This window comes from Diadema setosum, chromosome 2 (genome assembly GCF_964275005.1).
Source record: "Diadema setosum chromosome 2, eeDiaSeto1, whole genome shotgun sequence".
Lineage (NCBI taxonomy): Eukaryota > Metazoa > Echinodermata > Echinoidea > Diadematoida > Diadematidae > Diadema > Diadema setosum.
Window position 1 is genome coordinate 7,858,984 of NC_092686.1, and position 72,089 is coordinate 7,931,072.

The 72,089-nt window shown below is 37.9% G+C and overlaps 2 protein-coding genes across 2 annotated transcripts in view; one reads left to right on the forward strand and one right to left on the reverse strand.

Moving 5' to 3' along the window:
• Window positions 1-5,112: 5,112 nt before the first annotated feature.
• Window positions 5,113-44,620, forward strand: LOC140238092 (synapsin-like). The gene is made up of 8 exons (XM_072318021.1): window positions 5,113-5,181; window positions 6,040-6,078; window positions 10,994-11,056; window positions 14,792-14,934; window positions 37,025-37,099; window positions 42,664-42,766; window positions 43,406-43,518; window positions 44,314-44,620. The coding sequence occupies exons 1-8, from the start codon at window positions 5,113-5,115 to the stop codon at window positions 44,618-44,620; spliced, it is 912 nt and encodes a 303-aa protein (XP_072174122.1).
• A 25,732-nt stretch (window positions 44,621-70,352) lies between these two features.
• The window catches only part of LOC140238100 (F-box only protein 7-like), a 13,683-nt gene continuing 11,946 nt past the window's right edge, over window positions 70,353-72,089 (reverse strand). The window contains exon 11 of the mRNA XM_072318032.1: window positions 70,353-71,271. Coding sequence (XP_072174133.1) covers window positions 71,048-71,271 — 224 coding nt within the window. The 3' untranslated portion in view covers window positions 70,353-71,047. The remainder of the gene's footprint in view (window positions 71,272-72,089) is intronic.

Here is a 72,089-nt window from a genome sequence, read left to right on the forward strand (position 1 = left end):
GATAGTTTTGCTCATAATCATTTATTATGTAGAGGAAAAAGGAGCAAAGAAAATGGGATTCCATCGGAATCACAAAGCTATGCATTTAGATGTGTTTCAAGAAGGTGTCAACTGGACTAACCGCAAGTCTTTTTAACTTTTTAAAAAAGAGTGGGAACAAAAAAATTGAGTTAATGTCTCGGTATCAGGCATTTATTAAGCAAGATATATATATATATATATATATATATATATATATATAGAGAGAGAGAGAGAGAGAGAGAGAGAGAGAGAGAGAGAGAGAGTTTGTTGGCAAAAACCAATAAGTCCATTTTTTTAAGATTTTGAAATACAGTCTCTGTCATAAAGTACAAAATAATACCTTTTAAATGATATATTGGTCACTACATATAAAGGTACATTTATGAAGTTATGGTCAAAAGAAACAAAAATTTTCTTATTATTTTCTTTATTTTTCTTGACCTTTAATCGCAAATATCTCCATTTGGCAAATATGGACTTATTGGTTTTTGTGAACAAACTCTTCATATATATATTATTTATAATAATCTCTGAACTGTCCATTAACCCGTTGAAGATGAGTCCCGAGAATACTCGGGCAGGTGGCTATGGGAAATACATGTTCTAGCAAAACTAGTCCATCCTCAATGGATTTAAGTTTAGATGCCAAAGTGAGTTTAGGAGTCAAGAGATAGTGTAGAAGTTCATGTTTTACTGATCTTGAAAATCATAATACAGATGGTATGAGCAAAAACTGATCACAAATTATGATATGAAATATTGTAAAATGTCTGCACTTATGATAGGTACAAATCAAAGCATTATCAATCATATCTAAACTTATCACATACATGAAGTAACGTCATCATGCAAGGTTGTAAATAAAGCCATGCTTTTCTTTCTTCTTTTTTTTTTCGTATTGATTTTATTTGTCCCCTGAAATTGATATTACATTTGTCATTGATGGAATGATAAGCATTTTAAATTATTACTTTTGAGATGTAGTGATTGCAAAAGATTTAATGTTGCAGTGTGTTGGTTTTTTTCACGCAGTGTCTGGTGGCTTTCAGGATATCGTGAATTATGTTTTTGCTCTCCTAGATTGACGTGATAAGAGCATGAAACTCTCCAAACAGTAATCTGAGTCAAACAATATAGTCCTGTGCAATTGTGATTGAATCACCAGAGTTCTCTTAGCTATCTGTTATCTTTCAGGTGGGAATGGGGTTGCGCGCAGGCTTCTTGGTTTTGAGCCAAGCAGAGAGTTGTAGTAGAGCCGAGGACAGGGGCGGAAATTGGCGTATTCCTGCCGGCTCGAAATGCAGATGCCTTGGGGAACTGTCAAGTGTATAAGAAGATATATTTATTGTTTGGGGGTTGAGCAATGCCACGTAATGAGACAAGACAATGACAGGCATTGGAAACCAATTGCCTAGTATTTGCCTCCCGAACCCAATCCTGCCATGCTTCACTTGAATCCATTCTGCCACACTCAAGGTCACGCCAAGCAGAAAGCCATGCATCATGTATATCTGAAGAAAGAAAATATTTTGATCATGGGAAATATAGAATATTCTCACCATCTGCTTCAGACTTTATTTGCCCTTTTCTGCGATGAAGGAGAATGAGAGGCAGTACAAGTGTCTTGTCTAGCTAGAGATCAAGAGACAAGATCTACCCTTCTGTGCTTTATTATAGGAAACTTCACAACCATTTTGATCCATCAATCAGATCCCTACACCCACAAGTGTCAAGGCTTGAGCTGTTTTCAACTATTTCTTGTCTGTTCTGGAAGGAGACACAAATTGGTTTTGTAAAGTATCAAGGAAATCCCAAAAGGAAAGATAAATTGTTCAAAGTATCTTGTATGAAAATATATACATCAAGTTAAATGTACCCACTTTTCCTTCACTGCCAAATTATGATATTGTTCAAACCACTGAAAAGAGACCACCTAGTTGATAAAGGCAAACAACTGATGGGCAGTCAAAAGTTTGTGATTTTTAAAGATGCTGGTCATCTACAAATGTCCAGCTGGTTACTGGACTTGGTGTGAATTGGACCAGACTTGTTTTATAAGATTTTGGTACCCATCAGTTATAACAGATACCACAAGTTACTAGAGTTAGTTTGTTTGTTTCTTTTGGTGTTTTTTTTTTTCAAATCATGACAAAATATTTGGAGGTACTGTGAATGTCAAAGCCTGATCTTTAAAGCTTTGAATTTGCATGAGACCTCAGAAACATGAGTAATCATCAGAAGTAATCATTAGAGTAATGAGCAAAACAAGGTGAAAAAGATCTGACAAACTATGAAATGAAAGAGAGAGAGACAGGGATTGTTTCACTCTTTCTAACGAACACATTTCTTTAAGGGCCTGTCTTACTGGAGGAGACATTGCTGCAACTGGTGCGACTGTTGGGACTTAAAAGACAAAAAAATATGACTTGCTCTTTCACCAAGAAAGTGATTCAATGGCAACTTCAGAGACATTTCCAAATAAGATGGTGATTTTTTGCCTGGAAGTCATGGAGATACATCGCTGCGATGTCTCTGCAACAGAATTCAAAACGATATATTTGTATCTTTATATTAGAGACATCTACAAGATATGTCCTGTAGGTCACCAGTGAGTCTTTGCAAGGTCTCCAGTAGGTTGCCATTGAGTTTCTGCAAGGTTGTGGAAATGTCTTGCGGAGACCTTGTGAGCAAAATTAGTCTCAGCGATTTGGCCATGACTAGGAGACATCGTGGAGACATTGCAAAGATGTCTCCGAGACCAGCTGGAGACTGAAAAAAGTCTCCAAAAAAAATTGAAAATGTGTGATTCTCCTGCTACTCTGTGGAGACTCGGCTAGGTTCCAGGAGACATCGCAGAGAGGTTTCCATGACAAGGAAGACTCGAGTTGTCTCCAAGTCTCCAACTGGTCTCCAGCCCAATGAGATACCCACTTAACCCGTTCCATACTAAATTCTGAAATCCCCATAGACTTAATACACACGCCACCAGGTTGCCATATGGAACGGGTTAACATTTTAAGGGTTATGGGATGTTCAGATGCTGGAGAGAGTCTGTTAACCCATTGCTAGCTGTAAACCACATTTCACATGGCAGATGTGTCAAAAGAAAACAACAACATGGCCTGTCAATCAAACCAATATCCAACTCTTGGTAAACTCATATGCTAGAGTACTTACTGATATGCAAACCAGTCATGATGGGAAAATCATGATTGGAAGTGAATACATGGTCAACCAAAGCTCTAGCTACCTCCTCCATCTTGTTTTAGAGCTCAAACCATTTCAACTGAAGATTAAGAGCCAAGATTTAAGTAAAATTCAACTTGAAAACACCTTCACACTATAATAGACTAATCATGATCCAAAAAATATTAACTCTTTATGTGCCATGGTGGAAACCCCCTGTGTGCCACGTTATTCTGAGACAGAAAGGTAGTCATGCTTTGAGAAAGAATTCTGTTCTTAGAATTTGTATAACTTCTACAAATTTCTGTTAAGATGGGCATAAAAGCAGGCAAGTTAAAGAGGAATGCCAAGCTTTGTTTCCATATAAATTGTATGACGAATCAATTTTCAAGTTTTCTTTTGAATGACCAGTTGCTACATAACTGTAAAGGCATGACTTTTGCACATAAAACCGTGACAGATACTTAGAATGTACGAGCAAATCTAGTTGGGAATACCGCTTGATAGTCAATCACCACATAGAATGCAAGCAGTATATGAGAGGAACAAAATCACGAGAAACGCTTTCTTTGTGCCGCGGGATTAGCAGTGATTAGCGATTTATCGATTGGTTTTGGCGGCTTTGTTTGTTGAGCAGAATATGCAAAGTTGGCACGTCGTCGACTGAGTCGGACGTGCGAACGTGGCACATGAAGAGTTAATGAAAAACGTGGAAATGAGAAATGAGAAGTGTTTGAATTGGAAGAAGGGTGTGTGCTTTAATACAGTCTTACAGAAAAAAAAAAGAGTACTTGATCAGCATAGAAAAAGAATGTTTGTGAACACATTCGCAAATAAGTTCTTTTGCCAATATGAAAGGGTTCATGAAATAAACAAAGAAAAGAGGGGGCTTGGAAGTGCCACCTGGGCCATTGTTGTGGCTTCCCCCCTCTCCACCCCATAATGAGCCCCTTCCCCTGCCCCAGGAAGCGTGGAGTGGGAGTGCGCTAGCTAGAGCCCAACCTGGCTCTCCGAGAGGGGCAAACCATATACTCACAGCTAACACCACGGGTTCCTGTAGTAGTCAACCACAAGTTTCCAATCTTGAAATTTGTCACACGTGTGCCAGTTTCTAGGGATGTAAATGTGGGTGTGGGTGTGTGAGTGGGTGAGTGCGTTCGCATCGGTCTCAATTCGAAACCTGCACACTCCTCCCCCGTTACTAGTGGATCAACAGATTGATATACCTGGTAGTCAAATTCATATTCCCTTGTTGTCCTGTGAACCAGCTGTGTGATTCACCTGTCCAGTAATTTGAATCCTCTTTCCCTGAATCACATGTTGCTACATCTGGCAGGCCTCTGGTTGTCAGGAGCAACAATTTCTTACAAATGAATGCATAGAATTGAATCTATTGGTAAACCAGGCTATAGGGAGGAAACTTGAAAGGTCTTTTGTCTTTAATAAACAAGAAATGGACAAATTGTTGTAGCATAAATATCTTACCTTGAAAATGTCTCACTAGCATTGTTTACAAAAGTGATAAAATCAGTTGTCTTCAAGCAAAGATAACTTTGCTTGTGTGTCTGTTTATGTGCGTGTGTTTATGTGAGTATATTCTGTTTTCTACCCTATTGTGTTAAAGTTTTCTTATATTGTTCAGTTTGGACACATAATATAGACAATCTCAGTCAAGGGATAATTGGTCTGCAAAACAGTGAGTGAGATTGCGAGTAATTGAAAGACTTGTGATGTGAGAAGCATTGTGGCGCAGAGAGGAAACTGGATTTTCTTTCAACCTGCTGCCAAACTTAGTTTAACCACTGATCTGTATATTTATCTGGATATCTCATTGGCCAATCTCCTTGAAGCCACCGTGCGGCCATTTTACCATGCACATCGCCAATACACTTGTGTATGGAGCACATGGCATCATGTGATCTTGGTAACAGTCTCTGCTGGAAAATGTGTGGAAGTCCCCACAGAGTGTGCCTGGTAACATGGTGGCACAATGGCTTAAACTGTTTGCACAGCGTGAATGGACCAATGAGATATCCACATACTTGCTATAGAGACCAGTGAGGTTAACCCATAAAGTGCTAGAAACCACATTATTGTGGCTTGGTGCTATATCTTTTTGCTAGGGTATTTATTCATTCATTGTTGATGTTTTATAGGGCAGATTTTTTTATTGTTCATTTCTACCCCTTGTTGTACATATGTAATAGTTTGCTTTTGTTGCATAATTTTCAAAAGGCTGTCAACAGCTTGATTTATGATTGATTATCAAATTGGCAATGCATACTAAAGGATTAAACTTCCTGTTTGTCTCTGAAATTGAAACTGTTTAGGTAAATCTTTCAGATCTTGTGCAGATTGAATTGGAAACAACCATTTTTATTAGATCTGTATCCAATATAAGATATGAAGTGAAAAATACCCGACTTTCCACCATGACGTGATGAGTTAGATGAGCAAAAAAAAAAAAAACAAAAAAAAAACAAAGAAGAAGAAGAAGAAAAAAGTTGTCTTCCTGAAGATTGTGAATTTTTATGGTTTGTTATCATGTACAGAGCACTGTGTATGTCTGTTATTATTTCATAGTGGGAACGGAAAGTTTTGGCATTCATTTATGCAACGGAAGTGCAGATCATCTATAGTTGACAGAGACAAAGTTTGTTTGTTTGTTTTTTTTTTTTTTTATAGAGAGAACAGAAACCATATCTCGCAGTTTCCCTGTGTGTAAAGCCTTTAATACCAAGACATTTTTTCTATTTTGTTTTCTCTTTCTCTCCTTTTGTTTCCTACCTCTCCTTCCCACTCCCCAATCTCTCTTTACAACAAAAAATGTAGACATTAAAGTCAGGTCAATTCAGAGCACATGTAATGCAGGTGATACAAGAATCAATTTTAAGCTTCTGTGCATATTTTTCTTGATATATTTGTTTATTTGCTTGATTTTTTTCCATGGCCTTGTTCTTTCTTTTTTTTTTCATCGCACAATGTCATTTCTTTATGTTTCTTTGTTGTCGATCACTTTGCCTATTGCATCTAGGCGGTTGGATTTTACACAGGCATGGTAATTTGATTCACATTTCACTTGCACCGTATTGTGAAACCCATCCCCATACCCAATTCCAGTCTATCCCTTTCACAAAACAAAAGAGACTGTATTTCAATTGATTTACCTTCTGTCATTTTGATTAGTACATAATTTAGTATTAATTCTTGGCGTATATGCAGTGTTTGTTTGTTTTTTTAATGGGATTATTGAAAAAATATCTTTCATATGCTTAGGATGTTTCAAGTGTTTTCATGTTCAGTTTTGTTTATATTTCTATATACTCATGAATGTGGTTAATCATTACAAATACTGCAATAATGTTAGTGGATTATACTTCATATAGGAGGCATTCTTACACTTTCAAACAGAATTTGATGTAATGTTTACAAGAAAGTTATTCTCAACTAGGGTAATGTTATCAAATTCTGTGGGTTTTTTTTTTTCCTTTGAGAAGACAGTAGTAGATATAAGTGTAAACATCTATCTTTTTTTTTTAAGGAGCTTTGTGTATGGATTTTTAAATTTTGTCAATCAAAATCAGAGTGCATCCAGACGGTTAGGAAGAGTGTAGGTAGAGGAAATTTAAGAGGAAATTTCACAGGAATTCCAACATTCTATCAAAAGTCGGCTATAGTTGGTGTTCACAGTTATATGACTGCAAAATGGAATTGAAATTAACTCTAAATTAATTAAGAAACTTCTTTGAATGATCAAGCATGAATATATGAAGAAAAATAGTTTCGTATACATCAAAGTGTAGCATTTTCCTTTTGGTTGAGATCTACTAACATTCATCCATTACCCAACCCCAGTGTATAACATAATCTTTGCCATCCCAAAATCCTTGTGTCCTGTGTGCAACAAAGGCATGCTGATCTTGTTGTGTGTTACCAAATGTCTCTGGTCAACTCTAATTCTTCACTTATTTGTCTCTCTTGATCTCTTTTCTCTCATACTTTTTCTGCTAATGTCTATCATCTTGTCTTTATACTTGTTTATCTATCAAGGCATCTGTCTTTCAATATAGCAATCTACTTTGTATTTCATAGATCTCTCACTTTATCTTTATGACCATCTTCATCATGTACACCTGTATTAGAAAATATCACTTCAATATTTCCTCTGATGCCTCCTTTTAGAGTAAATATTTCTTAAGATGCATGACTAGTCACTCATTCTTTGAACATCAATGTTTTCCTGTGCTCTAGAGTTTCACTAGTTTCTACAATTGTGTTATTCTCATCTATAGTCATGATTTTCACATCTTTCTCTCTCAATCCACTTATATTTCTTAATATCCTTCTTCTGTCCATTCTTCCTCTTCTTTTCCTTCTTCTTTTGTTGGTGTTCTCTTTCTTCTGTACCTCAATCAGTCACCCAGAGTGGTAAATGTGCGTAGTTTTGTAAAGCACGAGTTGTTTGGTGTGGCATGGGAGCTAGCTAACTTGAACGTACGAGTAAGTGTTTTGCACCGTCTTTTAATCCCCCACTGTTCATTCACTTCCGTGGCTGCATAGATCCACAGCAAAGATTGTGTCTCTCAAGAAGAATAACAATGAACAACATTTTGTTTTTAGTCTCCATTGTGTAATATGGTAATATGATATGGTTTAGCTTTCCACAACTTTATAGCCTTTTCCCACATATGCTGATATTTTTTTTTTTTTATTTCTATATTGTTATTTATTTTTTTGCCATCTTTTCTTATGATAGCTCCAATGCATCAGATTCTTTTTTTTAGAAGAAATGCCACTTTAAAAAAAAAAAAAAAAACGCAAATGTATGTGCTACAAGGAAGGAAATTAGAGCCGTTGTTTCGATGTTATAGTTGTTCAAACTGTAACTAAAAACAAAACAAAGAACTATAAAAGAATAAGCAATCAGTGATGCAAAATGCAGAGTTCCAAACTCTCACTAGTTTGACCACATAAGTGTTTTTCAAATCACAAGAACCTTTGTAATGCTTGTCTGATGTATGTGTCTCTCTTTCCCCTAATCCTTCCCTGTAATTTCTAGTCTCATCTATGTTTCTCCAGATATTTTTTTTTAATAATTCTTTTTGAGATTACTGAAAACTCAGGAGAATGTATTTCATGTTGCAAGTCTATACTTTGGAAGTTTTGTGACTCTGGTAGACACTGTGAGTGGTTGAAATTGTGATTGGTAGAGTTGAGATTTCTGTGGTTGTGGGAAAAGGTAACTGCTTTAATGCAAGAAGCTTTGTACATACTAGAACTCTGATGATTTGTCAATTTTCAGTGAAATGATATTGATCTGGCAACAATCTCACTAGCTTTATTGTTGAAATTAATGAAAGCATAGTCCTAAATATATTTGATGTTATGGAATTTAGGAATTCATACCATTATGTAAGGGTGACTGATTCTAAAAAAAAAAAAGAAAAAAAAAGAAAAAAGATTATCTTGAGAGTCCTTTGTCTTCAAAAATCTGAAAAATTGAGTAATTTCTTCTCAGATTTAAGACCATTTAAGCATTTCAGCTGATTTAGTCTGTGAATCTTTGTATGTACAAATTTGCAGCATTTCTTGTTCATAAATGAAATACATGATTTAAATAATGCTCTTTTTACAATACAACAGTATAATAGTTTTGCCTGAAGAAAAAAAAAAGTAGTCAAAAAAGAATAGTGCTGCTCTAAAAGTAACCATGTCAAATCAAATATGAGATAGTACAATTGCTCACACGATGCTACACTTGTTTTCCATGCTGGAAGGTGAACTATTGTGTGTTGATCTTGTAGTAGAACATTAGTCTGAGTAGATTATCATTGTCATCCAGGATAAGAATAGTACTGTCTTTAAAAGGAAAAAATTAAAATGTGCCATTTTTGTTTGTTTTAGTATTGGGATTTTGTTGTTAATCCACATCATGACTGTATCGTGTGTAGAAAAGACAGTAGTTGACAAAATCAGTGTTGGCTGTGTGCATTCAATGTTGAGAGTCTTTTATAGGCAAGTGTTCACTTATAACAGAGACTCTCTTCTCACTCTTAATAGCAGTTAGATAGATTCCTCCTCCCCCTTCCCCTCCTCCCCTCCACCCACCATCACTCATATGCCTCTTTCACATCTCTCATCCTGCTCCACCCCTCCCCCCACCGTTGTCATGTCTACCACAAGCTGCTTGTCATCACGCATTCTCCGGTGTCATGGTAGTCATCATGAGATCTCTGTTTGCTTCAGCAAACCCTTGCATTGAACATTAAGAGATAATGACAAAAGAAAACTCACCTTGTAATGATGTTTGTGGCAGTGAAAGCTTGAGAAATGGAAAGAAGAAGAAAAAAAAAAAGAATGCTGTAGATGAACTTGTTGTTTGTGCATTTGTGCAAAAGTGCATTTTGTCTCATGGTGTAATTACCACTGGTGCATCCATCTAAAAACACTTTTTAGTTTTCATTTCAGGAAAAATGCACTGGTCTTTGTTTCATTTGATTGAAATTTCTCCCAAACATATTTTTTTTAGAAGGATGTGACCCATCACACATAAGTGTAATAATGTTGGTATTTTTTTTTTCACATATACAGTGGAAATCATGTTTCCTGTGACCTATCTGGAATACCACTCCACTATTTTTTGCTGTGGTTGTATAATCTGTCCCACAGCATTTCCAAAGACAGTATAAAATACAAAAGTAAGAAAGAATGATACCAGAAAAATTGAGTTTTAGGAAAATCTGACAGATTTCCACTTATTTTCTTTTCAATCAAATGTAGCTTATGAACAAAAGGATTATTGAAAGAAGAAATACGACTGGACGTTCAATCATGTCACATTTCTTGTGGGAATACTTTACAATAAAGATAAAAAATGATTTTAGCTATAAATAGCCTCATGACTTCAGCTTGAGTATGTTGGATACTAATACTTTAGAGGATTAAAGAAAAAACTAATCTTTACAGCATACTCTTTTAAAGTCAGTTGATTGAAAACTTATGTGCATTTGCAGTTCAAAGGAGAAACTCATTCTGAAATCCATAATCTGTTCTTGTTTTACTTGTCCATTCTAGGGGAGAGATCAGCCTCTATCTGTATATTTTGTTGCTTGTGATATTGTGCTAAATTACTATGTAGGAGATTATGTCTTGATTTTTTGTGACCCAATCCCCATTATGAATTATGTAGATTCATCTGCAGTTATTTTTTAACGTAGCCATGAATTTCAGCAACATATGCAGTGCATCATTATATGGCTGTTCATGGATTTTAGGGTCTATATATAAAATGCATCACATTAGTGCAGCATTTGAAATTTCACATATTATTCTTTGTATCATGTGATTAATTTGCTGAACTCACCTTCAATTGGCATCAGTCTTATGCAAAACTTATGGACTGTGATGATTGTTAGGCATTCAGTAAGATATGCAAAACAAAAATGATAAAGCAATAATAAAAAATCTAGTTTAGATTGATAAGATTGTGCATGAATAATGAGAGGAGTTCAAAAATAATCTGCTGCTCAAATCTGGGAATTCATAGATGATTTGATTCACAGTTTTCCATTGTTAAACTGTAGCCATTCTTTTTCAAAACACTTACGCATGAAGTACAACCACCAATAATGGAAACAGTGCAATACAAAATAACTTTTATCTGGAATACTCAATTTCATATTCATCCCCGATGTTTGAGAAGAAATAAAACAGCTGATTCCAGTGTCAGAAATAAACTTCTAATATTTTTATATTTCAACTTTTCTTTTGCTCTGTTTTCTTACAGCTAACGACGCCCAAGTTTCCTGTGGTAATAAAGATCGGCCATGCACATGCTGGAATGGGAAAGGTAAAGTTATTTCCAAAATCACTTCACAACAGAGCAGTGCCCTGACCTACAATTTTGTCAATTAAAACCACTTGGTATCAATTCTTCCATGTTGATTACAAATGGTCCTCTTTAACACCATAGGTCAATGACTCATTAAATTAAGTTCTGTTAGTCACAATGTCAATATAACACACAGGAAACAGGGTACAGGGTAGGTCAAGATCAATTACAGTCCTACGTTGTGAGCTGTTAATCAGTTCGATGGGACAAGGGAAAGAAAGAAATGATTGGCTGCACACCAGAATTGAATCTTCCAGTTATTAATTCACCAAATCTACTGTATCAGTTGTTGTTGTTGTTGTTGTTGTTGTTGTTGTTGTTGTTGTTGTTGTTGTTGTTGTTGTTGTTGTTGTTGTTGTTGTTGTTGTTGTTGTTGTTGTTGTTGTTGCTGTTGTTGTTGTTGTTGTTGATGTTGTTGTTGTTGTTGTTGTTGTTGTTGTTGTTGCTGTTGTTGTTGTTGTTGTTGATGTTGTTGTTGTATTTTTTTTTTCAAGTTCAGTACTAATAGGGGTAACCCCAGACACCTCCCCCCCCCCCCCACCCCCACGCCTAGGTACAATAGACCCATTCAACTCTTTCAGCACTGCTGACAGTTATATTGCATGCAGTGTCAATAACAGGCCTGTGTTAGTTAAAACTCCAGAAAGGTCTAAAAAAAAAATTGAAAAAGTCAAAAAAACAAACAAACATAAAACTTTTTGGTAATTCTTTCTTGCAGAAAGAGTTCTGATTGGTTTCAAACATAAAAACTAGACATATTATTACCATGAATGAAAGGGTGAAGGAAAAAGGGTTAAAAATATGAATCAAGATGGATCAATTTTCACATTGTGATAGGGATCTTGATAGTAAATTATTTTTTGTGTGCCCTAACACAAGAATTTTTGGCTTTGCATTATATTGCAAAAGTTAATTGTCAAAAAGACAACAATTCTTGGTGTATTTGAATGCTAGAGCCTTTTGTAGCAAAGAGAGATGGGAAGTGTGCCTACGTCAAAGACAAGGGTCTGGAGGTGAGACTTTTCTCCATCCTACCTACTGCCCAGCACTTTTTCCAGTCACATCTCCCACAGGAAACTAGGTAATCCTGTCCCAGCTTTCCAAAAAGGAGAAAAATTCGATACCCAAACAAATCTGGTTATCGCAATTCTAGGAAAAGACATCCTTGTCATGATTTTCCTTCGTTTGTTCATATTTTACAATCAGCATGAGATTCAGGCTTGATATGTGAATAATCATTAATCAAATGCATTTAAAGAGGCATTTCATAATCCTGATCACAAACCAAAAATTCCTGCAGTCTGCTCTGCGGACGCATATGTAGTCTTACCTTGAAGGGGCAAGCACCAAGCGCAGACATAGTAGTAAAGTCTGTTTGGTCATAGACAAGAAACACATGTGACTCTGTCTTGTCACTGCTATTGTTCTCTCATTAAATTTGTACATGAACAAAGTGTGTCACAGTCCGGCAAAGGTCAGCCAAATTAAACCTCTCAAGCCAGTGGCATGCCAAGCTCATCGCTGCTGTTTAGAAATATCACATTTTTGAAGCATGACACAGGGGGACAAAAACAAGGAAAATGTCTACTCTAGTTTGTCACAATGGCATGACCTGACAAAACATCTGCCCATCTGCCCACTCATCCATTTTTCCCTTCTCCATTTTGCACCACTTGAATCTTAATAACCCTTTTAGTACTTGAGCTTAGAATACACACATGGCAGGAACATGGAGGAGGATACCTATTTTGACCAAATTAGCATCAAAGGGTTAACTTCACTCTTCGTTCCAGGGATGTTTCAGAAAAATATCAAATCACAAACTTGACAACTCGTATTTACTTCAAAGTTTGAATGCAGTTTATCATTTCAATGAGGAGATGGCTATGAATCATAAAACAACTGCACGTGACTTTAAATCTTCTCAAGATGAGAATGGAATAAGAGTGGTTCCTCTTGGGGTTGTTGGTTGGTGAATTTCTTGTATTTCAGAAGAAAAAAAGATCTCTTAACTGTCAATTTCCTATGATGTGATTGAGTGTTTAATCAGAGTTGACAGTGACAGTGACAAAGAATCTTGTGGCTTGAATAAAGGATGCAAAAGCATCTTGAATTATCCTCGAATAGCCTGTTTACGGACAGAAACCACAAGCCATGGTGTAAACAAAGCACAGAAAAAAACTCAGAGTGTGTGTTTCTCAGAGTGTCGTTCATTCTCCTTTATTGTCTGATGTACACCTGTGTACAATAGATTATTATATAGTATACAAATAATGACTGCTATGAGGGGCACAGTTAAAATTATGGGCCCAAGGTGATGTGAAAACCGTAACTAAGCCCGAAGCGAAGCTGAGGGCATGCTTTCACATCACCGAGGGCCTACATAATTTTAACTGTACCCCGAATATCAAGCAGTCATTATTTGTTTTATTTACGGACAATATAGATTCCGAAATATAGATACCGAAAATATAGATTCTAGTCTCTTTTGTAGCACTCGTAATCAATGCTGATCGACAGCGTATCATTGGTGCGTACATGAGTGATCATGTATGTGTACAGTGTACGGGGTTCGACTGTCTCCAAACTAGTCCGCTAGTCTCTTTTACAGCACGCTGATCGAATGCGCGGCGGTCATATCATTGGTGCGTACATTATGAGCGATCTATGTGTATGGGGTCACGACTGTCTCCAAACCTATTTACTAACTGTGCCCGGGCCCCAGTCACAGTAACTAAAAAATAGGGCACAGCTATTTTCATGACTCCCCTTTTAACCAATCAGATGAGAGGATTCTAGAAATGAGGTATATAATTTCAAATATTCTTTGTAAAGTGATCTATATAAACCTTTGATTTGTCAGTAACTGCAAATTGACATCTGTCTATCACATTAGATAGTTTCAATGTATGTGACCCATCACTTCATCACTGACAGAGCTGCACATATCAAATTGTAGAAAGTTAGATTAAACAAAAATCAGCCCAAATGATTAGAAAATTAAAAGACATTCTGACTTCAATGTCTGAGAATATTTTGAATGAGAAACTCCTTGTTGCTTGTTGCTCCTATATTGGAAATGATGTTTTGCATTGATAATAGTTGTACAATTACAAAATTATCAAAACTATACTTACAATTACAATTGTAGAAGTATACTTGTGTTGTTGTTGGCTTTCTTACCTTTCTGTATTAGGTGTTTTGGTAAAATAGAAACATCACTAGATATCAATATTTGGCAGCTTTGTAAGGCTTTGATATTAGCAGGTGGCAATTTGAAAAAAAAAAACAACAACAACAACAGAAAATGAAAAATAGATATTTCATATTGATAGAACATAAGTTAACTGAGATATCTTGGATGTTTTCTGCGTGCTACAAACATGATTTTGTGTGTGTGTGTGTGTAAATGCAAGTTTCTTTTGCTTAGTCACATAAATATGTGTGAATGTACACACACCAGGACATGTGTGTAATATTCTGTAAAGCTTCTGCAATGGAAGTGAGCCTATCCTCAAGGATATCTACCTTCAAGGATAAGCTTCATTGTGTGAACGCATGTCGCAGTTTGGGGGCAAGAGCTTATCCTCGAAGATAGCTATCCTCGAGGTTAAGGATCACTGTCTGAACGTAACCATTATTACAGTTGTCACTATGCAATACATTCTTATCATCTTTGGTCCCTTTTGACAGGTGAAAGTTGACAACCACCAAGACTTCCAGGATCTTGCCAGTGTGGTCGCCATCACGAATTGCTACGCCACCACCGAGACATTCCTCGACTCCAAGTACGACATCAGAGTACAGAAGATTGGCAATAACTACAAGGCTTTCATGTGAGTTCTGTCATCATTCTTAAATTTACACTGCGTGCAAAAATAAACAAGGTCACAAGAAACAAGAATTGATTTTACTGAGAGTCCAAACAATTTTTGTTTTCCTGCACCTGACCCCCAAGAGTGCTTTCCAAGGGGTCCAAGTTTTGAAAATTAGCGCAGGGCAGTATTGAAGTTCAGCATTTGTGTATTGGCAATGTGTAAAATTTAAAATTCATTAACACACACACAGACACCTCCTTTCCCAAGAAGACACATTATGCAATGTAATTATATCATAACAAGTAAGAGTCTAAGTTTAGTGATAAATGGTTGATTTCCTATTTAATGAAAATGTATATTCATTTATCAAAGCACGCACACACACACACACACACAGTTTGGTTCAAACATAACATACATATCTTGTGATAGTATAAGGGTGTACATCATTAGAAAGAGCTTAATTTTGTGCTGAATTGTAAATTACTATTCACTAACAATTGCTTTAATTCCTTCTATGACTTCTAGAAATATCAAAGCATTAATATGATTGTCAAAATTTAATGTACTTAATTGATTAGTTGCTGGGGGAAATACTTTTAGAATTTATTTGATTAGCAATTTCAGCTGATGAATAATATTTCAAATGGTATCCTGATCACTTTTTTATGGAAGAAAACTGCTCAAAAAAAAAAAAGAAAATATGTAAATAGTATTAAAAAAACTGCATAGCAAATTGTGACACAATACCAGGAAAATTATTCCTTGTATTGCTTGTCCCAAAATATCATATCATCATTCACATTTATTCACAATTTTTATGATTTTGAGGATTAAAAAAATGAAGAGGTATATATATTCTGTATCAGTGTTGTCCACCAGTGACGTTCTTTTCGGTTAAATTCACTCAAGGTTATTGGAAACTTGTCTAGTAAATGTCATCAAATATTTCTCCCACTGAAAGTTCTGTGATTGCACCAAACATCATTTCCTGGCAGCGAGAAATTAATGTTTTTGAATACCAATTCATGTGACAGAGCAAAAGATATAGCAAAATCAAATTTTATGAAGACAGTGGAAGGAAATTTAACCAAAAATACACATGACTCGTGATGAAAAAAAAAAGTATCATAGTTAATGTTTTGTTTTGGGTTTGTTTTTTTTTTTTGTCATGAGATCAAACCATATAAAGTGCTTATTTATAGGTCAAATGCAGTCTTTACAGTTATCATACATCACTTGGGAGGAAACGATACCTCAAAGAGGGTTTGCTATCTAATGAAATGACAGTAATCAAGCATTTATAGAGTACAGCTGTCAGCGAGTCAATGTCATTCGGGGTATTCGCTGTTTTCATTCAGAGGCAAACTGGAGGTAAAATTCAGCTCAAAACCTGTCAACATAAAATGCACTAATTGAAATATCCTGATATGTAAATTAAGCCCCTGGCTTCAAGTGGGGGGAAAATCTTTCACCAGTCTAAATTGGAATCTATTAGCGTGCAAAAATAAACAAGGTCACATGGAATAAGAATTGATTTTACCGAGAGTCCAAACAATTTTTGTTTTCCTGCACCTGACCCAAGAGTGCTTTCCGAGGGGTCCAAGTTTTGAAAATTAGCGCAGAGTTTCTTTCCTCTTTTTCTTCATCATTGCTGCGTCAAGTTTAGGCAGCTTGACAGACAACGGTGACCGCAAACCTTGTGTTTACAAATTTCTTCCAGCGATTTCAGTTAGTGCGTTGATCTCTTTGGTGTTGTAGGAGGTTGCATGTGCAAGTTTGTTGGGTTTTTTTTATTATTTGACAAATGATTACAAATAGCAAGAGAAATATTGTTCATTAATGTTCATGAACAATAGTAGAAGTGAAATATAAATTAGAACATCATTAATCAGAAAAGCAATTTTGTTGATCCCAGTTTCATCACAGATCATCATCACAACATCTTTTTTATTTATTTATTTACTTAGTCTTATTTCAACATGGTAGCCCCATCAGTAGGCAAGTACTGTTCTTCCTGGGCACCCTGAATACATAAAATGAAAAAATTAATTATACAATGACATTTACATAAAAATATAACATACATAAGCAGGTACTGCTGTCCATGGAGGCCCTGAATGCATACAATCAAACAATATTTTGTCAGTTTATCCTATAAACACACAAACATATGGTAACCAATCCTTCACATCATCAGCTCCCACTGTTTGGGATTCATTACCCCCCCCCCCCCCCCCCCCCACGACAAGAAGTTTTTCTTCCCTTGATTCTTTTAAGAAGGTTCAGAAAACCTTCCTAGTAAGGCATTAATGATTGAATGTTTCATGTCAAGCGCAAAGAGAATTAATGATAGTTATTATGCACTTTATGAATATGAATAATTATCATCATAACAATAGATATACAATGTTACAAAGTAGTTTCTACCCTATTCAAAAGTTGATGTATAAACATTACTGAAAGTGTGTACAGTATCATGGTTCCAGTTTGAAAGTGCATTTTTAATTCATCAGGTAACACTAAAAATTGTGTCCCTTTGTAGTAGGACTGATATCTACAAATGCCTGTTTCTTCTATGTATGATAGTCTTAAATTACTTTTAGCTGTGATGATATTAATATTCTCCCTGTGGTCCCAACCACTGCTTTCATGTGTAGCCGCAGTTGCTATGAATAACAGCGTAAATGCCGTGAAAGAGAATCTCAAGTTTGATGGAAAAACCGCGAGGGAATGTTGAATACGTCTTTGTCACTCTCAGTTAAACATGTGTCACATCAAGTCAGAGTGTGAAATATTTTGAGGGTATGGCCTCAAAGCCGCGGATTGTTCTCGAAAAGGAAACAGGTGTACATTAGCATGCAAATTAGCTTTCAAGGACAATTAATCACTTCTGTAGTAGTATCAGAGGTGTTGCACATGGGAGAGAATTTGTCATTGGAATCAGGGAGGTGTTACAGAGATGGAGTGGCAACTCTTCGTAATTCATGCAAACACATGTTTGGGTTCAAGGCGTTACAATGGGATGTCTAGCATTCCACTATGCTTTGAAGTCATGCTCGGCACCGCTCTAGTTGCAAGACAAAGTTCGGAGACAAAGAACGCATTTCACCTTTCGTTGAATTACGAGCTTTATTTCACCGCAAAATTTTAAATGAAATACTCGAATTGATTTAGAATACCGTAGTTTAGGAAAGAATTCAATATTATTAGCATGTATTTCTAGTTTCTTCGTAATTCGCAAATCGAAATGAAATGAAAATTAGGCCCTCTTAAAAACCTAATATTTTTCTATAATGCGCACATTTCTGCATGTTAATTTTCTATCTTTTAATAGGGATATTTTGATCTTTCAAATAAAGTAATCTGTTAAAGCGTGTTCCAGCGTGTTTTTAAACTATTTGCTGTTAAAATTGTGAGTTTTACACTGCATTTTGATTCGCTGCTCCAATTCAAGGTACACAAATTCATTGTTGCCATTACATTGAAAGACAGAGCGAATTGCAGTAGGAGCAAATATTTCTAGATGTGAGAGCGCTAGTCCCGATTATTGATGCTCTCTTTTGTCAAAGCACATGGGTAACACCTGTAGTTGAACGCATAACTTCTCGGCGTTGCCGCGCATGACTTCAAAGGAGAGCAGTAGTTGCCTCTCTTTCTCTCGCACCTCCCTGCTGGAATGATTCTTTCAAGTGAAGAAAAAAAAACACTCGAATTACGATTTTGTAGGATGTGCGTATACAAACGAGAATCATGATTCAAACTACAATCACAAATTCCGAATTCTGCTACTGGGACACATTTAACTACAAAACAAAATCACTCAAAATCGCAGTACAGGTTCTCATGTGTACGCCTTGACCTCTAAAACATGAGTTTGCTGGCGGATCTTATGTGACCTTCCAACCAACTTCCGCCGATAAACCGCACACCGCACGTGTATAAATAGTTCATACGATGCATAGCATGCTAAACATTCATGTTCCATTGACGTGCCACAAAGGATTAGGTTGCACTTCCTTCCGCAAATTTTCATTCAACTCACAGTTTCCAAGATACTGTGTGTTCAGTCTTATCATTCCAATAACAAATCACAATCATCATTCAAAAATGAATAAAGGCAAACCCAAATAATTTGGTGTATCAAAATAACCTTTGTAGTGGTCACAGAAATGATGTATTATGTATTTGCATTCAGCAATAGCTAAGGATTATTCAATTGCCAGAGAGTGCAGCATCTGATTTACTGACCAACCGAGTCCAGCCTGGCTCAGAACTCCAGTCCACCACAAAATTGTGTGAAGATCTGACCTCTTTTATAAGGGACAGTTGTTTAATTGGTCTACCTCCTGTATCTTCTTGATGTCAGCAGCAATGCACACTACTGTAAAATCAGAAAAATGCATGCATTTTCATGAATTTTGCAAGGAGCCTAGATTCCCAAAAGTAAACTGCACATGAAAGTTTTGTCTAACTATGCACTGAATGCCAGTCGCCAATTCCAGAAAGTTTCATGCCGCAAAAAAAAAAAAAAAAAGGCCATCGGCTCCAATTCTCAAACGTTTCACACTGCAAATGTTCCTGGTTTTACAGTAGACCCTATATAAACAATGCATTCACATTCATAGTATGCCTACACCTACATACCTGTACATATCCCAGAAACCTGGAGATAACATGATTCAGACAAGGCGAATCTTTGAGTAAACAGGAAAGGAAGTAAGCGGATTGGCTAAATGAGCAGTGACAATGTTTGCTGTTTTGTTGCATGTAGAAAAAAAACTGTAATGTAAAGAGACATGTATGTGTCATTGGTAACTGCAGCTGCTCATACAGTACCGCACAACCACAATTTTGCTTCTTTGACTATTTATTCTCTGTCATGTGACAGTTTGAATGTTGACGGGGTGGGGTGGTCTAAGTTTCCAGGCCACTTCCTAGTTAGATTATATTTTGGGGAAGCAACTCTAAAAACTGCAAATGGTCTTTTCTGACTATTCCAAATTCTCCAATTTTTTTGCTGTCATAACCAATCAACACATTCCTTGTCATTTCTTGCGGTATCATCAATCCTGCCATTAATGTGGTAAAAGGGGGAGGGGGAGACTGAAGTGTACTGTCACTGGCAGACACGAGAGATGCTGTGACTCCAAATTTTTGTTTTCAAATGGATCTCATATATGCTTTAATGCTTAACACCAGCACCGGTCTGACGGTCCTAGACAGGTAAAAACTACTGTCAGGCCAGTAACTTGACAGGAATTGCCAAATTCCAAAAAAAAAAAGAAAAAAAAAAGAATAGGACCAGCAAATTTTAGGCTTGCAACATTAAAAAAAAAAAAAAAAAATGGGTTAGTGTGCAACTCTGCATAAAGGAAATTATAAAATACTGTATGTTCAAGTGAATGAGTGATGTTCGTCATTCTGTGGGTTTTTTAATCTTAATATGAAAAAAATAAGTTTGTCGTTCCAAAAGTTCTTTATTCCGACAATGAAAATAGATTCATTATTCCAAAGGGTCATTAATCCCAAAATGAAACAAGGTTTGCTAATCAGAAACTGAAAAGAAGGTGTGTACTAATGTACCCTCAAAATTATATAGCTTATTTCATTTTTGGGTAGATGACCCTTTGGAATAACAAACATTGTTTTTTGGGGGGTTTTTTTTCAGATTAACAACCTTTAGAACAAGAAACCTTTTGTCATTTTTTGATTGATGAACCTTCAGAATAACATTTGGAATAATGAACCATTGGAAGAACGAACCTTTAGAATTACAAACATTATTTCATTTCAGATTATAACAAACCTTATTTCATTTTCAGATTAATGAACCTCTGGAATAGCAAACCTTAATTCATTTTTGGATTAATGAACCTTGAGAATAATGAACTGTATCCCAACTGACAGGCATATAATGTTCTGTCTCATTCAAAGATTATCTTGGCACATGCCTGGTTTGTCATAGGCAAGGATGTCTTATCATATCCTTGAACATGTGACTTACAAAGTAAATATGTCATAGCACAAATAAGTATGAGAATGTAACATTGACAAATATGCACATACACTAAATCTCAAAAATTTTAAACCATTTTGGGGTATAAATTTGATCTTATTAACCCTTTAGTTCTTAGTTTAACGTGCCAGGCTTTTTCATCAGTATTCAGTATAGTCCATCAAAACTTAATGTGATGATAAAGCTAGGAAGCCTACTATGGTGTAGCAATATGCCTCAGTCAAGTAGGAAAGTGATGGTTACATAATATTGAATAGGAAATAAGGTATTCTCCGTTCACAGATGATTAATTTCAGGAAATAGAAGGTATATGCTACTAATCATCTCTTACCGACATTTCCACAATAGCGACAGGCACAGCCTTCATCACAGCAAGCAAAGTTATGATAAAAGAGTAACAGCAATAGAATAAGATAATATGATACTTATAAGTTGATTTTGCTGAATAGTATATATGTTATGAAATTTCAAATCAATGTCTATTCCATTTCTTTTGTATACAAAATCATACATGTACACACGATACTAACATACGACATGAGTGTAGGAAATGTACCTGCCAACGATTAATTGAATGTTGATAAGAATATTTCTCTTTTCAAGAAAAAACAATGTTTCTATCAAATATCAAGATTTGAAGGTGTCTTTTTCAGTGAGCCACAAATGTGCACTTTCATTGACACACAATGGTACATTCTGCCTATCATCCCATCACTGATGCAGATAGTGAATATGTATGTATATGTCTGTGGGGATACACAAAAAGTACTTAACTGGGAGCCTGTGTGTATTTTGGTCAGTTTGTTTACAGTACATTTCTAGTGGTGATTCAGTGTTTTTATGTGTCACAGAGTTCTATTTACCTATTTTTTTTTTCTCTGAGGATGATGGTCAGTTGGCAGCATTGGGAAATAAAAAACAGACGGAGAAAGAGCTTTTGACAGGCAACTTTTGCTCCTCTTCTGACGCTCTGTCCACTCCAACCACTCTTGCCAAGCCAGTCCCACGTCTTGGCAGCCGTGAGCCATTGATGCGGTTTTGCAGTAGTAAATAGCAGGAACTTGTCGAGGTTCCTGGTAGTGATAGCTGGGAGGCCACTTTCATTAGGGGGAGAGGGGGTAGGGGAAAAGGATGGCACAGCGGGCTGTTGTTGGACAGGTTGGGTAAAGTCGTAGGCCTAACTCCAGGAGCGTGATCATGCTCCCAGGGCTTGCCCGCCTCTACAACACTGTCACTCAATGACCTAATCAGAAGAAGCTACTCCAAGGCCGATGACAGGTAAATTTCAGCTATCAAGCAGACTGGGAAATACGGTGTACCAACAAAGAAGAAGGGGGGGGGGGGGAGATGATGGGAGGGTGATATTCAATAGAGCACAGAGACCTACAATGTAAAAGACTCTTTGGTGTTTAAAGTGTTTAGAATGACTATTTTGCTATTTGATAACATACATTTCCCATACCTTAGTATTCTCGGGACCCGTCCTCAATGGGTAAAGTTGTTGTTGTTTTTTAAAGGATACCATGATCCCCTTCCCTATATTGTAGGACTCGCAATTAACCCACTTGTTACTTGGTTCTTCATATGTCATTGGTACTGCATAGTGACCAATCGTAGGAACAGAGTGGGCAGGAAAAAGGGGGAGGGGGGAGTCACCCAGATAATCAACTGGCCAGAGAGTGTAGAGTGTTGTCAATCACATGCAGAGTACACTAATGGTACACTGAGTCATCATGACTTGCATGATGTAATAGAGAACCACCTTTTATAGTTGCGTGATACATTTTCATCAGAACCGGGCATCAGTTTTATCTTATACTATAAATACAGTTTACCTTCATCATACTTTTCTCCCCAAATGACTCTGTTCTGAAAATAAATTTTGGGTGCCACCTGTTGCTTATTATTTTCAGAAATCTTATACCTATGGGTTAGGAGAGGACCAAAGCAAAACCTGTTAAACAACCTTAATATTATCTCCAATTTGATCTAAGAAATCTCCCATGAATCAGTAAAACCAAAATGTGTCCTCTGATTATTGCTCAAAGTTTAAGACTATGTGTCTTAAAAATAGCAGGACTATATATTCAGTTTTTGTGATCGTCAAAGGGATCCCCACCATTCTGTACAATTTAATGCACACATTTCTCTGATAATTTTTTTTTATCCATTTTGCAAGACACAAAGGAACACATGTACAACATGGCAAGAAAGAAATCAGAAATAGACACTTACAGATCCAGTCTGGTACGATGTTTGGTGTCAAGAAATCAAAAAGAAAAAAAATCGCAAAAAGTATTGTGAAAAGTATGGAAGAATGTTTCTGTGTATTTCGTTTTGTGGGTGTTTGTGTATATTCCATTTCACAAGACACAAAGGAACACATGTACAACATGGCAAGAAAGAAATCAGAAATAGACACTTACAGATCCAGTCTGGTACGATGTTTGGTGTCAAGAAATCAAAAAAAAAAAAAGAAATCTGAAAAATTTTTGTGAAAAGCATGGAAGAATGTTTCTGTGTATTTCGTTTTGTGGGTGTTTGTGTGTATTCCAGTGTTTTAGGTGTGTTTTTTTTAAAGCTTTCAAGTATGTAGATTGAAATACTCTTTGTATGAAAAGTAAACTTTGATCTAACTAAAGTATACTCATATTTTCTATTAGTCACCATGACATTTGAAAGTTCTGTCTATCAAAAGTAACTGAACAAACGATCAAACCACATAGCTGTCCTGACTTTGACACATTGCAATAAAAGAAACATGGAATATTCAGCACTTGGCAGAATCTATGGCACGTTTTTGGGAAAGGTTTTTTTCGATGGAAACCGCAAACAGCATTACAAAGAGCCCGGGTCGAGGCAGGATCCTGAGTCAGTGTCATCTCCAGGAATGGCAGCTGCAATTGATAATCAGTGGCTCCCTAGTCACCCCATTCCACCCCTCCACTGCCTTTACCCGAGGGAGCCTTCTCGGCTAGGAGTGAGGGGTTGTGGACCCCCCTGAGGAGACATTGATGAGCTAATGACAATACTGTCAGGTGTCATCAAAGGCTACTCTTATCTCACACAGACCCTCTCCAAGAAAATCATTTAATCCACTCTACTAGAAGAGCACAAAATAGAAAGGACAGACAAATTACCTTACTACACCCTAATAATCAAAAAGGTCTCTAGGAGACATTTAGAAACTTGTACTCTTAAAACGTGACCCTCTGCAACCGCATGAAAGAGAGAAAACAAAAGAAATGTTCCACAGGAGTAGACCAATGATGTTGTTTACTGATGTACTGATGATTAAAGAAGTCTTGGAGCAAGGCTACTGGTAATTGTTGCTTGACAGCCCATCACTTTCCAGGGTAGTCTGCAATTGCCTAAAAAGATATGTGACTTAAGCTTTCAAGCATGAAAAGGAATCTACCTCTGGGTACGCAAGTGACTAGAGAGAAAGAGTCAAAAGAGCTTCTTCTCTTTTTTTTCCGAAGATGTTGACAAAGTTCTCCCGACATCATCGTTGTTGGCGTGGCTGCCCTGGATTCCCCTCTCCCCACATCTGTCATGTGACCATGTTTTCAAGAATTCCTCGTTGCGTTGCGCTTCTTATTTTCCTGCTTATTATCAGGCTCTGAATCATACCTCATTGTCACAGGACAGGACAGTGCGCAGGTAGTCTCCCAACTCAGACCTTCTTATTATAAGCGTAATGGTGTATAAATGGATTAAGAATTTCTGCACCCTTTCGAAACTTCCATGAAGAAAAAGTGAAATATGCACACCAAATGCCAAAGTAGTAAATAGCAAAGATTTGTGGCAACAATAATATCAAAGACAGAGGGTAATTGAATCCTAAAGTATATTATCAGACATTATGAAAAAAAAAATAACCATTTTTACAATTTACATTTGAAGAGACATGGAATTAGCCACAAATATTGTTCATAGACACAATCAAAGGAAACCAAGACCACAAAATGGTATGTGTTGTTGTTTCATTTCATTTTCTTTGAGTCTGTTTGGTAAAGGAACACAGGTTGTCTGCATACAGGCAATCAAATGTCACAGAAAAGTTTGTTTCAAGTTATTGGCACCTTTCTGCCTCATATATTTCTGTAAATCATTCTCAGTTCCACTTGCTTAACCTGTTGAGGCCAAGTCCTTAGTATACTCGGGCAGGTGTCTATGGGAAATGTGTGTTGGAGCTAAAATCAGTCTGTCCTCAAAAATAAGGTCATAGTTCACCCACCACTCCATATGTTTATCCAAGGATATAGCTAAATGTGACAGATTTGAAAGCATGCACAAGACTGTTTTCACGAGTGACAGGATTTCTTTTATTAAAAAAAAAAAAAAAATGAAGAGTGCCAATATCTCAATTTTCTGAGACGGTTAGTGAGAAAAGAGTTTATGAGTAACTACAGGAACTACAGGAGGAAACTATTGCAGTGAAGTACAAGAAATAAACGGGTCTAGGGCAATTACCCCTTGGGCAATTACCCAGGACCCTTCCCCTGCCCTGATCCTAATCCTAATCCTGAACCTAATCTTAACTCTAACCCAAACTCCTAACCCTAAACTTAACCTTAATCTTTACTCTAACCTTGCCACTAAACAGTATTTAGCAGGGTGGGTAATTGCCCTCTGGGGGTAATTGCCCGGATACAGAAATAAAGTGATATAATGGTGGCATGTGGAGGAGTAGATTTGTTCATTGAATGTACATGTAGCAATGTAAAGAACTGTTTATCTTGGGTTTGCATATTCACCTTTAAACAACATGAGTTTGATCATAATCAGTATATGGCAAAAAATGGCAACAGTGCATCAAATAATTTTTTTGAATGCTAGAATGAAGAGAGTCAGTACCTGGATGCAAAGACTACACTTTGTTTGGCTGTTCCCTGTGCTCTGGAGAGACCTGTTTTACTGGAAAAAAAAAAGAGGGAGTTCATAAGGGGGTCACTCCCTTGGTGTCTGTCGATCGTCTGCTACAAAGATTCCCGTATGAAAGAGCACGGGAGGAACCATGGCATTATGAGATCCTGCCACAGGTAACGCCGACGATGTTTAACAAGATGCCCGAAGCTCGGGTCTCGGGCAGTTGGGAATCAGACATGCCCAAGATGTTTGAGCGGAAGTAGATCCTAGATTAACCCTGCGATCATGGCTTTTTAACCATACGTGAACACACACGGTGGCTGAAAAAAAAGTCTTATATATCCCATTCAGGATCATAGCATGATCTCTCTTTGAGCTCTGTAAGTATATAGGCCTACTTTGTTGATGGATCGGATCAGCGCTCCAGCTCAGTTGTGGTCACAAATAGCATCAGTGCAATTCACCAGATAATATTTGGCTTATTCAGGCTGTACCCATAGCATCCTGTCAGCACCTTCCAGATATAATTATGCTAGTAATAATGATGTTAACCGCTTGAGGACGAGTCCTGAGAATACTCAGGCATGTGTCTATGGGAAATGCGTGTTGTAACAAAATCAGTCCGTCCTCAACGGGTTAAGAAACAATTCATTAATCACCAACTCCATCTGGTCAGGTGCCGAGGTACAGCACGAAATATGTACATACAGCTATATATTTAAAAAAAAAAAGAAAAACATGAAGAGACAGAGAAACAGTATGATTCTGCACAAAGGCAAGATAGAACAGATTTGAGTATGCCTTTAGAGCAGATCTTAAAAAGACGTTTTAAAATTTGAAGGGGAATTCCACTTAGAAGCCAGATTCCAGCATGCATCAAGGCTTTATTTCTACCACTACCCCCCCCCCCCCCCCCCCGCCCTCCATGAAGTTTTGCTTTTCAGTAGGCCTTTGTCAAGAAACCTACATGTGTGTATGTTTGAGGATTGCAAAAATCTTGCAGGACAGTATTACGGTGTCAAAGAAATATCAAAGTTTGATACAGAATCATGTACACACTAATAGATGGCTACGAAACAGTCAAGTCTGATATAAAATTTGTCATCATAAGGACATAGAGACCAAAAGGACATAATTATTTCAGTAGCTACTAATTACTCCAGTGCAAGATTTCATACATCTCCCTGAATTAAGACTATGCTGATTCTTTTTGGATGATGCGTGTTTATAGCTGTTGCGGTGTTAGAAAACAATGAAAGAGGCGAACAAAATCAACAGTTGCCCACATAAAGCTTGTTTAACATGTTTACTTTGCCCTTGACTCCAATATCATGGCATATGTTCACATCTTCCCAAGAAAGCACTAACAGTTGGCTGTACCTTCAATGCCATGAAGATTAAAGGAAAAACAAAGGAGCATTTTTTTTTTCAGAAAAATAAGTTTTGTAACAATTGCTTGCTAAAAACAGATTCAAATATCATCTGACAAAAGATAAGTATCAATGTATCATACGACAGTGCAATGAACTTGCAAGATGGCTAGCGCTTTTGTAGTCATAACACTTTGTATTCAAACTGGTGTTATTTGCCAGGTTTATTTCTCTGTGTAGAATTTGTACCATGTTACTTGTCTTTTTGTGATCACCACAGGAAAAAAAAAATCAACAACATTGGAATCATTGATATGTCATATAAAATTGTATGTAGTTTATAACAATTATCTTAAAAATTAATCATTAGTATGATGAAAGAAAGATCCCAATCAACATGGCACATGCACTTTGCTATAGGCCAATGCAAGGCTCTATCTTTGGAGGACAATACACTGATGTTGTTTTTAACAATAATCCATAGACCAATTCAAGGTCTATCCCATATGCCACAACACGTGAGCTTATGTTTTGAGAATCTTGTGGTTTTCAGTGACTAAGGCTGGGAAAAGGCTGTTCAGAATACTGTAACTGAGCAGTGCTGGGTAAGTAACTGGTATTTATGCTATCATACTGACAGCATTGTGAGCACAAAAAAAAAAAATGTTTGTATTCAATCAGAAGGGAAATGAAATTCTAATGCAATTCTGCTGTATAGAATATATACACCCTGCATCTTATATCACTGTTAATCATGATAGTAGTGATAAACAGCTTCCAGTCTCATAGGTCTCACCATTGGGTTTTATTGGGAAAAGTGAATCTTGCATCTTTGAGTACGGCATTACACCATGTCTGAAAAATAGATATGATGTAAGGATCAGTTGGGATGTAGTTTTATATGTTTTTGTCATTTCAGTGTGATGTACATATTGTATGTTACAGCTTTTGATTCGAGAGATTTCCTTGTTTTCAAATGATGAGCAATATAAGTTACCTCTGATTTGATGACAGAAAAAGAAATCAAACAACTAGAGATTAGGAATTCATGGATAAAAGGAAACAGGCTAATTAAAAGGGGAACACAGGTGTGGGTAGATAAAGTAAAAAAAAAAAATACATGTATATATGTGACCCTGCATCACAAAACCAACAAAAAGTCACCAAGACATGGATTTTTAGTTAAGAGCAGATTCTGAAAGAGCACACCCTAAGCTTCAAAATGATGTATAACTCAATTCAAATGAACTCTCCTAACCTATATATCTAAATATGGGAAAGAAAGGACACACTCTGGAAAGTGTGAACTGAGAAAACAGGCTCTGAAGTACAGGGTGTATTCAAGCACATAATCTTTACCAAGCCATGCTAGCTTAGGGATGAATGGAACAAAAAACAGGATGTTGACCACTGGAGCAACAACAATGAAGAGATTATCAGATTAAGCTGAAATTAAATATGCTTTAGTAACACATTCTGTAGATGATTAATGCCAACTTTCAAAGCAGTAGCATTATTCTTTTCAAAGTTATTGGAGTTGAAAGTGAAGAGTAAGGACAGGATTTTTAAGAAGTGAGAAGAGGGTTATATGAGACACACCTAATCACACTATTCCACCAAAAAGTGTTCAAGAAAAACTGCTGAAATGATCCCAAACTTTAATATAATCGAAAAAGACTTGCTCTTTCATAAGATATGGAAAACTCAAGATTGGTTAGGTTGACCCATTTCACCTATTTTCAGTCCTCACACAAAATCACTGTGTGCGACTTTTTGTTCGTTTTGTGATGCACGGTCACATATAATGAAAACTGCTTTTAGTTCATTTTCCCCCTTGACATGTTGTTGTGATGGAATGACCACATTCAATCATGATTTTTGTCACATTCATCAATTTTCCATTAAATTGTCTCTGATCTTCTGCTTTCTTTCCATTGCTTTGTTTTGACATAATCTTCCCTTGCCACATGAAAATTCTAATCTGATAATTGCAGAAAGCATGGATGATCTGGGCAAAGGAAGAAATAAATTAGTACTTTGCTGGATGATGCAAAAGTAAGGGGAAAATATCAAAACATGGAAATCAGAAGCGGATCTAGAGGGGGGGTTGGGGGGTTGCAACCCCCCCCCCCCCTCGCTCGGGCTCGGTCGCTACGCTCCCTCGCAATACCGCCTCCAACCCCCTCCTTTATAAAAAGCTAGATCCGCCCCTGGAAATCAATCATGCATTGCAACCTTTTATGACCTACATATATCAAGTATATTTGTAAATTTCCCTCATAGCTTTCTTCTTTTTTTTTTTGAAAGATTAGAGGAAGTGTATATCTTCTTAATCATTGTCAGCATCAGATACATGCCCATGAATTCATAATCTCCCTGTCGCCAACTCCCATAAACAAAATGCAGTTTGGGCGTGGGATTATTCCCAGGTACTGTGTGGGTGTAGTTGGCACCCCGCCCCTTCATTCTGTTGAATCAGCTCTAGCATAAGGTTTGTATGTGTGGCTCACTCTCCCTCTCTCCCTCCCTCTCTCTTCCAATTTCTGTCTGTGTTTTCCTTTCTTTATTTGTAACACAGTCCTCCATTTTTTTTGTATATCTGCTGTTCTCCTCTCTCTCTCTCTCTCTCTCTCTCTCTCTTTCTTTCTTACTTCCCCTTCCTCTTTCTCATTCTCTCACACTTTCCATCCTTTTTGATAAAAGTATGTCCCTGTCATCATTGTAAAATATCAAGAATTTCCATTCTCCCTCCCTCTCTCTCTATCCCGTTCTCTCACATCTTTTATTCCTTCTGTATAATGTATATTGCCCCATCATCATTGTGAAATATCTGGGGATCCCCCCCCCCCTACTTCTTCTCACCTGGACAAGGTCAGACAATAGCTGGGTGTTAATTCATGATGAGTGAAACCCAGCTGCAGGTGGCATGGGGATGAGCATCTACACCCCTCTCATCTAATTAGGAACCCCCTTCTCTCGACAAGTTTCCCAGGGACCGACGAGTTTCATCTCTTCCATCTTTCTCTTTCTCCCCCTCTCAGTGATGCACGGGGGCCACGTACAGTAGCCTAGTTCGTAGACAGTAGGTCGCTTTCCTCCACCTGTGCGATGCTCAGATACATGTTGCTCAGGTTTGAGCAAGAAAGACAGAGAGGAAAACCATACGGAATTGCTGCTAATTTGAGCGGGTAGATCCCTGCAAGTATGATTCTAAGTTTATTTATGTTTACATTATCCCCAGAAGCGAGACAACAGAAAACTTGTATGGTTGCAACAACAACGATAACAAAAATGGAAAAGATAGCAATGGTATCCATCAGATTTATGTGTTGATTTCTAAAGCACCAATTCAGACACTTAGCCCATTTTTGCGTTGCTCTGGAGTTTACAGTGCCTTTCTGTAGCTTGAAGAAGAGAATTTGCATTGCCACACAGTAAAAGTTCTTACTCATTATCATCATGAACCGTGAGGGCTCCATCACTTTTATAGGCTTGCAGAATTGGTAAGAAGTGCGAGGGGAGACTCACAGCAGCAAGGATTATAAAAATTTCACATTTTGCATTTTATGTACACGGTCAAAGATGCTTCAGTGACCACTTTTCAGTAAAATACTGCCTGTCCATTCAGACTATAACATACTATGTCCCCATGCAAAATCATTTTGCATGGTATTGAACCTGTCTATAGAGTGATAGAAGTGATGATGTTACAGTCTTTTATCATCACGTTGATAAGAGGCAGGTGTGAGCATGGGTAGCATTGGGCCAGTGAGGTTGTTTAGAACCAGTTTCCATGGCGATGAATGGCTATGACATCACTTTGGCACTCTTATAAGGACTACCTGCTCACAGAGACCACTTTTATATCTCCTTTGGATGGTCTTTACACACAGGTTTTGCTCCACCATTTTTTCTCCTACTTCCCCTTTATTTTTTCCACATTGGTTCCAGCTCTGCCGGTGAGGCCAATTCTTTTTCTGGCTAAGGCTGTCTGTTGGTGCTAATGAAGTTATATATCCATGGCAACTGCCAAACATGAAAACAGTGAGCTGTAATGTAATTTCATTGGAAACAAGAATTGCATCTTTTTTTTTGTCCACTTACATCTCACTGGTGGAATACATCGGACCCAATTGAGCTCATCACACCATCACTTCCTGTGTTCTCTTTCCTTGAGTGAGGAGGGGTGGGAAATGGAGGAGTTAGGAGAGGCAGGGAATAGAAGTGTTAGGGTGCATTCCAGCACTCTAAAGTGAACCAAAGCGAACTGAACTTAAGCGTACCATTCTGAACTGTGCCAGATTTGGAGCATTCAAGCGCTTTGTTGAGAAAGCGTACCTCATGCGTTATTTTTAGAGGGGGTCAAGCATTTTGTAGCAAAAGGGTCATTCACCTGGCACTCTTAAACTACTTACATATGTCCCAAACAAAGAGAATATAAAACTCTTTGCAGTATGACGTATCTGCATGTTATGCGCATTCTCACGTGCAAACTTTTGTTGAGCTTTTGGTACCCTTTTGGAGCACATCGGGAAGTGGTCCATTTTTGGCTCGGTACCGTGACCATACAGTACGGAACACTTACCGTACACGGTACGGTACAGCATTCGAGCGCTCCTCTGGCATGGGTACAGTTCGCTTTAGTATACTAGAGCACTCAAACGCACCCTGAGAGGCCCATTTGCATTGGGGAAATATCAAAATATATTCAAAATTGAAATGTTTAAGTTTTCCAGTCGCACTGCAAAGAAAATTTGCACAGTTGCGACACTACTTTAAGCACAAGGTTTTTTTGCCACCATAATGCATTCACCCAGTTTGCTTTCCACCAGTCTGCTGCACACAGTTACAGTGACGCTGCAACAAAAGTCTGAGTGGCTAGTTGCACATATAGGGTGTGGCCGCAGGGAGGAATCCAAACATCAGGTGGAAGATAAGTGGCAAACATCAAGACTTCTCAGCACCAAGCATTCTTATTGCAAAATATCATCACAGACCTCATGCAAAATTAAAAAAAAAAAAAGAAGAAATAAAAATGATAATCTAGTCCTGGTCAACAACTTTTCTGACATTGATCTGAGCGTGGCATTTGATGCAGTTGTGTAGCACTTTCACAAAAATTTGTATGACTTTTCAAAAGTTGCATTTTTGCCCTTGCGGTATTAAAATAACCTTTTTTTTTTTCTTTTGTGAATTTGCTTCTTTTTTTTGTGCATCATCCTCGTGCATATGTTATCATCCAATTGCTCCATGGGGGAAAAAAAAAATTTTATGACAATGAATCAGATGCTGTGTCATTTCTATTCATGCTGTGATTTATCCTGAATGTTGTATTTTTGTTTGTTCCGCGAGATGCTATCAATTCCGTTGCACGTGAAGACAGCCACACTGTGGTCCTGGGCTTTTAATACGACTCCCTCGATGTAATCATGATGACAGAATCATAATCGCAGTTGGTAATTTCTGAGTCATTATTGACAACAAAAATAAAAATCATCACATGAGAGTGATCAGTAGATTTTGTGAGAAAAGCATCTTTGATTAACATTATAACAAAGAAACCTTAGTGTGAAACTCGACTCTCTTTTAACTCTTTATGTGCCACATTCGCATGTCTGACTCAGTCGACAGCGTGCCAAGTTCGCATATTCTGCTCAAAAGCACAACCTGCTCAAACTGATCCATAAATCGCAAAATGACACAGTGCAATGAAAGCATTTCTCACCCTTCTAGTCCTGTTGCATGTAGCTAATTGTATTTTACGTGGTGATTGACTATCAAGTGGTGTTCCGCACTGGATTTAAGAGTAAATTCTAAGTTTCTGTCACTGTTTTGTGTGCAAAAGTCATGTCTCTACAATTATGTAGCATTTAGATTTGTCATGCAATTTACATTCAAGCAAAGCTCTGCATTTTCTCTACAACTTTGCTCAGTACATGTACAGGGTAACACAATATACTGCAGTACAAAAGTTACATAGATTTGAAAAACAGCATGTTTTTCAAATCCATGACTACATTGCTGTCTCAGAATAATGTGGCACACAGGGGGTTTACACCATGGCACATTACCCGGTAAACAAATTATACAGACCTTATGAAATGTTGCTGAATCTCCAGTCTTGCCATTTCATGCACACAATTGCTATTCTGCTGGTCAGGTCTAACTCTAAAGTCTCTGCCAAAGTGCAGTAGAAGTATCTAGGTTAAATGATTAGCGTGCTATTCATTGCTTTTCTCTGAATCTGTAGATAAATCTTGACAAGTTTCTGGCAGAAGAGGAGGCAGCATGCTGGTTGGATGTATTTTTTTTCTCATCATTTTTTTTTTTTTGCATGTGTTTATCATTCTTCAAGCTCCTGAACCAATTTGAACCAGTCCTTCAGCTCTTTCACCAAACCACAGATATGTAGTTATGGAACTTGAAGGGTAAAGTGGGTATCTCATTGGCTTGAAGACAAGGTAACGACCTGGTGGTGACTCGAGTCTCCCTGGTCACAGAGTGGTCATGAAGATGTCTCTGTGATGTCTCTTGGAGACTAGTCTGGTCTCCAGGTAGTCACAAGAGAATCAGACATGTCATTTTTTTGGAGACTTTTTCTCATCTCCGGCTGGTCTCAGACATGTCTCCAAGACTCAAAAACTACAGTTTTCCATATTGCAGACAAATCTTGGTTATTCTTTGGCTGATAGGTAGACACAAATATTGGAAACTCATAAACAATGAATCCATCTCCCCTGACATATCAGAAGAAATATTTTGCAGAAATCACTGTCATATAAATCTGCGTGTTTGTCCTGGCAAGACAATGCTTGCGGTGATTAAGCAATTTTGACAAGAACACCTGGCAGGTATGCGACTGCAATAGGTAGCCATGCAGCCTTACATCTTATATTTTACCACAGTGAGCTCAAAGTTAAGTGAATTCACCCACTTTGGGGCATACGGAGGAGACATCTCTTTCCCCCGAAGGATAGATCCCGACTCGGAGAGGCCGCGTCTACATCACTCGGGCATAATTGGACCTGAAATGTTTAGATGAGATAATGAGGGGAGTGTTGAATCATCCATTGTTTCTCAATTACATTGCAATAAGAAAATAACAAAACCTTGTACATCGTACCATGAAGACAGATGTCACACAGTTGTCAAGGGCCAGTTATAGGTTGCCTCTAAAAAAATGTTCCCCAGAGAAGAACTTTTGAAATACTCAATAACTGTACATTTAAACTTCTTTAGCTTCCTTCTTCAGCATATCTGCAAAATTACTTTAGACTGTTTAAATTCATGCCAAACTTCTTGTTGTCTTTGTGGGCTATTGTTTAGATTTATCCCTTCTTTCTGAAATGTTAACCCAGTTTAATCCAGTTATTTGAGTGTTTAGATGTGAATCACTGACTGAATGAGGTTTAAATCAGAGGATTACAGTGAGAAGACAAAGTTTTGAACACTTCCAAGAATTCTTACCACAGAATCTTTGGAAATCCACTTTCACAACAGCTTCAGCAGTGATTCAGTGCACAGGATGCATATTGTCTAAACAATGTGTCCAGAAAAAAAAAAAAAATATTTATTAATTTTTGTCATTTGTTTCTCTTTTTTTTAGGTGCATCTCAAGAGGCTTGTGCCACTTCTTTAAACTGTTCTTGGAAATATCGTGAAAGTCATATGGTTAACAATTTTGTCAGTGATTTATTTTACAGGACATATCATTGGCTGAGAACCAGAAGGGCTTTATTGCAGTTTTGAGGGTATTGAATTGTTGGTATCATATTGTAGAGCTCGATCTCCTCTACGTAATGGTGTCAATTTTACATTATTTTCTTTTTCAATAAAATGTTGCAAATCAAAACAACAAGGGTGCTATATTACCCTATATTTGGAACAATGTTTATAAATCTATCCGCTTTTGATTGAATAAACTGTTTATTTCGTGAAAATTGATTGTTTTGCTTTTATTTATGCTCAAATCTTAGAACACAGTAGCACCCTTCTGGTTCTCAGCTGACGACATATTCATTACAGTTAATCCTGTCACACCAAAAATAACAATAATAAAACATTTGTTTATTTTTTTTTAATACCATAATGTCGATCGTTATTAGGTTTTGTAACTTCATTTGTGTTCCTGGAAATATGCCAGGTGATAATTAACGATGGGTGTGTAGCTTGAGTGATAGATCCACCATGACAGCATGCTCGCTGGTGTCCTTCAACTTACGACACACTAAATAGTCAATTAGACTCCGAGTCGGGTAATCAAACATGAACAGCTCCCTCGACAGGCCTGTCAAGAACAGTCTACATCAAGATCACCTTCAAGTGGGCGGCTGGCTGTGACAAGACAGCCCGCATAAATCTCGCTCCTGTTCACCAGATAGCTGCATGCCCCAGATTTTCTGCATAGATCTGCGTCATATTGAAGCGAGTAGATCCACTTTGTGGGAGAGGGTAAACCTCTTTCCATTCAGACAGTTCGTAGGCTTATTGAAACCCAACTCAATTCATGAACATATCAATCAAATCACAACTAAGTGGAAAATGGTATCAATTTCATATTAAGGGCAATATGAATTTGTTTCTGGAATGTTCAACTTGCAGAACACTTGCCACTTCATGTTGCCTAGTGAGGAGATTGTTAAATGAAGGACTTTAGCAGATACCTGTTTAATTCTTTACACCACTTTAGGTAGAGATTTGTAGATTTTATTAAAATTGAGGATATGCAAGGTGCTACCTTCATCAATGTAAGTCATTTTGAAATATTTGGTAACTGTGCAGTGTTGTCAGTTATGTAAGTATGCTTGTATGCATTTGGATAAAAAGGGTTCCCTCTCTACCCCCCTCCCCCCTTATCGATCTATTTATTTCTTCATCTATATTATGTGTCTACTTATCTTTGGTTGCACTTTTTATCTCTAGTCTATGAAATGAAAACCAACACAATATTCCATATACCTCATTCAGCCTTACATGGAAAAAAAAAACAACACTTCAAACATGAAACTGCAACAGGTATCTTAGGAAAAAAATAGAAAGATGAACACAGAATGACTGAAGATAAGTTCTAAGTTAATGCAATGAGAAGTGAGAAACTTGGAGGAAAAGAAGAGATTGAACTTGACATTCAGATTAACATGCTAACACAAGAGGAAGGGGAAAGCAGGAAAAGAATTTTAAACTGACAACAGAAAGGCAGGATTACTTCTGTAAAAGGAGAATGAAACAAGGAATTAGGTATCACAAGTTGTCACGGGTCCCAACAGGGTCATGGTCACAAGAGAAGAAGATGACAAGAAGCATGTGTCTTCAATGCAACACCAAGACAAGGAGAATGAATCTAGAACATGTTGTCTTGAAAATGAAACTTTCTGCCACAGAAAGAACATTTGAATCATACCACATGAATATAATGTGTTTTAGTTTTGTGCTTTAATGAATTAATTGTTTTAGTGGTGGTTGATTTTGAAAAAAAAGTTCATTATCCCAAAGGTTGCTAAATTCAAAATAATGAAAGATTTATTGTTCCAAAGGTTTGTTCATGAAAAAATGAATATGGTTCATTAATAAAATAATAATAATAATAAATAAATGAATAAATAAATGGTGCATACTAATGAACCTTCTAATTTACAAACTTTTTCACTTTTGGATTTACAAACTTTTAGAATAATGAAACTCATCTCATTTTCAAATGAATGAACCTTTGCAATAACAAATCTTATGTCATTTTTGGAATTATGAACCTTTGAAATAACGAACCACAACTGCATTGTGGACCATGCTGTTCAAAGTTTTTTCAAGTTAAAAACATTTCATTTAACATTTCATTTCTTGTCAAATCCAGGAGGACCTCCATATCTGGCAACTGGAAGGCAAACACAGGATCATCTGTGGTTGAACAGATCGCTATGACAGACAGGTAGGTGTTATTTCTTCCTCATCACTGCATTTAGGCTACCACACATGTTACGTTTTATTTCTGCAACTTTTGTGTCCCAACTGAGATTTGTAGACATTAGCGACACAAATAAGATATTGTCAGCTGTGACACATTATACAATGCAGTGTCTATTATATCCTTGATGGGAAATTGTTAATTTGCTTTTTAGAAGGGATAGAAATAATTCTATGTAGAAAGGATGTTAATATGAGGCATGCATTTGTTGCTTTTTCATTATATTTTCTGGGCATTGCTTAGGGGCTTTCTCACCATCTGAATCTTGCCAAAAGCAGAGCAACAGAGATTCCCATGGTTTTCACTTTACTGGAGTTATGATGATTTGAAAACAAAAGAAAAGAAATCCCTAGGAAATGTTCAAATACAATGTTTCTTAAAATAACAAAAAGCCCTCATCTTAAAGTTATAAAATATGAAAGAGGTGATTTCATACACACACACAAAAAAAAAAAAACCACTCATCGAATATTTTGAAATATATGAAGTGCATACCGTGATTGAATGTTTGCCCATTTACTTAGCATTCTCCCATGTGACCTTTTGACGGTTTGTCGCGGCAGTCACATTCAATAAGCCAGCAAATTATCTCGCCTGTCTATGTGTCATCAACAAGCGTAAGACCCGACAGCCAGTAAGTTGTATAATTCCAGCCACATGATGACCTTTACATGACCCCACTGTTGTTCTTCTTCTGACGACTCAACAGACATGGAGTTAGACTAAAGACTAGCACTTCTAAAAACTGTGGTCCAGACATCTAGGTCTGATATTAAATTACTTACAGAGGGGACGACACCAGTGTCACAAACTATCAGATGCAACACGGGTAAAGTAAGCTTATACTTGTCTGCGATTATAGGCAGAGGAATAAAAACACTCGCCACACTCTGTACAGCAGAAAGACACACTATGACCACACAAAAAAAATGGCTAACAGATTTTTGTATATGTTTGTATTTTTCATGTGATTTTTTCTGTGCATTCACTGTAAACTGATTCTTTTTTTCAATCATTAGCCACTGGGATTGTATCCATGTCTACCTGTTAAACTTTGTTTGAAGGTGAAAGTTCAATCATGGTTATGTAATAGTCCATTGAAGTAGAAAACCTGGATGGCACTGTGATAGTACAAAGTCTATTGGAATTTGGAAATTTAGCAGGGAACAAGTCAAGTTTATTTTACACGTAGTTTTAATGACTGTCCATAATTATTTGATGATAGCATGCAAGTCATTGCCGGTAAAAAGTTGTTTTGTTTTTTTTTATTGTATTTTGATTCATATTCCTATATCACTTTACAAGGAGTGTTGTGTGCAGGTCTCATGGTCATTTCTTTTGCCGAACTTTAAAAATATACAGCCCCTCATTGTTCAGCATTCAAATAGGAAAGTACTTACTTTATGAGAGGTAAAGAGTTCAAATTATGTTCCTCTTTTTGGGGGGACGGGGGAGGCTGGGTGATTTTAAAGCTGCTTCAGCATGATTAACTTTCATCATAGAGGATACAGTGTATTATTGGATTCCCCTAATTATGCTAGGGCTGTGTTCCTGTTTTTATTCAGCTAATCACAACATACAAGGACTTGTTTATCAATTTTTGATCGCATCCATCTTACTTTCAGCCACTAGCTATTGCCATGCATCATTTCTACATTTATATAGAAAAAATAAATAATTTTCTGTTTAAAGCCAATACCAAGTTGGACTGCAACTCCACATTATCAAAGGAGCCACCTAAAGCAAGATGTCTGTCATTATTTATGGACTGAATAATCCTGTGTAATTTGAAATATGGTGTACTAGGAAATACTAAGCATACTTTAATTCGCAAAAAGTTACCAAAAGCTAGCACATGTCATTTGCTCCTATGGGAATGTATGGGTGTGGCTGTGCATTGATAAATCTTATGGAACAGTTTGGAATATGTTAATTGCTATTAGTCATACAGCATATCTTTATTTGAGTTCTGTTTAAAAATCATATTTTTAGATATGAAAAAAGAAGAAAAAACAAAGAAATAAAGCATTGTGATATTTTAAGAATAGTTTCCCAAAATAATACATAGACGTCTAGCTGTGACGCATTGCCAGGGCACAACACGGCATATATTATCGCCTGTCACTATCGAATTACAAGTGTGCAAGTGATTACAGAAAGTGTTATTCAGAGAGCAGAATTTAGCCCGCCTACTGGCGGGTGCTAATTTACCATCTCTGAGTCATTTTGTAGGCTACTCCGTCCTTCTGTTCTCGACCAAGCGCTGCGCGGTACTAGGTGTGCAACCTGCTGAAAATGGTTGAGTCATACAGCGACACAAGTCCCCCCGTCCCCCTTGAGATTTCAAGTCTTGTTCATAAGATACAGAGCCCGTGATTTACCCACTCCATCCTTTACTATTTCAACATGATCTTGTGTCAACCTTTCACCCATTTTTCTCTCTTTCCTTCACTCTTCTCCTTTTTATCCGTTCATCTTTCATTTCGTCTGTCTTCATTTCTCTTTCTCTGTGTTACCATAAAGATGAGGGACAGTATACTCACAGCTGCCCGTTGTTCACTATTGCTTCTTATTGGGTATTCTTTTGGGGATTTTTTTTTTACATGTAGACCATCAATTACTTGTAGGTTTCTCACAACTTTTTGCTTCTTTTAGGTGTATTCTGTAGATATTCTTGAGTATGTACCAGCAAAATCATGTAGGTTGTTACTTTAACTTCTGCAACAATCAGAACATCTTTTGACACTTTTCATTTGCTCCAACATAATGCCTTTCGTAACTAATTATGCTTCTTCTCTACACTTGCCACATCTTTTTTGCCACATCATTTTTTGTCGGCTGAGAATGAGAAGGGTGTTAAGTTGTTTTGAACACTATAGGTTTAGAGGCAACTTCATGCCCTTCTCATTCTCACCCGACATTCTGTGGTGTTTTCGGGACTCTTACATTTGCTGTAGTTACAGCAGACAAGTTAGACCATGTGAAGTGCACACATTTAAGCTCAAACTTTCTTTAGCAATGTGAAAATTAAACATTTGGACCACCTTGCCTTCTGCTCTCGCTTTCTGTCACTCTTTGTAGTACTACCTTGCCTGTTCAGGGTGAATTAAATCAAAGATATGAAATAGCTCTCCTTCATTTGTAGCTTCAGATGCAGTCAGCAGGATCAGTCTTCCATTTATTTTCTTTATTCTACTCTCATTTCCTCTCTCTCTCTCTCATCTATCTTTCGCGTATTTCTGGTCTGAGTTAGTCTTCTCCAATGGTCCCTTGATATTGTGTCCCTCGTCAAAACGTACGACTGGCTCACTGCCAGCGTGGCCATCCAGGGTCCATCCACTCTGCGCGCTTCTAGGATAATGACAGAATCCTACCCATTATCTTAGACCGTCCCTTGATGTACGCAGCTTGGACGCATGCCACGACTTACTACTACACCTTGCAGTCTGCCATTCTGTTCACTGCACGTTCTCCCTCCCAGTCTCATTTTGATGCTTTCTATTGTTTTCATAACACATTGGTGAAAGAATAGTTGAGCCTGATAATAAAGAGCCTTGTAATCATTTTACATTGCAAAAAAAAAAGAAGAAAGAAAGCATAATTCACAGTCATATTTTTACCGGGAAAAAAAAAATGCAGCACAAAGTTAGTAATGTCACATAAACTGTCCAGATAAAATTAACTGTCGGTCTTAGTACCAAATAAAATGTTTATGTTAAATGGTCTAAATAAATAGTGGTCAATAATTGGTCATAATGTAATCATACAACTACGGCAGCTGTGATCAAAATTGTTATATTGGAAGCAGTAATGTCACATCGGGTAATATAATTCCAGAATTTGGCCATCTACTGACAGGGCTACCATGAAATGATGTGTGTTTATGCAGATTGGCAAAGAAATGTTGTTCTGTCTATCATTTTAACCCATTGAAGACTCGGCAGTTGTCTGTGGGAAATGTGTGTTATAACAAAATCAGCCCGTCCTCACCGGGTTATTAAAGTTCACCTTCATTAACATAAGGATTGAGAGAATGTAGCAATATTAGTAGAACACATCATTGAAAGTTTGAGGAAAAAACGGACAATCCGTTCAAAAGTTATGAATTTTTGAAGTTTTTGTGCAGTAACCGCTGGATGAGAAGACTACTGGAGTGTATGATGTCACATGCGTACAACAATATAAGGAAAATATAAAGAGAATTTCACAAAATTTCATCTTATGAAAAAAGTACACATTCCCTTGACTCGTTACTGACATATGTTATGGGTAATATTATTCCCATTGCCTTTAGAAAGAGGCATGTCAAGTGCTCTTTTATTATGCGAAAAAAGTGAAAACATGTTGAATTTTCTTTACATTTTGTTTATACTGTTGTACTCATATGACATCACGAGCCTAAGTAGTCTCCTCATCCAGCGGTTCCAACACAAAAGTTTTAAAAATTCATAACTTTTGCATCGATTGTCCAATTTTCCTCAAACTTTCACTGATGTGTTCTACTAATATTGCTGCATTCTCTTAATCCTTTATGTTAATGAAGGTGAACTTGTCCTTTAATGTAACACTTGACAGTCCAGTGGGGGTTATATTGTCCCCTCAAGGCAATAATTTCTTTCAATGCTGTGCTCTTCAGGAGAATGTGATCCCTTGATGAAAGGTAACTCCCATGGGGATGTGAAGTGTTACATCACACCTCAAAAAGGCAATATTTGTATGATATTCTATTGCTTTGCTTCCTACAAAGTCATTGTTTTCTGCTCACCTCATATATGTTCCGTTTTGCTTTGTGCATGGGTCCTGCTCCTTTATTCTCACATTTTCTTTCGTAATGAGCAATCAAAGAGCAGAAAATGGGTCAATTATTCAACATAAACAATCTTCTTCTTCAACTTAAGTCAGATTTGTGAAGATCCTCAACTTTAAAGCAATATGTAATATTAAACTGTGATGTTTGTGATCAACTGACATATGTGAACTGATAGAAAATCCCAAATGTAACATCACTTTTATTTCACAGAGCTTTGCAGTTTAGGATCTGATAAAACTCGCCTTTTATTTGGCACATTTATTATAAAGCACTTTCTAATGTTTATTCCAAAGTATCCACACAATTGTTGACTGTTTTGACATCTTATCCAAAGTTTTCATGTAATTCGTCTATATGCCTCATGGGTGGAAAAATGAAGAAAAATAGCTGTTAAATAAATTACTAAAGCTAGATAATAAGGGTCAACATATACTGTTTGAAATGCTGCTGAACACACTGCCAAAATCAAATACACCCACACCTCAAGAGTTTGCAGAAAGAAGAATGATTACTTTTTCAGTAATTACAAGAAATAAAAATTTCATGCAGTAGACCAAGGATATATTTTCAGGTGTGACCCTGGGTAATGTTCCGCAAATTTTACGATGCATAGTCACACCCGACTCATATAATGTAAATGAAGCAGCAACATGTGTGGTTGGTTGTTGTTGGTCATAATCTACCAAAATACGACTATTATTTTATTCCCTCCCTCCAGATTCAAACTGTGGGTAGATGAGTGTGCCTCACTCTTTGGTGGAATGGATATAGTCACAGTGGAGGCTATTCACACCAAGGACGGGAAGGACTTTATCATCGAGGTAAACACAAGGTTCTGTGTGCAGGTCATGGTTAACCTCAACAGATTAAATGAGAGTGATTCTACAGCCAAGATGGTAGTAGTAGCATTAGATCACGTTTCAATAACCTTGAATGATGTTATATTACACTGCATGCTGTCTTAGCATTATCAGTGCAGAGTGTGGTGAATTTGCTTTTATAATGTTGTTTTTAATTTAGGTATTTTTTTCGCAACTCTTAATTTTTGATAATTGATGTGTTGGTGTAAAGTTGCTTGGGATCAAGAAGGGGCTTAAAGGACTGAAATTTAGGTGATCAAGAGAAGATTTATTTTTGTTACTCTTATATGACATCAAGTGAGAAATTTCTAGGATATACTGCAATAATTGAGCAATTAATTCCAACTTACTGTAGCTGAATGTTCTTCAATTTCATGGTTTTCTATGAAGTCAGACCATACACATGGCATTTAATAATTACTATGAAAGTTTAAATTACCAAATCTTTACAGTATTTTTTTTTTCTTTATGTGTGATATCCAACTGTGAAATATCTTAGAAATGATTTCAATGAAGAATGTTGATTTGAATAGGATATTATTAGACTTAAATTCACACACATGTGTGACCTCTGACCTTTTAACTTTCACCTATACCCAGGTCAATGACTCCTCCATGTCCTTGATGGGAGAAAACCAGGAGGAGGACAGAAAGTTGATAGCAGACCTCGTCATTCAGAAGATGCACGCCACTCTCATCCGCAGCTCCATCAAGTAATTCAACATCTCCCTTCCTGTTTTACCCCTTCCTCGTAATTTAACAACTATGATTTTTATTTGTGTTTTTGTTTTTGTTTTTGTTTTTTTAAGACAAATATTGGTGTTGTTGATTACTTATGAAGTTGAAATTAATATCCACAACATAATTTAATGTAGAATTAGTTGGAGAGGATGCAGTAAAAGGGGGGGGGGGGAGAATGATACCGAGGACCATGTGTGCTTAAACTTCATTACTTTATGTCTGCATGAGATACGTCTTTTTATGCCTCCGCCACGAAGTGGTGCCGGAGGCATTATTTTAATATGAAAAGCAAGGTCTTATAACTGATTTGTCTTTCAGTCACTTTATCAAATACCTTCAGGATATGAATTGTCTGTCTTTCTGTCTTTTTGTTGATCTTGTTGCTCACCACAGGCAAAATAATTGGGGAAATATATAAGTATATTCCTGTAGTCATTATTTATCTAGGCTGTACATACGGAATAATTTACAATTGTTGTTAAAAAGTAATGATAACGCTACATGTATGACAATTTTTCTTGGACAATACTAATGGCCATTGAAATGCTTAGACCATGTCAAGTATAGTTGACAACATTCTCCTCTGTAAAGTCAAGATGAAAAACAAAAAAGTAAATGTGACAAAACCTTGAGGAAATTTGTCCTTTATTCCATATCAGTTAAGTGTGTGGATTTTATATACCATCATCAGCAAATTGACAATATTGTGATGACTGCATCTTCCATAAATTCTCTCTCTTTCTCTCTTTCTTCCATGTTTCTTCCAGTGCCAAGTCCAACTCCTCCCTGTTACTAAGCACCAGTCCCAATATGCTGACATCCCGCTCCGCCCCCCACTCCCCCTCCTCCACCTCCCCTGCCATGACCCCGCTGAAGGCCCCGCCCGCTTCCAACAACCTCACACCCAACAGCATCAAATCCTCTGCGGCCGGCAGCCTAGCATCGATGTCGACGTCGAACGCCACTGCAGGGGGATCGCAGGCCTCCTCGTCCGCCAGGGTGACCCCCACAGAGGAAGAGGACACGTTCAAGAATCTAAAGAAGACATTTGCAAGCATCTTTGGTGATTTGTGATCGCAAAATGAAATACCTGAAAATAATAAATTTTCAATGTTTTGTGTTCTTCTCAAGTTAGGAACTCTCACTGTATAATTGTATGCCATTGGTCATTTTCCTTTAGTAATAAATCGGTAACTAAAAACTTAACACAATTGTTGTGACCCAAGTAGTTGGCATATGTGAGAAATCACGATGGTTTCCTTCCATTTTCAAGGTGATTTACCTTAAAGTGGAAAGCTTCATCAAAGTACAGCTGTCATATAAAAAAAAAAGTGGCGGCTTGGTGAACAAAGTTATGGCATGTAAATGGGAAAGTTACAAAGTTATGTCAGTATCAGGGTTATGTGCAATTTGATGTCTTAGTCATTTGACTGTGACTCCCTTCTGCAGTACTCTGCATTTATTAAGTGTTTAAAAATCACTCAAATTAATGTTTTTCCTTTTTTTATTTTGCATGTTGATGACTCTGATATGTTTGGATTTTGTTGATGTCCATTATGATTTGCAATGAGGTGGCTCAAGGAAAAGACAAATGTTTCAACCATAGAAAAGTAATGATTTTGACTGATTTCAGTGCAAATAAAGAGTACCAAGCAAGTCTAGATCAAGTAACCTGGGGTAGTGGTTTGGAGTAGTGCCCACATATCATGGTAGTTGATACACTGAAGTTTAGATGGTCATGGCTCTCTTTCAATCTGATTAACCCCTTGAAGACTAGTCCAGAGTATACTTGGGCAGGTGTCTATGCTAAACAAAATCAGCTTGTTTTCCATGAGTTCAGCATGATTTTGTAATTGATTTCTGCTGTATTGTAACTGCTTTCTTTTATGATATTAGTTGTATTAAAGGGAATTGTTTCATCTGGGTTGAATTTTCTCTCAAAAGTATCACAGATATGAAGGGCTCAGATACATGCATGCATATGTATTATTTTCTAAACTTTGGAAGCAACATGTTTTGAAGTTTTATGCAATGAACAAGAGTAACACAGAAGAGAAAAGCTTGGTGCCTACTGCCATATGATAATTTGAAAAAATGGGGTGATTTTCAATAGTGAGTGGCTACGCACAAGTGACTATATCATCTTGTATGTTACCTTTGTTGCACTCTGTTGTCAAGATTTATCACTTCTTAACCCCCTCTTAGGAATATCGACAGTTCAGAAATAAGCTTGCTTAAGCTTGTTGATCTCATGTTATATCATTCTTGCCATTTTTGTTTTGTTTTTGGTTTGGTTTGGGTTTTTTTTTTTTTTTACTCAAACAAGAGGCTTTGCTGAAATGAGTTCTAAGAGGGCAGTATAGCACACCACAAAACCCATCAAATAAAACACTGTTCACCAGTAAAACTATAGAGGGCGCACACTCCATCATGCAACTACAAATAACCTGGAGAGCAGGGCATAAATGTCTTTTTTCTTTCTTTTTGGTTTTGACATCCATTATCATATACCACTTTCAACAGTATAAATTTATGTCTTCATGTTCAGGATACAGTTCATGTCCTATTTTGAGTCATGTCAGTTTGGTTCAAGGGTGAATTGTACAAGGTGTGGTCACATGAACATGTATGGACAATATCCAGCGATATTCCCAAAGACGCTTGCAACATGCTTTTTCTTTCTGTTTAATATTATTGAGATATTTTCTGCTTCTTTTATCACCAGTGTTTAAAATGCAGAGTTGTTTATGCTGCATTGTATTAGTTAGAGTCTGCAAAATACAGCTGTATATATTTATAGCATAGCATGCTTCATGTACTACATAAACAGATCAGTAGTTAAATTAACAATACACATTCCTGAATAACATTGCAGCTGTAGAGAGAAATCTACATTCCTGTCACAATAGTACTATTGATTTAAAGACAGGTGCATGGATTTGCAAATATGCAACAGGTGCCACAGACCACATTGCACCTGGGGATATGAATGCACAAACACAATTTTTTTTTCAACCAGAATTTTAGTCCAGAATTTTAGCATGTGATTTCACTTTGTTGTTGTTGTTGGGGGTTTTTTCCAGCACCATAAATTAAACAAATTTAGGGTTGGGTTCTGAACACTGTGCTGTTGGCTTTTAATACCTGTAATTGGTTGAGTCAATTGAAACATGGATTGGAGTCACACACACACACACACACACACACACACACACACACACACACACACACAAAATGACTTCAGATTTCCCTGTAACCCTCCTATTTCCATTTCACTCAATATTGTGATAATCTGTACAATGTTCAAAATCATTAGAAACAGAGATAGTAATTATAGGTTTGTATAATATCAAGTACATTGTATGTATTAAAGTGCAGAATAGTGGCATTTAGTGCTGCATTTATGATTAACTGGTCTGCTTCTTTCATTCAAATACTGCTGAACAATCAAATTCTATGGCTGAGAAGTTCTTTAGCAATGTGTTATTTTCTTAATATCATCATGAATGTGTATAAGATGCTATAGAAATAGATTATGTTTAGGCTATAGAATCAGTTTGTATTGACTTCCATGGAACTCAAGATTTGGTCACTTTAGGATGACTCACAGATCACTCACATGTGGAGATGTACAATGATTGATTGGTCCAAGGGAAACGAGGCGTACTGGTTTGACCAGTGTAGATGTCGACATTACAGGCACACAATTTCTTTGCCTGTAACTATCTGTTCACTTTGCTCATATATTATGCAAATGGTTTTGAAATCATAAAAACAGACAAAAACAGAAGTAGGATTTTGCTCCCTCGAAGGCAATTTTTTTTTTTTCGATGTTCATTTCAATGGTCTAGTATACATTTTGTTCAAATATTTTTTTTTCTGTATTTTTTTGTGATCTTATTATGTACATTGTATTTACTGCATGCATTAATTGTCTCATGTATATGTGATAAAAATAACAAAAGTATTTTGTAAATGGATTAAATGGCAAGTATTACCATGTATTGATTGTACTGAAGGACATTGACCTTGTCACTTACCTGTACCTCTGTGAAAAAAAAGGAGAAAACATTATTATGCATACCACTGGCCTGTGCATTGTGTACATACACTAACCTCTCCATACATTCCTCTTTGGTATCTTCCATTTATCATCCTGTCGCCAGTCTGTATTGTAAATAGGCTTACTCTATTTATAAAGTTTTCAATTTCTTCCTTTCCCGTACTCCACTAACCCTCGACACAGACAAATTTATTCAGTTTTATAGGTGATACAGCACTAAACCGTCATTTATATAATTATATTTTTCTTCAATTCCTTGCTATCGTTGGGAATGAATCTTCCAAAAGCTTATGAGATGACAGTGTATTGTGATCCTTTTTTTTTTCTTTAATGGATCATTTTCATAATGTATTCATGTCTGAAAATCCATACTTCAAACAATATTACCCAAAGCATATCACGTTGGAGGCTTACGGTACCTTATGTGCCAAATAAGTGTGTGTCTTCAATTAAGTCAGAACTTGTGGATTAACCATGAAACTTAATTCTCAAATAAAAAAGAGAAAAAGGCATTTTGTGCATGAAGTAGGGTCCTACTGGGTGCCATTCTTAAGAAAGGCAAACTATTATTTGATGTCACCTTTTGATCCTTTGCTCATAGTGCAATGTACAAGTAAATCTCCATTTCGTGGTCGTTTTGCAGGATTTTATCAGTGTTCATGATTGAAAATAGTATGTTATTGAATTGGGTATAATTCACGTAACTTCTTATGTGCTTTTATGTTACTTCATGTTCTATTTCATGAGATATATAGTTAATTCTAATTCACATTGCATTGTGTGCAAATTCTTCTTAATAAGCTTGTTCAGTTGCCTATCATTTTAGTAATAGTAATAACAATGTAATAGTAACAGTAACATAAAGCTGTTGAATGATGATCTTTGGATGAAAAAGAAATGAATACATTATGAAAATTCTTCACCTATATGAGCTACGAGTATTTTGAATTTATGTGATATCCCTTGCTGGCTGTATGTATGCACTGTACTTATTCTTTGTACTCTTGTTAATTTAAAATGCAGTTTATATTTGTGCTTATTATGTATCAAGATGAATTATTAGTACGTATCAAACTTTTATGGTTAGGTTATACTAATTCAAAGAAAACATAGAATATAGAAAAATAATGGCATTACAATGTGAACTGCACCCTTGCAATTAATTGCATCTATGCAATAAACGACTATGAAATATTATGCCAAACTTTGGAGGAAAAATAAGAAACTCAAGAGGAAAAGAGTTTTTGTCAATATGATATTCAAATGCAATAACATTGCACTTGCATTCCTGTAAAAAAAAAAAAATTCTTTGCAGAATCCAAGCTGCAGTGCAGTTAATGTTTGAATTTTTTCACACTTGCCAACATTCAGTAAAGATATTTTAAGAAAGATATATCAATACTTCTTTCCTCTACAATCTTGTGATATCTTCTTGACAGATATCTTTATATATTCATGTTACAGCTACAGTAATAATCAGCTGCAGTGCTGAAATATTTTCTTGCATACTTTTCATTTCAACAGAATAACGTCAATAGGACATGCGTGACACAAATGTAACTTTGTCATGACAGGGAAACTGATTTAAATGTACAACCTCTGACACAGGTGTCACAAGAAGTATCTTTTTTTTTCAAAAGAAAAACAATTACTGCTTGCAACCAGTATGTGTAAAATAAAATCTGTGACTTCGCTGAGGGTACAGACATACACCTTTGCAGAAAAGGTTAGATGGTATAAATACGTTCAGGGCTGTTTAAAGGACAAGATCACCTTCATAGACATGCGGGTTTAGTGAATGCAGCAATATTAGTAGAACACATCAGTGAGAGTTTGAGGAAAATCGGACAATCCGATCAAAAGTTATGAATTTTTGAAGTTTCTGCTCAAACAAGACTGGATGAGAAGACTACTATTGCTTGTGATGTCACATGAGTACAACGATATAAAGAAAGAATAAAGAAAATTCAACATATTTCCATTTTTCTCGCATAATGAAAGAACACTCAACTTCTCTCTTTCAGAAGGCAGGGAGAATAATATTACCCTTAATATACGTCAGTAACAAGTCAAAGAAATGTGCACTTTATTCAAAAAGTAAAGTTTTGTGAACTTCTCTTTTTATTTTCCTATCGTTGTACGCATGTGACATCATACACTGTACACGTAGTAGTCTTCTAATCCAGCAGTGACTGTGCAGATACTTAAAAAATTCATAACTTTTGAACAGATTGTCCAATTTTCCTCAAACTTTCACTGATGTGTTCTACTAATATTGCTGCATTCTCTCAATCTGTATACATATGAAGGTGGACTTGTCCTTTAAGCTTCACAGGGATGTTAGCAGGAGTGCATCTTTCGAAGCGAAATATGGAAAATGATGACCCAATCGTGAGGGTACTATGCTGCCATAAATTGCTTTGATCAATACAGTTTTACATGTATTTGTGGTGTTTGATATGAGCAAAGCAATACCAAAGGGTTTAACATTATCTAATTATGTCTTCTTTCAATATAAATCTGTACATTCCTCTTTTTGAAACATCATCAGTCCCTACATGTAGCTACACTTCTTTAAGAAAACACAAACAAGTAAGCAAAAAAAAAAAAAGAACATGCATATGGATGATTATGCAAACCAGCAAGACAAGTTGAACAAAGTTCTGTCTGAAAATTGTCAGAATTGCATGATTAAAGTATCATCTCGTGTGAGGCCTGCTGACGTTGATATCTGTCTTTCACATTGTTACTCTGAAACTAAAACTGGTATTACATAACTAAAAGAAGACAAGCACTATAGATGAATGTGTGAAAGGTCTGCATTCATTGTATCAACATAATTTTCTATTAGTGGAAAATTGAGCAAAGAAAAAGGTATTCCATTTGGATTATATTCATTCTGGTCAGTTTCCCTTTGCATTTATTACATAATTTTCTCATAAAAATAACTGCAATCTTGTGTAACTTCAAGGAAATAAACATGTAATAGAAATGTATAGAGAGAATCATATTGTATTTCAAACAATTTTGTCTGTTTTTAACGAGGAAGTATTTCTTGCTCATTCGTGTCAGTTGATACATTGCATGGACGACAAAAAAAAAGAAGACATTTTATGGATTCTTGCTTTCTTATTAGAATTAGTCTGAAATGCTTTAGAAATGCACTTTGCTTTTTCATGTCCAAGAAAAAGTGATATAGCCTAATTTTAGCCTGCTCTGCTAAATAAAACCTTTGCTCTTGTTTTATTTTCTGAATCCAGCAGATTTTTACTCCTATGTTCCTGAGCAAAAGATTTTCTTGTTACGAGTCCTTTCAATGTTTGAAATTGTGATTGCCAGTCATTTCTCTACAGTGACATAAGTTCATGTACATGTATATGATGTAGTCTTGTCTTACGTTATTATAAAATATCTTAGTGAATGATAAAACAAATAATGCCCTAAATTTACTGTCTTTTATGAAGTCCTGTGTGTTATTTTTGGCTTGTATGTGTGTGTGTGTGTTGGTGGGTGGGTGGATGTATGTGTTCTCTTAAACGGCTTCAATCAGGTATATTGTAGTATTTCACTGCAGGCAACCGGGGATACATTTCACATCAGACATATCATCGCCGGTCACACGAACCGACGAATCACTCGATTTTGGGTCAAATTTTCGATTTTGAGATTTTCAATCATTTCGATAGTAGACATTCCATACTACATATTCTGAAATTCTCAGTGTGTAATTCGGTGTAATTTTTACGTAGTTATCACTTTTGTAGAAGTATGTAATTCCATTTGTGAAAATTATTTGTTTTCCCCATAGACGCGTGTATTAAACAATCAGGCGATTCGACGGTTCGGTGACCGCGCGTACTAGTACGCGCGGTCACCGAACCGACGAATCAGTGCGCATTGACTTGCGTGTTGTTTTTGAGATTCAACAGTTCATTGACCGCGCGCACAGTGCGCGTACTATGTATTACATGTGTTGACAATGACAACGCTCAATGTACATGTACATATGGACACACATGGAAAATGACAACGTTCTTTGCAGACCGAAAATACATGCATGCAGCTCTTTGACGATTTCCCGCTTATTTGTTAACAATACAATTCGATAAAAACTTCACAAGTTAGAGCAAGAATTGAAGTCTGATGTACTACAAAAATAATTGGAAATTATAGACATGAAAGTGTAGCAACCATAAGTCAAAAATGGGCTAACTTCAAACGCGTTTTTCTCGAATTGTCATTCTTACGCAAACCTGAGGGATTCGTCGGTTCGTGTGACCGGCGACGATATGCCCCTTTGCTCAGAGTATTTAAAACAAATGAAAAAGCACCCTCTTTAGGACCTAGGGGTATTCTCAGGGTATTTAATGGACCTGCCCATTCTCCATATTTAGGACTTGTATGTAGGCAAAATGCTTTCACTCTATTCAATTGTATAAATCTGAAAATATTTAAATGTATCCTTGTTTGTTGTGTATGCATCTACACACTATATGAAGCCTAATTCTTTACTTACATAAATGAATTTCCATGTTATTTTTCTACCGTTTTCTATTTCAATTAGTCAATTTATTAGGGAGAAAAAAAGAAACAAATCAGAAACAAATAATAGTATATGCCCATCGCAGGTACCCCTGAGCAAATTATCATATCCCCGGTTGAAGCATCTTACAAGAATGTGTGTGTTTGTGTTAGGTCCATGCAGTATTTAATTCACATTTGATTTTAATATATATATTTTAGAGCCCTGTCCCATATATCATCCCTCAATGACATAGTGCAAAATAATTCTATTAAAAAAAAACTACAACAAAACACACAAGTGTACACAAAAACATAATAATCAACATCATCAGCCACAGCTCCTGGATCATATTAATGTCTATATGCCCACAACAGAAAATGAATGGCAAAGCACACAGTTTAAATGTATGTACATCAGAGTGTGCAGAATTGCAAAGCTTCAGAATCTCCACGTTTACCATGAAAATGCTTGCAAAAAGAGCGACCATTTCTATATCTAAGTTCCTTACGCAAACACTTTCACTACTCTATGAGATACAAAAATAAAATGAATTTGAACTTGATTGATTTTCTGAACCAAAAAAGGGTTCAAATGAAGTACTGTATACATTTAATGACTATGAAATTAATGTCATGTTTCAAAAATCTCTTTTTAGGTCCACCTGGACATTGAGAGCAAATATCTAGAAGTAACTGAATTCCATAATATATGAGTATTCTGAGCAATCCATTTACTAGTATATATTAATGCCAAAACATAGTTCTCATATGCCTGCAGAACTGTTGATTGTCACTCCAAAGTGAGCACATACGCATCAGAAATTTGTGAAATAACACCATAACAACACAATTTCAGTTTGGCAATGATGAAAGTGCAAAATAACAGCCAAACAGTTTGCCAAAAATCCACAATATCAGAGCTTACCAGAACGTGGTTGCTATGTAATTTTTTTGTAGTGGATCATGGATAATCAACAAATCAGGCTACATCAATATCCATCCGTCTTCCAAGGTAGAGTGAATTGCATGTAGCTTGTTGGAAAATACAAAATTGCAAGGGCATGATCGATCATCACATAATGTTCTACCTTCCAACACTTCTGAGCAGTGAGGACTCTTTTGGAATAAAAGTTGTGCACAGTACAATTGAAATTATTCTATACTTTAATACAATCTCAAAATACTCCAAAACAGCTCATCATCCTGGCAAATCACGTCAGCTAGATAAGTTTCTTGGTAGACTCTTTCGATGTATTGCAAGCAAATTTCAAATGGTGGAAGATGAATTTTAAGCCCTTTTGAAAACTAAGTTTTGGCTTTTAGGTTGAAAGAAATTATATCCTACCTCATATGTCAATCTTTCTTTAAAGTCACTGTCAGTCATTCACAAACATCATTTTTTGTAGGAAGTCTGTTCTTTACAATATAATTCATTACTGGCCCAAAAAACATAGTCACTAATTAGCACTGATCATACTACCAGCACCCATTTTCAATTGGTCACAAACCCGATCATTCCTCACAAAGATTCCCTCACACTGCATAGGATTCCAGAAATCTCACAATAGGATTTAAAAACACACAAGGAGGTTTCAATTAAAGCTGAACTTTATTTCTTAAAGTTTGAGTACAGTATGCATTCATAGTTGGAGCTGCATAGACAACAATGAGGGCAAAGTTGTAACAAAAATATGCATCACATATTCGATCAACAAAGTATCCAACAGATTGCTGTTGGGCTGCACTACTAACCACACATCTATTAGGGATAGAATCTCTCCACAAACTTGTATATGATAAATGAAGACGGTCATAACAGCTCACACCATCAGTTCCCAGTCAATGACATGCGTAATGATATACCTTAAAAATTTCCTCAGCAAAGAAAAATGTCACTTTATCTTAATAGTAGTAAACTTAATTCAAGTAAAAACTGCAGTCACATGTATAAACATTAACAAACATTGGATGCTCAAATTGAAAGGTACTTGTAATTCTGCACAATATTCTATATATTGGAATTACAGTATGATATGAAAGACTACAGTCACACATGTAGAATTCTGTGTAACGTAATAATAACCATACTGGTGGCATGTGACCACAGATAGCTGGTACTCACACCTGACATTATTTGGTGAAATGTATGACAGAAAGATCAAAATGACTGAGACGGTATGGAAGAACAGGACTGTTGTGTATTCCCGACTCCGTGAAAAAGGCTGTAAATGGAGTGGGCACTGTAATAGCATCAGGGAAAGCAACAATGTTGGCCATTTCATTAAGACAGAAGGCATCACAGAAGCAACCTGGTGTCATTTAGATATCTACATCGGAGACAGCCCACTGGGTAGATAACAAAGGCAATCTAGTTCTGGAGAATGGTCGAAATGACAAGTCAAAGCCACAAATATTGTACACTTTTATAACCACACCAAGATGGGGGTATATCTGGCCAATCAAAAGATGTCTTACTAATGCTGTCGAGAAAAAAAAAACAACAATACGCTATCATTTCAAAGGTCATGTCATCCGTCAAGTGGACTCGACTGTCACATACTTCGTCAAAGTACCAATGGACTGGGACAACAGCAGCAATTGTAATCATGCACTGCCGAAGAAAGAGTAATACATATGATTTTGTTCTTTTGTTTTTATACATGCATGTACTGATGTAATATGGCCATTTACTTCTGCTTCTTTTTTGTAGCTGTTTCTAACCTTACCTATTCTCTCCCTCTCTCTCTATCTCTTCCTTGCTCTCTTCTCCTACTTTACTTTTTCTGTTACTGGTTGTATTCATGGATAAGTTTGATATGTTGTAAACATTGTAAATACAGTAAGCAAGCATTTGAGAACAATTCAGTCTGCGTTGTCTAGTAATGTTTGCCTTGTTTTGCCACAAAGTCAATACTACTTTAGTAAAAGTTATGTTTATATGATTCTTTGTAGAGATATGGCTTTGCAAAAATGATAGATTATCAACTATCCTGTCGATTGCAAATTTTTTGAGGACATTGTTTGAACACTGAAAGGTACTCCCAAAGGAGTGTGATTTGTTAAGGTGGCAGTGGGGTGCAGAATTTTGGATTAATATTTTTATGGTTTTAGAAAATTGATCAGTTTTAAGCTAAGAGAATATATGGCGGGAGGACTTCCACAAGGACTCGGAGTAGTTTTGCCCAGACTTCCCGATCCCTCAGGAGCCCCCGCAGATACAAATATGTTAGGCGCCGGGGTGTTCTTATAAGTTGAGAACCGTGGGATGTCTCACTTGGACTAAGTTCTCTAACGGAACCGACGAGTACCCTGGAAACACTTGGGAGTATTCTAAAGGGACCACGAGTTCCACCAGAGGACCCACGCTAAAGACGAGACCCCCCGAGCAGCTCCTCTTTTATGGGACGGGGGGGAGTGTAGTAGTAAATTGCGTTTGTCTTTTGGAGTAAGGTTGAACACCCCTAGTTAGTAGAATGGGTTAATCTGGGCGGGCCTTATGCAAATTGGGGGGCTGCCGTCCTGCTTCCCGATTGGACAGTTAACAGGCTGGTTGGATGACTGAAAGAAAGTATGGACGTGTTCCCATGAATCTCCATACCAATCGTCAGCCATCAGCCATATAAGCGAAGCAAGACCCTCGAGGAACCGTAGGTGAGCTGAGCGGTAGTTATTGTAATAGTAGAGGTAGTTTTGTAAGAGTAGGTTGTATGTAAGATATCGTATTCTAGGGTAGGGTAGGGTGTTCCTCCTTTATGGCCACGTTCATTTTGTAGGGGATGGAATTATGTTTGAACCTGCCAGTGACCCTCTATTTATAACCCTTCTCGAACATGGAAATAAGTCCAGACGAGAAAAAGTGCGGTAAAGGCAGTAAACGAAAAGGCGCCAAAATGAAAGGAGGCGACAAAAGCGTCAGTCCCGCTACTGGCTTTTTGCCAAATGCTTAGTAAGCAGGGAAAGCAGTTGAAGAGAAAATATCGGAGTTTGCAAATTGTATATCCCAATGGAATTGTCAGTAGGTTATGTCTTAGACGTGCGTTAGTGCTTGGGAGTCTGGACGAGAGGAACGTGGTACAGTTGGTAAACAAAAACAAACAACCAACCAACAAACAAACAAACAAAAAGAGTGAGCCAAAATTATACCACACGACAAAAGTGTCCACCCACTTACTTTCTGCCAAAAAAGAGAATTACCGCAACAGAAATTTTTTATGAAGGGAGAAAACTTTCTCAAATTCAAGTTGCAAGGGCTTTGCAGAAAGAAGAGAATACCACTCTATCGAGCGACGCCACAACAAAATTCGGCACCACTATTCAGCCTTCGATATTTATAAGCTTTTTTTTTTTAACTTTGTATGTGATACTTTAACAAGACTTAGAGAAAAGACTACCTACAAGTGTAGGAGTTCATTTATACTGCTCTAGATCGTGTACGTAGAACCTACATGTATAAACCGATTCGGGATCATTGAGGGCAGCAGACAATTTGCGGTTAAAGGGTGCAGCCATTAGCTCTAATGGTATGATATAGATCAATTCGGGTTAGTTGAGGGCAGTCGCCAATGCGAATATGTATTTGAAGTCGAAGAGAGCGAGGGAAAACAAAATAGGTTCACTCAAACAAAAGCTTGAGGAATGCAGGCAAGCAATCCAGGCTAGTAACGCAGCAACATCGCACGATGGCAGCGTGCACGTGCGCTAGGAGGCGTTAGAACGATGCAGAGCGGAATTACGAGATGCTAGGGTGACGCTAGAAAGTTTGCAAAAAAAGCTTGCACTTCGAAGGGAAATGCACCTGGCAGAAAGAGAGAAAGTTGAGCGAGAAAGATCAAACTTTGAGCATAGAATCAAAGTGCTGAAGAAAGGGAGAAAGAGATTGCAAACCTAGACGTTTGGAACATTAACCTTCCTAAGAGAACTACCGCAACAGAAATGTTTTTATGACGGGAGAAAACTTTCTCAAATTCAAGTCGCAAGGGCTTTGCAGAAAGAAGAGAATACCACTCTATCGAGCGACGCCACAACAAAATTCGGCACCACTATTCAGCGTTCGATATTGTAGCGAAATCTATCAATTCCACTGTATGGCTTGTATACAATAAGCTGGTATTGATTATTCACTATCGATTGTATTAAGGTGTAATCGATCATTGTTGGTAGCAACGTTGCTATAGGCAAGGTCCAAAAGTCACTGTTTTGGTCAGTTTTATGGTTATTACATAAGATAAGGACATTAGGGGGGTAAGATGACTGAAGATTCATAGAGAGGTAATAGATACCAGTAATTTGAGACCAAATTTGTAGGGTTTTGATTAGACTCGCTCCCCCAAATTGGTGTTTTAGTGGTGGAAATATTGATTAACTACGCTAACAATTATTGAGTGAAAATATAATACGCCAATTTAGATTAGGTTTCGATGTCGAGTTGGGACGGATAAGGTAGACACGTCTAGTACGTGTTGAGTTGGATCGAGCTGTCGAAGCTCGAGCTGTGTGCAAACAGTTCTAGTAAAGGCAATGGTCAGGATAATGTATTCCTGATTGCTAGCTAGCCTAGATCTGTGTAACGTACATAGCGGTCGAGTTGGGACGGAGAAGGCCTGGACGCGACTGAAAGTTTGGGACTTGGATGTAACGGGACCGGGTCTGCATGGTGAACTGTGTACATGTATTACGGAGACGAGTTGGACTGTTGTTTGTGCAGAAGTATTCGCGAATTAAATACTACCTGTTGAAAGTTATACCAAGGAGTGATTGGAAGAGTAATCTTTCCTACCAAAGAATCCTGAGCGAGTGCAGGTGAGAGGACCTTGGTGGTGACTGGTGGTAAAGATATTGGTAGATGTAATTTAGTAGTTAATGAGCGAAGCTGGTATGATGGACTGTTGATGGAGAACTGGTAGATAACTGGTAGAGATGAATTGGTAGCAAGAATTAACTGGTATCTTGGGCCGTATATTACGGCCAAACGAACTTACGCCTAGCTTGGCCATCCTGATCGAAGTTCGTCATAGGGCCTCATTTTGATACCGACTAATCATCAACACACATCTACCACCAAAACAAGTTCTTCGCTACACACATTTGGTGTCAGGACCAGAGGGATTTACCCCTTTCTACGATGTGGTGTCAGGACTGAGGGATATGCTTGTGAGCGATCCGCCACAATATTTATAAGGTTTTTTTTTTAAACTTTGTATGTGATACTTAACAAGACTTAGAGAAAAGACTACCTACAAGTGTAGGAGTTCATTTATAGTGCTCTAGATCGTGTACGTACAACCTACATGTATAAACCGATTCGGGATCATTGAGGGCAGCAGACAATTTGCGGTTAAAGGGTGCAACCATTAGCTCTAGTGGTATGATATAGACCGATTCGGGTCCGTTGAGGGCAGCAGACAATCCACAAGCACTCCCTGTATCCGTCAGCTGGTTGTTATGCAATGCAAATTATTGATCCATGCATGGACATTTAGATTATCAATGGTGGAACAACATTATAATACAGCTGTACTCCGCCAGCCTTGACAAAGTTCATATATTTAGCTTTGTTACATTCTGTTATATTTAGCTCTCGTGATCACAATGAAACCAACCCCACAGCTAGGACATTTGGGAAGATGTTGTGTCATTTTTAATTGCAGCAACAACAGCAAAAAACTTCAAATGTGGAAAGAAATGAAATGCGTCGTTCACTCGCTTTTCACTCAGGAACAGTGCCCCTGCAGGAAACAGCATTCACTGCACCAGTTTCCTAGTCGAAAGGCACATAAAGCTACACGACGAAGATGGGTAGTGAATTTGAACTTGGAAAATCATTCATGATTGATCCTGCAGAAGCCTTTTACCAGCAACCTTAGCAGCCCTAGAGGCTGTAGGATGATGATATTCCAGTGAGATTAGTTTGCACCAAGTCATTTATACAGTACTACTCTGCACTATGCTATTTAGAGTCTGGATTTTTGAACTATAAACCTATCTAGCACACAGAAACAGCAAATTGTATGGCCTATTACTGTCCTTAGTAGTGAAGGACGAGGGCCCACTACCAAAGAAGACATACTGTTCATCCAAATATATGATACATGTAATGTATGCACAGTTGGCACTTCATACATTGTACTTTCTTGATATCAACCTACTGCTGTATGAGCTGTTATTTTCGCAAAGGTTTGATTTTCGTGAATTTCACAAATCAAAGTTAGAATGCAAATTTAACAATACGCGGAATTGTCTCCATGCACTTTGTTAATAGAGCATTAACGTAAGTGTCGGCATCAATTTGCAAAAATGTCTATGACCTCGTCATTTGCAAATATATCTTTACACGAAAATAACAGCGTATACAGTACAGTTGAACCTCTCGTATCCGGACAAGTCGGGACCGGGGCTCATCCGGATAAGGGATTTGACCGGATAAGGGAGACTCAATACTTTATACATGTACATATACATACACATGTACTGATGTAGCCCATTATAGTATCACATGTAGTAATGTGTATACTGCAACCTTTTCATTGTTACATTTGGGGATGTTTGGGGATGTTAAAATGTCTGAAGGTAAGCAATTTGGAAGGAAATTTGATGTAATGTATGTTAATCATGTTGGAAGTAATATGTCATTCATGAGTATTTGTGTAGGAGTTCTCAAGGAGTTGGGAATCCCCCTTTCCTCCCGTAATTATTTTTAAAAAATCACGGCGAGATTGTGTCCGTATAATAGAGAGTTCCGGATAAAGGGAGGCCGGATAAGAGAGGTTCAACTGTATTCACTATCCTCTCAATGTGCATTCTCTACATGCATACCTTTAATGTGTACCAGACACTGAAAGCCACACAATACTAATTGTGCACTTTACACAGGACACCCAACTGAACAGCTCCTTTCCATCTTGTTTATTGTGTTCTCTATTATTAAAAGCAAACACCACATTACATGGTGGCAGCAGTGGGATGCATGCCCCCTCCAACAAAAAAGTCCCAAGTACGCAAATTCTCAGGCATGATCACCAACCCGAGTCTCTTCAATTTCCTGCTGTAGAGAAGCTTTGACAGTGTAGAAGGTACTGAATGATCATGGCGATCCACCTTATTGACCGATTCTGTGACGCGCTATGTGTATTTTTGGCATGGGCAGCGCCATTACTGCGGTGTCTCAGCCGACCCCCCCTCCTCTCTCCCCACCCCTCTCAAGCGCGCAGAATGAAAAACTGATGCATGGTTGTTTTAGCCAATGGGCATCTCGTACTGAGTGCGCGAATGCTTGCTTAGTGCGCGAACCTTTGTTACAAGTGCGCGATAAACATGTTGCCCGTGGGGTGGGGGAGAGCAAGGGGGGTCGGCTGAGACACCGCAATTTGAGCTCATGGCTGCGCCCAGTGCCATAAAATGTCTGCTGCCCTCAATGAACCCGAATCGGTCAATAGGACAATGATGACCAGCCTAAGAAGGGAGAGGAGATCCTTTCACCACTGTCTCAGCAGAGCAAGAATTGAAATAGATTTACTCCTGTCATCAAGAAAAAGAAAAGATTATGCATAGCGACCCCATCTGGGGACCAAGCTCTGCAGACGCAGACTCAAGAAAAGATGGTGCATCTTGCTACAGAGAATTGACACTCAAATCAACTAGTAAGGACTCTTGGCACATAAAAAGAAAATCAGTACATGCATAAGAAAATTCTACAAAATTTCATTTGAAGTTCGGAACTGATCACTACAATAGGAAAGAATTTTATTCCATGGTTATTAAGAGACCCACACACCATAGGTACCACTTCACGAACATTCATTTCGGTTACCTACCTACTGCTGATTTCCTCCACCATTTATTTTAATTGTTATGTCAATCTTGAACACACACTTTTTAATCTTTAACTGTGATTATGTACTTATCCAAAATAATTTTTGGTTTGTATATGTATGTGTTAGAACTGATTGATTGTATATTTATATGTTTTTACCTGAACTTGTGGAAATAAACTTGAATCTTTTGAAACTTTTTACCCCGGCAGCGTTCATGATACGAGTGCCTTCGCCAACTCCAGAATGTTGTAGTAGGATACACCTGCTATAGCTTCCCATAGACCCCTTACGGGAACCCGTCCTGTATATAAGGGGGCACGTTTCCCGGCGCCATTAGTTGGTGCTCTGGTTTTTGATGAATACAGTTGTATGCAGTTGATAGCTACAGATTCCAGCTTATATATACCAGTGCCAACTCAACCAGATCAGAGATTGAAGGACAAGACGTCACGGAAACGGGTAAGTATACATTTACATTGTGGATGTGCGATCTGGGACTCCACGTCCACAACAGAGTACAGCCTGGGGAATGATGATGTCCTCTGCCCACAACAACAATGGGACATTGAAGGAGTGCAAGTACTAGTCGTGGTACTAGTAGATAATGCAAACCCGCTTCTTCCTTGGCTGATGAAGCCCTTTTAGGACAATGACCAGCTGAGAAGAGGTCCTTTAATCATCATCTACGCAGAGCAAGAATGGTAGTAGAGAATGCCTTTGGCAGAATGAAGGGCAGGTGACCCACCTTGTTCAAAAGAAATGGCACTCTCATCAAGTACTTGGGATACTTGGTACACACATGTTGTGTGGTGAGAGAGTGTTGCATGCAAGAGGTCGATGCAAACTGTTACACATACACTGTATACAAGGATGAGGGCAGTCAAAGTTTCATTTCTCTGTACGGCATGGTACATACTTTGCATGTAGCAAACCAAGCAACTCTGAAGGTGATAAGAATCAGTTTTTCCACAACGCTTCTACTGTGAAACTGACAGCCTTGACTGGTCTCATATATGCATGAAGACTGTTCAGCCAAAATCACCTGAAGGTCACCACCTCTTTGATGATGGCACAGGACACCAAATCTTGGAGTGGCCAAGTCGAGAGACAGAATCGGGTTCCTCTTGTCGAGAATAGCATTTGATGATTCAGATGCACGACAAGAGAGGTAATGGAAACATGGTCGTTACACTGCCTCCTGTGAAATACATAACATGTTGAACAGAATCTGTGCCACCATTATCACACCATTATCACACCAGACCCGACTTCATGACCAATAATGAAGGTCTCTACCAGGTACCCCATGAGGACTGAAGTGCCAATAAAGCAGTACAATCATAAGAAGCCAGAATGGTACAGTCTCTTGTTCAGGTCTGTTGATGCGGCCTGTTAACTATACACATTCTTCTCTGCACCATACAGTGGAAAGCCACAAAGTGACCCAACAGAGCATTATGCTATGGGCACAGATGCTCTTGTGCAGTATCTTATTAATCAACAGATCAAAAGATGAATTTTTCTTCTCTGCCCTTTACGTTGATATCCCTTTAAATCCAAGTTAGCAGCATTTATGACCCTGGCCAAGACCCAGACAAGTATTATGGTACTGTAAAAGTGGATATTTTCGCGCGACTAATTTTTCGCGCTAGGCCGGGTCAGAAGAGTTTCGCGTGTTTTTAATTCCGCGGAATCAAGACATCACGCACAGGAACGTATGGCAAGCAAAAATATTCGCGCGTTTTTATTTTCGCGCTAGTTTCTGGTTGCGCGAAATGCGCGAAAATTTCAACACCGCGAAAATTTCCACTTTTACAGTATTTGAGTCCTGCCTGAAATGCTTGATATCATAATCCTGTGTACGCCACATTCATATACTTTTTTCTTGCTCTGTAGTTGACCAAGAAAATGTCACATTCACATTGGACCGAAGAATATATTTTATGCTTCTCAGTGGCGTTTGTGGAGAAGAGAAAATTTTTGAGCAGGTTGCCAGAACAACAACCAGGAGAAAATGAGTGTACAACATCTCTAAGCATATGACAAGTTTGGTGTTTGAGGAGGACCATATTTTCTTTATGATTTTTTCATTTTTTTTTTTAATTCTTTAAATGCACGCTTATCAATATTTTTTTTTTTTCATTTCAGCGTAAATGATTAGTGAGGTTATTAGTAATGAAATGGGTACATCTTGAGCAGTCATTCATAAGATGTTGCATGTATACATTCAAAATATACCTACTTATTTTTGTCATTGTACACACAAAATACACAGACACCATGCAGCAAATGGTGGAAGAAGAGGAGGACCAACAGGGACGACGGTGCACTGGACCAGTGACGAGTCGCAGTGGACTAGGTACACATGCATATAACAGCGGCTGAAGGCGAGAACAGCTAGTTCTTCCTAATCATGAAAAGAGGAAACTTTAAGCGCTGGAAGCACAAGCCAGACAAGTGTCAAGTGTGTGGAGATTTTCTCACTGCATCAGCATCCTCGAACACCAGCGTGATAGGATCACCAAGCTCAAACCTCATACTTTTTGAAATTCGTCTTATCCAGTTTGATAGACACTTCAAAGCCTTCAATTGTATTCTATTGTGGCTGCCTCACTTAATGCAATTCGCTAAGTGAAGAGTTTCGGTTGAGTTCGAATAAAGACAAAACACTCCAAAACAAATTCATACTACTGTCTTGCTGTCCTACTGTTCATCTTCTGTTCGTCTTCTGTACTTTGACTGATGCATGCAGTGGACTTCCTCCAAGTGGAGAAAGGTAAGGGAGGTTGTGAGAACATATTGGTCATGACAGATGTGTACACCAAGTATGCACAGGCAGTTGCGTGCAAAGACCAATGTGCGGTAACTGTAGAAAGGGCCCTAAGATACTCGTGGTTCTCCCACTATGGAATTCCAATACATATTCATTCAGACCAAAGTAGGGATTTCGAAGGGCAGTTAATCAAGGAGTTATGTAGACTGTACAAGATCGACAAGATAACTACGCCCTACCATCCTGAGGGAAACGGGCAGGTTGTGAGGTTTAAGACTGTGAGGAGCAAGCGTGGCCTCAGCTTGAAACTGATATTGTGGACTTTTCATTCTCAAGTGGATGTGGAAGTTTTACAGGGTTTCAGCAAAAAGAGCGGCTAGTCACAGCTCTCATTCGGCACCATTACTGGACAAGCACAATCAGACTCTCTGTGCTATGATTCGGTCCCTGGAACCTAGTGAGAGGAGAAAGAGGCCTGAGATGCTGTTCCACCTAGTGTACTTTTATAATAGCTCACCCCATAGAGTCACTGGATACACTCCCTTTCGTCTCATGCATGGAAGAGACCCATGTATACCTGTGGACCAGTTACTTTGCAGGGTAGCAGGTAACTGGGATCTAGACTTTGTGCAGTTACAGGCTGATGCAATGGCAACGGCGAGTGAATTAGTAGCAGAGAATATTGGAGACAGCTGCAGCTGCTATGAGGAGACATGATGTAGGCATAAATGAGGGGAAGAATGTGGTGAGAGTAGGCCAGAATGTTCTACTCAAGTGGACAGCCTTTAAGGGTGGACATAAACTAGAAGAGTGATACCATCGTGACAAGTATGTTGTCATGTGGGTAAACCCAGAGGGAGATGTGTGCACAATACAGCCCGTACATGGTGGCACAACTAAAACTGTAAACCGAAAGTATGATGATCCCGGGGATGGTGGTCATGTTATAGGTAGAAAGAAGTCAAGTCAAGATTGCACTGAGACTACAGACAATGTATGGGAGTGTAGTGACGAAGAAGAAGATCAGGATGGAAACTTCACTGATTTCAGAGAGTTAACCTATGATCAAGACCGCTCAAAGCAAGAGGGTGTGAGAAATCACAGAGAAACAATAAAGGAGTACACCCTAACCCTGGCCATTGGCCAAGGTCAATCATTCGATAGACTTATGATGTATGTATAGACACACATAAGCTTCTGACAGGAACATAAAATCTGCATTCTTTTATCAGGCCTGCAACTCTAGTCACTGCACCTCCTGGTGTAGCCAAAAAAACAGTAAATGGAACGCATGTTGGAGACATCATGTTCGCATCTGCCATTATTTTCTCTGGCAACAACTTTGATAAAATCAAGTTAATGTCAAAGTTCTTTCCACTCAAGAGAATGGCCAAAAGCACCTTTTATGCCCTCCAGCATAAATACATCACCCCAGCAATCGAGGAACAGTGGCAAAAGGTCCAGAGTGAGATCAGGAAAAAACAGAGAAGAACTCTTTGTTGTCTGTGGTGAGCATCCTCTCTTTGTTTTTAACAGTTACAAGTGACAACAACCACATTGCAACCAAATAAAAGTAAATTCAATTTTGCGACTTAAACATTTTCAAATTATCCAGTTAAAATATAATATGAAATTCAGTACTCTAATCAGGTTGCTGTAAAAGCGCATAATAGAAAGGTTAGTGTTGCTAATATTATCATTACTAATCGTAGTAATAGTATCATAATTTTTTCACAGTTATTATTAGTATTATTCTTATTATTTCACAGTTATTATCATTAGTATCATTATTATCTTATTATTATTTCTATCATCATCAGTATTATTATCATTGACACAATTAATTTTAGATATTAGTGTGACAATATGTTTCTGAAATGAAAGTACAAATCTGCATCTTTATAACAGACTCGTGACACCACACATTCCATGTCCCGGTGTAATGAGGAAACATAGTACGGGATTTGTACAGGAGAAACCATGCTTTCTCTGTCATCACTGTCTTCAACAACTTGGGCAAAATAAAATTGATGTCAAAGTTCTTGCCAATTCAGATAATGGCAAAGAATACATTTTACACCCTCCAGCGGAGGTACATTGCACCCGCGATTGAGGACCCCTGACAGCAGGTCCAGAGTGCGACAAGAGAAGCACAAAGGAGGACCCGTTGTCTATGATGAGCAATACTTCAAAAGGATATACAATTGTACCAAAATTCCATGCTGACAAATTAGGCCTGAAAAATTGGAATTGAATGGACAACATTGCTCTCTTGTGGCACAACTCTCTCCTAATGGACACTACACCTGGTGTTCCCAAGAAACGGTACACGGGACTCACATTGGAGACATTAGGTTGGCCTCTGCCATTATCTTTTCTGGCAACAACTTTGACAAAATAAAATTAATGTCAAAGTTCTTTCCACTCAAAATAAGGCCATAAGCACCTATTACGTCCTCCAGCGAAGATATATTGTGCCAGGCATAGAAGACCACTGGCAACGGGTGCAGAGTGAGATCAGAAAGAAGCACAGAGGAGGACCCGTTGTTGTCTGTGGTGAGCGATATTTCAAAGGGATATACAACTGTACCAAAATTCCATGCTGACAAATTAGTCATGAAAAATTAGAATTGAATGGACAACACTGCTCTCTTGTGGCACAACTCTCTCCTAATGGACACCACACCTCCTGGTGTACCCAAGAAACGGTACACGGGACTCAAGTTGGAGACATTAGGTTGGCCTCTGCTATTATCTTGTCTGGCAACAGCCTTGCTGAAATCAAGTTAATGTGAAAAGTTCTTTCCACTCAAGATAACGGCCAAAAGCACCTCTTACGCCCTCCAGCGTAAAATACATCGCCCAAGCAATCAAGACGCACTGGGAACGGGTCCAGAGTGACCCGATGGGAAACAATCGAGGAGGATCCTTTGTCATCTATGGTAAGCAACTGACTTGCATCCTCTCATTGTTTACTCGTTTTTACTTTTGTTTTTAACAGATACAACTGCCTAAACCCACATCGGAACCATAAGAAAGAGAATTTAGTCTTGCAATATGAAAAGTTTCAAAATATCCGGTTAAAATTGAATGAAAAGTTAAAAAGAACTGAAGTTCGTCCTGACAAGTGGAGATCTTGTATGTACTTACTATGCCACACGAGGGACTAAAATGTAATGATGCCATTCCAAAGAAGTGGGAGCTATCAAAGATATCTGGATGCTGCAATCAAATTGCTCTGTTGTACCACAATTCCCTGCTACTCAAGGACATTGATAAGTGATGTTTATTCACAGCAAATAAAACACAAACACTTATAATAATTATCATTATAGTAACTAATTTATTTGATGTTCTTTAAAGAGTCATATTCATTTTCTACCTTTATAAAGTTTTTGAAGGCAACTAGGAATCATTGAAATGTACATTCCTGGGACTGTTGTATGAGTACACACTCTTTCTCTCTTCACTGATCAACTTTTACAGTTAATTATTTTCAATATTTTTCAAATAGTATTGTTGCTATTTAAGGTGATGCCCGCAAATGATTCATCCGTCCACTGTGCTCAATACAGCACATACACATTCATAGAGCACAACAGCCAAGACCTCCTCCAAGTTGGTTTCCTGGATAAATGGAGCGTTCAAACGAAGAGTCCCAGCCTTTGGCCTCATGGAATGCTGCACCAGACAGTGAAGGTCTTTGTTACTCACTCTCTGCTGAGAAATGTCAGTGGGTGCTGGTCAGCTGCTGGATATGCTCTTAGGACTAGATTTTCTGGTCCAGACATAATTGCCAATTTAGAAGGAGATGTCGACTATGTGGTCAAAATGCCAGATAGAAGATTAATCACCACTGCCAATGCTCAAGCCGTATGGTTGGAGAGAAAATGACACAAGTCTGAAACCAGAACTCAGTGTCATTAGGTGGGTCTTCATCAGCTCGAGCTTGAAAATGGGGGATCAGAGAAATAAGCCCAAAGTGAGCTGAAATGTACAATTGCGTCTTCACCAGCTCGAGTTTCAAGCACGGTTGACAAGGTCGGGTTTTAGCCCGATGCCTGCGCATGCGCACTTTAGACGAACAAGAGCGCGTTTTTATGTACTTACCCGCGCGAACACACTCCGACCTGACTGCCTACGTTCGTTCCTACGTGGGTTCGCAACGCATGCAGTGCAGCCGATTGCGGCCGTCCGGACGCCGGAGCTAGTTGGTGTGCCCTACGCACATGGTCGTGTACAATGAGAGATCTCGATTGTAGACTTAAATGTAGGCTGGCCAGGAAGCGTACACGACGCACGAGTTTTCACAATTCCCACATCTATCAATCTCTTCAAGACAACTCCTTGTTTCCTGCACAAACAATGCGAATTGGAGAATGCGATGCTCCACTTTTCATGCTTGGAGATCCTGCCTATCCTCAGTTGCCAAATTTGCTGAAACCATTCAGTGACAATGGCCGCCTCACTCCTGAGCAAATAGTCTTTAACAATCGGTTAAGTAGCTGCTGGATTGTTGTAGAGCACGCGTTTGGCCGCCTTAAAGGCCGATGGCGCACTTTGTACAAAACGTGTGAAAGTAACCTGGACAGTATGTTGAAGATTGTAACCACATGCTGCATCCTACATAATATTGTAGAGAAACAAGATAACCCCTACATTGACCACTGGAACATTGAAACCCCAAATCAGATCCATCGCCGACCACGTGGTAACAATCAGAGACAAGCACAAGGTACTACAGTAAGAAATGCTACATTTGTATCGAGCAATATTTTGCAGGACATTAGAGTTAGCTTCACAGACATGTACAGTTGCATGGTTGGTTGGGATTGGTCCAATTTTTAGACCCTAGTTTGGAAGGACGCACAGACATTCAACATGGCAGCCCATCTCTTATTAGTACACGCGCAGAGAGCTTAGGTGAGAGCGGGTTTTCAGGGACAGAACCAACCCACTTGATCTGTATAATGATACAGAAATGCTCAAAAGGTATCAGTTCACAAGAAGAGGGGTGCTTGAAATCACTGAGCTTTTGGAGGACGAATTGCAGCTGCCAACACTCGGGAGTCATGCACCAACATGGCTGTAGTACATGTATCATCTATAACACATTTACACAGAGTTTCTACAGCCTGCCATTCTCAGGCAGTACGTGTTGATGTGTGAGATAACCCAATCACAGGTTCTCCACTTTCTCCAACTAGTCACCGTTTGTTATTTCATAAAACAGGTTTTACTATATCCGATCTATATCCGATCTGTGTAATGAAATACTGAGCTAATGTCATTGATTTATTTTAAAAAGAAAATTGTTTATTATAATTCAAACAGCGTCCCTCCATCCTCTTCGCTAATCACAGTATAACGAAGTCTCCAGTTGGTCAGTCCCATGTAATCACATCCACATAGGAAAACAATGTGAATCAGAATATCTGCACTGCACTGTACTGTCCATGCATACCACAGCATACAGTAAGCATAGTCATATAGTAAACATTCAGTGCTTTTAACAAGAGTAACCCAAGGCCCGTGAATCGAGTAGAGGTGTAGTGTTTGTCATGTTACCTCACCCATAATTCTTAACTCTTCTTTGATGACAGCATCCAGGGATGAAAGTGTCCTTTAGCCATGAACACAATGCTCCTACTCCTAGATAGCTAACTTAGGTGGTTCTAGCCCTCTCCCAATCTCATCTCCCTGCTTGAGTATCTCACTACCGTAGTGTTTTTCTTCCTTGATTTTTAAGATACTGTGATATGGGCAGCATAGACCTTCTTCATAGCTAGATGGTAGAACTTAACATGCCGTACGCGAGTTTAAGTTATAATATGTCCATGATTTAATTCTAAGGATACATTCATTTTTTAAAAAAAACTCTGGCTTTTGCTGAATTGCACCTGTTACATTTTGTGAACATTTTATACTGTATACTGAATTTTATCACTGAATGAATGTGTGAATTGAATTGAATTCTGAACTTGACGAGTAAGTGCCGGTCACAACATTGCCCTACCACTTGTCTCAAGTCTGCGGACGATAAACAAACATCTTTGTAGAAAAAAAAAATAACATAATAAAAAAGCAAAAAACTTCACAATACGTGTTCAGATCAGTGATGTAGTCAGCTCATTTGTAGGACACACCTTCATATAAATGTGAGTCGTGTCAATGCAGCAATAGTAGTAGAACACACCAGTGAAAGTTTATAGAAAATTGGGCAGTCCTTTAAAACCGTACCTTCTTCTTGGTTGGAGTTATCATTTGGTTGTAAGTAGCAGCCCACATTATCAATCACAACCTCGTTCAATGTTTGTGAATCAGTCAAACGCTACGAAATGTCATTCCCAGTTGACTATCGGTTTAGTGAAACAGGTCACAAGAGTTGTTCCTAGAATGGTATCAATCCCGGAATTGAGATCGGTCTTGGGTTGGTGCGATTTCCCTATGTTGGTGAAACAGGCCCTTGGGCGTGTTGAGCTACTATCGCCAAGTATGTCACAACTTTTTGGACGTGGTAATTCCATTGACCAACTTTACTCAGAAGGATGTGCAGTTCATCACGTATAAGCAATTATTCAAAATACTAACAAAGGTTATATTGTTATAAGCCTAATACTAGTAAACTATGCTTGAACAAGAGTAGAATTACTGTCTATATGATCAGAGTTAAAGGAATTGTTGCTATTGCAAGACAGGACATTTTCGCAGATAAGAGAACATTGAAAAACAAAGCGCATAAGGATGCTACATGTACCTGATTATGCATAAAGTTGTGAAAATGAACATATACTGTACAATGTAACAATGTTAACAATGCTTCACATGAAATTACATGGCAATTGTTGTAAACAACACCCTGCTTTGTCCATCTACTCAATCAGGCCTCTTGTATCTTACAAAAGACAAAACATATATTTTTCGTAGACATGTGGAACATGGCTTTTGACTATGCTGATATAGAATTTGAAATGGCAAACTTGTTACACTTCTACAAATTTGAATTGTGCGTAAAATGAAGCACATAATGTATTCATTGTAGTAGTCATGCACTAACTATTGTAGAGTGAAGCCGATACTTGAGGACGCTAAGCAGCAAGCTGGTACTGGTCTTCACAAAGTGTTGACTACCCTTCACCTCACTTCCACCTAAATCCATCTCGCAGGATTCTCCATGAAGCCTCGTTCCTTGGCTCACAGGCCATGCATCACTGCTTCCCTGGCTTTGGGATGCATCACCATGGCAACCCATCTTTCAGCTGCTTTCGGTCTGCTCAGGCAGAAGATGCGGGGGGAGGAGTGGCTCCGTCCGCTTCCTCTTCAAGTTCCTCTCACCTGAAGAACCCCCTCATGCCACCCAGATTTCGGCCTCCCATCCGTCTCCCTGGCATTCCCAGCAGATCCTGGGAGGGTTGGGGAGCATATGGGTGGGGTCGTCCGGTATCCATGTCCCGCATCCCACCACCATGGCCGGGTCGAAGGTCAGAGTCGGGGTTGGGGAAAATGGGATCATGGCGTGGCCCCGGAACAAGTGGGCCTGGCATAGGAAGAGAGCCTGTACAAAAAATTGAAGTAATATTACAATGAAACATAATAAGAATTATAAGCATAATGTCTGACCATATGAAATCAGTTCAGTAACTGAAAAAGTCTTTTATATGTTATGGTATGTAAAAATTTCAATCCTAACACACATTCTGCAGCCTTACAAAATTGTGCATCAACAACCACAGCAATTGAACTCTGGAAAATCAAGAAGTTATCCTTCTGTTCTTGTAAAACTGTTAGAATGACCAGTTCTTCATTCAGTTACGAGTATGGCAGAATTCACATTCATCATGCAATATCCCTCTACTCCAGTGGGAAAATGAAAAAGAAGAAAAAAGATGTTGTCCATGAAGCACATAGAGCAAATGATGGTTATTACCAGCTTCAAAGCCCTGCACAGCAAAACAGTACAACACAAGGAAAAGTAGAAATTACGCGGTGCGTAATATATGTCCCCGCCGGAAGTAGCATTTTGTAGCAAGTCAACAATCAAGGTCAAAGGTCAAAGAAGTCAAAGGTCAAAATTCTGTGTAGAAGTTTTGAAGCCCTCACCTAGTGCCATCACATAAAGCAAACGGAATCGAAATCGGGTTAGAAATGGCGAAGGAGTAGCATTTTGTAGCAAAATGTACAAGCTAGTTCAAAAATCAAGGTCAAAGGTCAACATTCTGTGTAGAAGTTTTGAAGCCCTCACCTAGTGCCATCACATAAAGCAAACGGAATCGAAATCGGGTTAGAAATGGCGAAGGAGTAGCATTTTGTAGCAAAATGTACAATATAGGTCAAAAATCAAGGTCAAAGGTCAAAGAAGTCAAAAGTCAAAAT

What these genes read in the sequence shown, in the direction of transcription:
- LOC140238092 (XM_072318021.1), top strand. Translation starts at nt 5,113, where the DNA reads ATGGCATCATGTGATCTTGGTAACAGTCTCTGCTGGAAAATGTGTGGA. An exon ending in CACATGCTGGAATGGGAAAG is followed by an intron (nt 11,057 to 14,791) that starts GTAAAGTTATTT and finishes CCCTTTTGACAG; the next exon opens with GTGAAAGTTGACAACCACCA. An exon ending in GGAAGGACTTTATCATCGAG is followed by an intron (nt 42,767 to 43,405) that starts GTAAACACAAGG and finishes ACCTATACCCAG; the next exon opens with GTCAATGACTCCTCCATGTC.